The 72,089-nt window shown below is 38.4% G+C and overlaps 2 protein-coding genes across 15 annotated transcripts in view; one reads left to right on the plus strand and one right to left on the minus strand.

Moving 5' to 3' along the window:
- gramd1b (GRAM domain containing 1B) overlaps nucleotides 1–10,439 on the plus strand; it is a 406,068-nt gene extending 395,629 nt beyond the window's left edge. For all 12 annotated transcript variants that reach the window (XM_033049646.1, XM_033049640.1, XM_033049641.1 and 9 more), the window contains 3 exons: nucleotides 712–819; nucleotides 3,299–3,419; nucleotides 4,193–10,439. In XM_033049646.1, the coding sequence (XP_032905537.1) occupies nucleotides 712–819; nucleotides 3,299–3,419; nucleotides 4,193–4,279 (316 nt within the window). In that variant the 3' untranslated portion in view covers nucleotides 4,280–10,439. The remainder of the gene's footprint in view (nucleotides 1–711; nucleotides 820–3,298; nucleotides 3,420–4,192) is intronic.
- Nucleotides 10,440–27,707: 17,268 nt separating this feature from the next.
- Nucleotides 27,708–54,899, minus strand: scn3b (sodium voltage-gated channel beta subunit 3). Of its 3 annotated transcripts, none has more exons than XM_033049518.1 (7): nucleotides 54,812–54,899; nucleotides 54,256–54,430; nucleotides 38,534–38,694; nucleotides 34,891–35,116; nucleotides 31,882–32,020; nucleotides 30,789–30,885; nucleotides 27,708–28,686 (listed from the first exon to the last, which is right to left on the minus strand). In XM_033049518.1, exons 2-6 carry the CDS (start codon nucleotides 54,308–54,310, stop codon nucleotides 30,819–30,821), a joined length of 648 nt encoding a protein of 215 aa, XP_032905409.1. In that variant the 5' UTR covers nucleotides 54,311–54,430; nucleotides 54,812–54,899; the 3' UTR covers nucleotides 27,708–28,686; nucleotides 30,789–30,818. The 3 variants fall into 3 exon arrangements, with proteins under 3 accessions (XP_032905409.1, XP_032905407.1, XP_032905406.1); XM_033049516.1 differs by having other exon boundaries at nucleotides 54,694–54,899; XM_033049515.1 differs by having other exon boundaries at nucleotides 54,256–54,899.
- Between the last annotated feature and the right edge of the window lie 17,190 nt (nucleotides 54,900–72,089).

The raw sequence follows: 72,089 nt of genomic DNA on the forward strand, positions 1-72,089 counted from the left end.
AGACAGCGTCCCTGGAGAAAACGGATAGGTGAAGCTTTGGTTCGGGACTCTTCATACCGATTACTGGGGTGGGATGAAAGAAAGCGAGACGAGTGGAGAGGTAGGACAAAATATGGCAGGTCACAGTTGAAGGGAGTTTTGATTAGGCAGATGGTTGGACAAGGACCAGAGATGAACACACACACACAAAATGTAAGACCAAACAATTAGAGAGTTGCGAATTGTGAAGTTAGAAGATTGACGAGGTACGGATTATGTAGCTAGAGGAAGGAATGTAGTGGAGGGGAAGGGGAGGAGAAAGATCGGTGCAAGATCAGCAGAGCCTCAGGAGCAGAACATGCCCTTGCCTGGGAGTTGGTGAAAGGATGATGGTTGCTGGTTGCATATTTGGCAAGAGAGAAAGACAGCATATAATATTCAGGAAATGTTGTTTACGTATGATTTTGAAAGCCCGTTTATGCGCATATTATGATTGAAAAGCTCAGTATTGACTATGAGGCAGCAGAAATTAATGATATTACTTTGCTGAAACAAATCTGACTATACAAGGAACAGATTTTCCAATGAAATGTTTGTATTAAACACAATCTGTTTACCTCTGCACGACAACCAATCAATAAAATGATAAAGCATTGAACATTGTATTTGTTCTATCCCTTGGCTCCTTGGTCTTGGCCTGAGTGATGATTTTTAAAATCTTGTTTCCTTCAGCCTGGTGTTACTAGTATTTCTGAATATGATGCTGTTTTACAAGCTGTGGATGTTGGAGTATACGACGCAGAGTCTCACAACTTGGCATGGAATTAGGCTCCAGGAGAGGTATTTGTTCCTTTGTTTTATTTATACTTAAGTAAAACTTACCAGAAAGAGACCTAACCAAATACATAGCTTCATTACGTACTGGACTTGTAACTGTGCTTTCCTTCTGCAGTCTGATAAGTTTATATCTTTTAACATTGATGGCAGAAATGTTGTTGCATTTTCCTGTGATTGGATTACTTAAAATAAAACAGAAATGGCATCTCCAGCAATAGCCTAATAAAATCATGCTCTTTTAATCACCCCAAAGAAGACCTCAACATTGAATTCAAGACCCATTTAATATATGGGGCCCTGCTATTTCTTAGCCTCTTATATGTAGTAGAATTTATGGCAAGTAGCATCAAACAGGCATCTAATCCTACTTGATGTTTCTGAATGTGCTCAGCAGCTGCCTCACATTAATGCTTCATGCACACAGACATGTAGGGAATAATTCTGGTAAACAGGCTTCTACTTTAATCTAAAAGTAACCTCTAACACAGTTGTGACGATTAGTCTGATGAAAGAGTGTGGCATTAGTTTCTTCAGACATTGGAGTATATTCTTTCCTTTTTCGAGACAGAAATACATTTTTTAAAATCATTCATCCATCAATATTTTTTTTATTTTTGCATTAAAGATAAGTCAACTTCTGGACAGACTAAGAGAAAAAAGGTCCCATCTCTACAATGTACACTACATATACTCAATCTCTCCATTTGATAACTAGTATTTTTGAAAACAAGAGACAAAAATAAATCTGAAGTCGGCCAGAACTAAGACCATGTTATCGAAGAGCCCAGTGACAATGTGGTACAAATTCCCTTGCAGTGTTCTCAAAAGAGTGTTGCACAAGGAATTGGATCAGGAAATTCACCTCGAGTCATAGGGATTGATTTGAACTGGAAATGGTGACACAAGTTATTTACTATAGGTTAAACACACTTACAACAAGTGAACAAACTGCCGGGGGAACTCAGTGGTCAAGCAACATGGGTGGGAAATTGATTATCGATGTTTTGGGGTTAACTCCCTGCATTAGGACATAGAGTGGAGCATGAAGTTAGCCAGTCTGAAAAGCAGAGGAGGAGGGGTGAGACAAGGAGGGGATAGATAGTAGGGGTGAAAGATGATGGGCAGAAGGAGCCAGTGGAGATGGGGTGGAGTGTGGACCGAGTTAGGAGGGAGACAGGTGAAAGCAAACAAGTGGGGGGAGAGAGAAGCTAGAGACTAATGATGGAATCTGACAAGTAAAGAAGGTGATGACAGGAACCATGAAGGGCTGAAGGGCAGATGGAATTGCATATGGTGTGTGAAGCCTGTCGGTAGAAGGTGGATAGGAAAGGGTGACAAAAGCAAGGTGATGGGGGTTGGAGGAGAGCATGAGAAAGGGAACAAAAAATGGATTGCTGTAAGGAGAGAAAGAGGGGAATGCAGGATGTTTAAGGGTTACTTGCAATTGAAAAATTAAGTATTCATACTATTGGGTTGTAGACTACTCAGGCGGAATATAGGAGACAATGTTCTTCTGGTTTGCATTGGGCCTCACCGTAGCAGTGGACATGGCTGAGGATAAACAAGTCTGTGTGGGGATTGGAAGGGTAGTTGTAATGTATGCAGCTGGGAGCATGTGGTGGGCTGAGCACGTGTTCTGCAAACTGGTCGCCTTGTCTACACTTGGTCACCAAAAGTAGTACACGAGGTTGGAGGAGTTGTATGTGACTCTTTGCCTGGAAGGGTTGTGTAGGTTCCTGAATATTAGCGAGGTAGGTACAAGTGTTGCACCTCCTATGATGTAGGGGTGGTACCAGGGGACAGGGAGAGGTGGGTGGGGAGAGATAAAGGACTAATGGTTTTAGAGAGGGGAAGATGGAGTTTGTGGTGTCCTCCTTAAATTTTCCAGTTATCTTTCTTATTTATTAGATTCCAGGACCTACCTCATCCCTCTCACCTATCCTTGGCCCACCTATCATCTACTGGACCTCATCTCCCCCTGCTGCCTCTCTTTATCCCGGCTATCGTATCTCTAACTCCTGATGCAGGACCTCGACTTGAAATGCAGAGAATTCCTTTGGTCCCAAATATGCTGTTTGGTTGCCGAGTTCCTCTAGCAGTTTTCTAATTGCCGCAGATCCCTGTATTAGCAGTCTCTCATGTCTCAAAATAAATTGTATGTTATTAAAAAATTAAGTATTGTGCAATTGACATTCAAAGCAAACTATTTTTGTTTTTAAAAAAAGCATGGAAGTTGTTTTGTACGGTTTAGAATTGACATTGGATCTGGACAATTTTAAAAAATTGGGTCAAAAATACTCAATCTATTTTATAATGAGAGTGTGGAAATCCATTTATCATAATGCCATCTTTATTTGATAGCATCAGCAATTGGGTGTTGTATGATGTGCAGCAGCAGCTGGTACAAACCTAGTTCACACAACAGTGGCTCCTTATTCCTCCTCCCCAATTATTCTTCCATTTTTCCTTTTGTTCCATGCAGCAAACTGCCTCAGTCTCAGGTGGAGTGGGCCCAGCTGTTAGAGTCACAACAGCGTTACCATGACGCTGAACTACAGAAATGGAGAGACATTTTAAAATCATCAGTGGTGCTTCTAGATCAGGTGAATGCTCTCTCATTGACTCGTACAGTTATTGCTAATACGTGGTTGTCCGATCAGGTCTCCCCTCTCTTCCCCTTCCACCCCTCCCCTACTGTAAAACAATGGGAAATGTTTCACTGAGTTGATTGAACTGGTTACCAGAAAATGACAGGAAGATAAGAGAATGAAACATGGCTCAAATAACGTTTTTACAACAGAAGTATAGAAAGAACAGCTTAGGGTCAGGTATCTGAAATGGGAAGGTAATTCTTTAAGTGACATCATTGTCTTTTAAATACAAAATTCTTCAAATTTAAGTGAACTTGTTTTTGGATCTGAAGATCCTTCAAAAATGCATTCCAATGCCTGATGTCATTTGGCATGAGTGCAGCGCCATTGTGTGAAAGACAGCAGCTAGAACGATTGAAGGAATTTATACCAATGTTAATTTGAGGTAGTTGGTTTGAAAATGTTATTTCATGTGTATGTTTTCATCCTAATGACAGTCATTTTCTTTCATTCACAAGTGTTTGTTGAGACTGCTCTTTTTTATTGCCATTACTAATTGGAAGCAAAATGTGCTATGATGCTTCCTTTAGTGTTTGCCATGTCAACTAAAGATGTAAGTTGTGGACATAGAAAAGGAGCTGTGTTTTTGCCCACTTTGAAGCAATGGCATAATTAATCTAATATATCAGCTAAACTGGATTAGAGCCTCCCCTGCATATAATGCTAATGTAAATTAAACTGCTCGTATAGATTCTGGAACTTCACCTCTTTAATTTATCCAACAGATGAGAAACTCATTACTAACTCTACAAAAAGGCATTGGTTTGCGTGATTACAGTTCAGAAACAGACAAGCATGATCGATTTCACTGATGGGCATTACCAAGGCCGAAGAGGGAATTGTGTGCAATATATGTTATGTACAAATTATATATATGTTATATATATAAAAAGACACTGGAACTGCAGGCTGAGTTGGATCCCCAGGATTGCGAATCAGCAAATTCACGATTGACAAAACCAAGATCCTGCACTGATTTACAGAACTACTGAAGCATTGTGGAAAAACAACAATCACACTAATCTGCCTACACACTCCTGTTATAAATCCTAGAACATTGTACTGTAAGTGTAACATCTCACAAAAGCATGTAATAATCTGTAAACTATCTCTTTTATGGAAGATATGTAACTGAAGTACCATGTGAACGTTGTTTAAAATAAGGTATTCATCAACAGATAGGAGTAGGCTGAGGGTCTTGAAACTGTTACCAGTTAATTCTGCCTGCAGAAACATCAGATACATCTGATTTAAGATTAACACAATTAATCCAATATATTGATTCTGGCTCAGTGAATGGTTAAAGAAACTGTGAATATCTATATTGATAAAACTTGAAGATTTTCTAAGTTACAAGTGAAAAGTTACTGGAATCCTGATGCAACTGATTTAGTTATTTATTATTGTTAAAAACAGTCTAAACAATCTATCATAGGCAGGTCCAAGAATATATCGAGCGACAGCATGTTTCTGCTCTGTTACCCTCACTGCAGCATGTTTAAGAGTTGCAGATTGCTCATCTGAGCATGTGTGAAGCCTGCTAATGAAGCATTCCATCTTTTACGATGAAATGTTATCAGTTTGTCAGGGATGAGTATCATGATCAGCATTGTTAACATATAGAGGCACCTACAGGAGAAGAAGAGACCCCCTGAGAAATGTGATGACATGTTTTGCTGTGCTGCAGGGTATGCCATGCCATCTAATCAATTTGAAGTTCAACGTTGTATGATGAAAAATTGAACATTTATAGACTATAATTGTCCCGGACTGAAAAAAATCGTGATTTCAATTTTCCTGCAGTTTAAAAGGAAAATATTGAAAAATTCGTCTTAAGGATCACTGTAGAATTTGATTCGCAGATCAGGCAGGATCTTATTAGATGCAATGCGATTTTTGAGTGTTATGGCATTTGATGATATCTCTTATTTGAAAAACAGGGAAATTGTGCTGTGCACATGCTAAATGAGTGTATGACAGATGCAATATTTAGTGACCAAAATTCAATGTTGTTGCCTTATTAGAACAGAAATCCAGGCAGTTGTAAGTGTAAAAAGATGCATGCTTTGTGAGGGTATAGTGGCAGAATTGATGAAACCAAGTGACCGCAGTCAAGTAGTTTAATCCAGTCAACACTGAACTAGTGCATGCAGGCGCTTTAACTATTGGTAGTTTTTTTTTTGCATTAATAATGCAAGAATAAAATGGATTTAAGTGAATTTCAAAGATAAATACAGACTGTTAAAGTACAATCTTTAGACATGGGTCTGTGAAAATTGGTGCTCATGAGTGAGCTCTTTGGTATGAACAAAAGATCAGCTACTAACATAGTCCAAGAAAATAAATATTTAAATAGTTTATTTATAAGTGTATTGTGTCAGGACTAATGTGCGAACTGATTGAATTGGAAGTTATGGTGTAAGGATTAACAGATGGAGAATTACCTCTTCATTTTGTTCAAAGATTGATCATTCAGCCATGATAATTCTTTTTAATGAAAATCCCTGAGCTCTTTTATTTAAAATTGGTGGGCCAAATTGGAAGGAGTGTGGGGAATTCTGGCGTCTTCAAACAAAATAGTTTGGATAGATTTCATGCTCCTCGGTATGAAATTTGTGGCAACAAACACTATGTATTTCACAGGCAGCTGTATTACTTTCCAGCATTGTAGATTGCATTTGGAATATTTACTGGTCATGTGAAAACTGATATGTCAAAGTTGTCCAATAATTTCTGAAATGAAAACTCCACAATTTAGATTTATTAAAAAAGACATGAACTCCAGTAACTAACCATTGCAAATGCACCTTATGTTAGGATGTAGCTGTCTGGACAATTATTTGATAAGTGATACAGCTGCCAATATTTACCTTTTCAATAGTCAGAAAAAGTAAGATTTGATATCAAATATGAGGTGCTTTTAATATGACTGATACAACATTTTAAAAAGAAAAGATTGCTTTCTAAAATGAACAAACCTTTCTATTGGTCAGACATTTTTGCTGCCAATCAGAAATTTAGTAATATTTAATCCATTAAGATGAGATGTGAATAGCCAGTCATTTGACTGCATATTAAATTGTGTGGGCAGGTATGCCCAAGTGCACTATTTTCACCTAAGAACTGAATTTTTCAGTGCAATGGATTGTGTAGACCATAATAGTTTGTCTTAAGGACACAACCATTGTGCGAACCATGTCCCTGATCTGCTTAAACCGATGGGAGTATTGAGAAAGGCGGTGTCTAATTGTTATATAGATTTTGGATGGCAAATACTGACAAATCCACTTCTAACTAAATTATGGCATCATATTTTCTTTAAGCAGGTCATCCTCCTTCAGTGTTGCATTCACTTTTGTTTTTTTGTTGTTGTACATTGCTTCTACACTCAACAAAGTAGTAGAATCATGATCCTTTGCAGAATGCCACTGATCAGATTCAGTAGGCTGTGTTTGTGATGTCAATCACTCCATATATAGCATCATGTTGATGAGTACAGGCTTTCCTTTTTGTGCTATAGTAGTAACTTATTTTTTTTTAAACTCTGGATTACACTTTTGTTGCCTTTAATATTTAATTTCATTTTTTCAGTTGATGTTATGAGATTCAAATATAGAACATAGATTTGCACTGTAGAAGAAAAACATGGATATCGTGATGCTGTCTAGCTGCTCGTACTCATTTTATTTTTATTCTGTGCTTGGTATGGTATAGGATTGCCAGAATATAATGAATTGAGTTGAATATTTTGTTTTTGAATTAGCTAATAAATATGGCTAGATTTGTTCTTAGTTTTTACATTATGTGTAACACCAAATATCAGTCAAAAGGTCAGTTCTGAGGGTAGGTTTGCAAGCCTATAGTGAGTGAGAGTATGTATGAGTGTGTGCATGGGAAGGCTAATTTGCACAACATAGAAAATTCAAATTGCTGTAACAGACTACTGGGTTGATAACCCATGAATCAATGTTTAGTGGACACTGTTGAGCAGCTCAAAATGAAAGCATATTCTCATCAAAACTGAGCAATTATTGTTTGAATATAGATAATGAATCACCTTAGTGAAATATCCCTCAACTTTCTATTCAAGCAAAGATTTGAAAATTGACCTATTTGGACTTGCATGGTTTTAAAACATTTTCTAAAGAATACTGTGGGGGATGTTTGATGAGGATAGTGTTTATATTTACATTCTTATACATTGTTTTATTTCCTTGTTTTAATCTGGATAATGAGTAATAGTTTGGATGACCTGGTTGAGGTTTCGTAATTTCTTTTTTTTCTGTTAACACAATTTTGCCGTTATATAATTACCATGATGTAATAGAGGTGATAAAGTGACACCATGCCTGAAAATAAGTTGTGACCAAAAGAATTGAGTTTCAAGCAAAGGTTGAAATTATATGAATTTTAGTGAATTTTATTGAAATCATTTATTTCTAAATCATTTTGTAATCATATGGCACTTTTGAAATATCAATGTATTAATATTGCTTGGAACTAAAATGCAATTGTAGAAATATTGTCCTGATTGAAAATGATACAAGTAACGCATATGAATGTTCAAGACCTACTTGTACATATTTATGTTCTTATTTGCTTTCTCTATGTTCCTGGTCATGCATATTAGCTATCTTTATTTCATGATTTCTATATAGTATGGTTAAACATGATTGAACGCAGCACCCATCAATCATTCACAAATTCAGTGTATTCTGAAATCAGATTACAGTAGGTGTTCCATGTCTGATCGCAGAGACAGTTGAGTGGTCAATGGCAATTAATGATTGATGTGAGCCTATAAAATTTGCTTCTTAGCCCTCCAACATAAAGGGCAGGAAGTATGTGTTCATTGTGAACCAGTAGTGGGTCATAACCCATTGGTAAAGACCAAAAATAATATGCATATGCAATTAAAGGGTCTAATCCCTTGCCGAGGCCTCCACCGCAGTTGATTTGCCCAAAAGCTACCAGTGCTGGCATTGGCTAAACTTTGGGGAACTAGTTTTTACATGCAGTGCATGGAGGTCAGAAAGGAACCATGTATTAGACCACAAATGATGAGGGAGGTTTCAAAATATAGTTACTAAATATGGAACCAGTGAGAATAAGATTGCTGCTCCTTAACCTATGTTTAAAGATAAGCTAGTTGTTGTTTTCCCACTCCTAAAATAATTGCTACTTTCTCCCCGCCCCCCCCCCCCCTCCGATTATCAGCACCACTTCCATCCATAAAAATTGCTTTATTTCCAACCTTTCCTCCCCATTTCTCATCTCTACTCTTATTCTTCCAGTCCAGTCATTTCATCATTTACACAAAGGCTGCTGCTTTTGGTGTGGTGGTATGAACAGAAATCTTTCTTCAAGGCCAAATGTAAGTTAGTGTCACAAAGCTCACCAATTCCACCCCCCTCCCCAACTCCCACAAGCCCACGTATGCTCTGTATTCGGACATCTGAACTTCTAGACTGTGGATCTTCGGGTTTGTACCATTCCTCCACACATACTAAGCAGTGGCTTTTGTTGCACACCTATTAAACCTATAATTCAGGCATTGCCTGTACTGTAGTCATCCTCTTCATTGATTATTACTCAAGGTAAAGGCTGTATTATTGCAATTCCTTTCCCTTGAACTCAAAATTCAATATAGTATTATTTCTGAAAAAAATAAACAGCTCATAAAAGGTTTTGCAGTCAGTTACTGTACTAATGTCAAAATGTAAAATTCTGTTTACTGCTCTGCTGTGTGGTACAAAAAGTAGATTCATAACAATGGAATTTGCTGTTAAATAATGTTTTTTTGGCCTGTATATTTTCAGCAATCTATGGAAAGCCTTTTTATTAAACTGACTAGTTTTACAAGACATTGAACAATGATCATTTTACTGTATACAAGATTTGAAAATGTGAATATGATAATAATATAATTTAAGAGAGACAGGATCTGCCTCAAAGTTTGCAATCTTTTTTTTGTATTTAAATAATGCAAAGAATCAAAAGTACAGGCAATTCTCACAGAGGTTGTGTTCCTAGAAAACAGCCCATGTTGTTATTTTCCGTATTGCAAAGCCATTTTAACTGTGCAGCAGTTGAAAATAAAATTGAGTTGAATTATTTACTTTTTTCCCCCACACAAATTAATGAGAACAAATTTTATTCTGTATCCCAAATTTTTGATTAGTGATTTGTAAATTCTATATGGGTGAATTTCTGTAACCCAAATGGCTGTAACATGGGGGTCGCCTGTAATCGTAGTTATTGCATTGCGATATTTTAAATGAACACAGCTTGTGGAGGGTTGAACAAATGAATGTTTACTTCAACCTATAGAGGCTGATACTCAGTAACATTATTGTTTTTAATTCAACAATATTATCAATTGAAGAAAATGCAAAAGATTTTAATGGGTACAAGAATGCAATGGAAATTGTAGTGTAAATGCCCTTATTGTAAAAATTGATTTCTCTATCCCCATGTTTCAATTAACTCTCCTGAATGTACAAGGAATGAATTAATCCCCAGGAGAACATTTCTCCTGTTTAATATGATCTTCTCATTGAACAGCGTAATTGTTAACTGGCTGTTGCTGTACTATAATGTAATTTAGTTCATCGAAACATTGCGGCCACTCCAGACAGATTTTTTTTAAAGTACGATGCATGTGATTCTGATGCTGCCTAATGTTAGCTTGCAGGGTATGCAACCATCATCAGATGAAGTGAGGTAAAATTGGATTGTGTGTCTTGACTATGCCATGACATTAGGTAACAAACTATCTTTATGTGCATTGAAGAAAAAGGTACATTTTTTTAAAGAACTGTTTTGATCTCTGAATATGAAACCTAATTATGAACTTTGCGCTGTGCGCAGGTTTTAATCGCCTTGCCTACTAGAATTTAGGTTATCATGAAAACCCACCTGCAAGTTCATGTAAAGTAGAAACAAGCTATGAATAAAAAGTGTTGAAAAAAATCTTTCATACTTTCGTCACCTCTCTTTTTTGGGTGATGTTGAAGAATTACTTTTGGTGTTCAAAGATTTATTTTCTGATTTGTTAAGGTTTTAGAAAATGTGTTGGAAAATTTTACAGCCACACATGGCCTACTTTCAATCATTTCGTTTATCTCAGATTCATTTTCTATATGTACTTCTGAAGGGAGAGCAAATGACAGCGGGGGTTAACAATTAAAGTATTGTTCTCCATCTTATAAAAAATGCACTGGGAAATAATTTGTATTAAATTTTATTTCTCTTCCTTGGAAATGTCACCATGGAAACTAGCTACGTAAGTAAAATGTTACAGATTTTTGTGGAAACACTGATCTATACCAATTTGTGCCATATTTAAAATGAATATTTATTTCTCTTCATTAAGGGCTAAACAGCAAAGAGGAGAAGGATCTAAGGAATTTGAAAGATCCGAGCCAAAGTATTAACTTGCTTGTGGGCATGCGGTAGGATAAGTTGTAAAATTCAGAAACCTGTATTTTTCCATTTTCTAGATTCCCCAGTCCATACTGGTTTGAAACCTTCCAATTATATTTTGCAGTATGCGTAATGTGTTACATTGGAAGGTAAATTGTACATTGCATTATCAAAAGAGAGTTCAACACACTGATAGTCACGTTTATGAAATCAGTTCCAAATTATATCTACCGTAACCGAGAATAGAAACACTCAAGTTTACTTAGACATTGAGAAAGGAATAGCATGCTTCAATCTATAAAGCATTGAGTTACTGCAAGTACTGTATTTTCGAAATTAGTCCCAGTTAAATACAACTTCACACTAACCTGAAGGTCTATACCATCCAGGGTGAAATCTGCTTTTTCAAAGACTTTTCAATCACATTGGTAAGATATGATGCCATTTTATTTAGTTGGTTCTGCATAATTTGGTAATCAGAGCAGTAGGAATGAATAACAATACAAAAAGTCACAATCTCAAGTCTAAGCCAATATTTCCCAGTAAGAAAATGCCAGTGAGTTTCAATTTCTCAAGTTCAAGTGAGTTTATTGTCATGTGTCCCTGTATAGGACAATGAATTTCTTGCTTTGCTTAAGCACACAGAAAATAGTAGGCATTTACTATAAAACAGATAAATGTGTCCATATACCATGATATAAATATATACACACATGAATAAATAAACTGGTAAAGTGCAAATAACAGAAAGTGGTTATTAATAATCAGAGTTTTGTCCGAGCCAGGTTTAATAGCCTGATGGCTGTGGGGAAGTAGCTATTCCTGAACCTGGTTGTTGCAGTCTTCAGGCTCCTGTACCTTCTACCTGAAGGTAGCAGGGAGATGAGTGTGTGGCCAGGATGGTGTGGGTCTTTGATGATACTGCCAGCCTTTTTGAGGCAGCGACTGCGATAAATCCCCTCGATGGAAGGAAGGTCAGAGCCGATGATGGACTGGGCAGTGTTTACTACTTTTTGTAGTCTTTTCCTCTCCAGGGCGATCAAATTGCCGAACCAAGCCACGATGCAACCGGTCAGCATGCTCTCTACTGTGCACCTGTAGAAGTTAGAGAGAGTCTTACTTGACAATCCGACTCTCCGTAATCTTCTCAGGAAGTAGAGGCGCTGATGAGCTTTTTTGATAATTGCGTTAGTGTTCTCGGACCAGGAAAGATCTTCAGAGATGTGCACGCCCAGGAATTTGAAGTTCTTGACCCTTTCAACCATCGACCCGTTGATATGAATGGGGCTGTGGGTCCCCCTCCTACTCCTTCCAAAGTCCACAATCAGTTCCTTGGTTTTGCTGGTGTTGAGGGCCAGGTTATTGCGCTGGCACCATATGGACAGTTGCTCGATCTCTCTACCATATTCTGACTCATCCCCATCAGTGATACGCCCCACAATAGTGGTGTCGTCAGCGAACTTGATGATGGAGTTCGCACTGTGGTTCACTACGCAGTCATGGGTATAGAGTGAGTACAGCAGAGGGCTGAGCACGCAGCCTTGAGGTGCTCCCGTGCTGATTGATATCGAGGCTGACACATTTCCACCAATACGAACAGACTGGTCTGTGGATGAGGAAGTCGAGGATCCAGTTGCAGAGGGATGCGCAGAGACCCAGTTCTGCGAGTTTGGTAACCAGTTTGGAGGGGATGATTGTGTTAAATGCCGAGCTATAATCAATGAATAACAGCCTGACATATGAGTTTTTGTTGTCCAAGTGGTCCAGTGCGGAGTGGAGGGCCAGCGAGATCGCATCCACCGTTGATCTGTTGTGGCGGTACGCGAACTGCAGTGGTTCCAGGTTTTTGTCGAGGTAGGAGTTGATTTGCTCCATGATCAACCTCTCAAAGCACTTCATCACCACCGGCGTTAGTGCCACTGGTCGATAGTCATTGAGGCACGTCACCTTACTCTTCTTGGGCACCAGTATAATTGATGCCCTTTTTAAGCAGGTGGGGACCTGTTAACCTTGTTAACCTTAACTTATATTTAAAATATTTTATAAGTTGCCTGTGTATATCTGAAAATGAATATTACAGACATACTAGTCATAGCTAGTCCCACTAATCTACAGAACAGTCAAAGAATACAAGGGAAGTTATCATTACGAAAGCATAGTCACTCTGAAATTACAGCTCAGAATTTCTGGACAAGTAGGCCTTGTCCTGTGAGTTTTTTTGTCTGATCAAAAGAGACCATTATATACATTGTAACAATCGTTGAAAGATATCCATCTTAAAAATATGTTTGGCAAATTGGTTGCAATTTTTATTTAAGCATTATTGAGACGTAATACACACAGTATTGCATTATTGAGACCTAATACACAGCAGCATGTTACCAGAAACAGACATGGATTATATTTCTCCTTTCAACCTTATTTAGAAAGCTTGCCCGTTTCCTACATGTGCAATATTGGTGGCCAGTTGGGGTTGGGGGGGGGGGGGGGGGGGGGGGGCTTTCTGGAGAGCTGATATGGCTGTTGTTGGCTGCAGGGACTACTGGTCTCCAGAGGGCTAGTATGGACTTTGTGGGCCAAATGGATTCTTGGGGTGGCAGCTCAGTCCCTCAAGCCTGATGTGCTGGCAGCTCACTCACGGCTGGTGGGCTGGCAGTTGACTCTCAGCTATTCCTGGAAATTCCATTTCAAGTAGAGTGCAAGGTCACCAAATTCAAGTGCAGTTTCTTACCTCTTTGAGCAGGGTGCAAGACCACAAAATTCAAGTGCAGTTTCATACCACTTCAAGCAGGGTGCAAGGCCACCAAATTCAGGTTCAGTTTCCTGCCACTTCAAGCAGGGTGCAAGGCCACCGAATTCAATTGCAGTTTCCAACCACTTCAAGGCAGGGTGCAAGACCACAGAGTTGTGTCCTCTCCCTCCCCCATCATACAGAGACTGAGCCACACCCACATTTCCGTGTTTTATAATCCTTCCCCCTTCCACCGGTAAAGGTGTGGTCTTCATGGCGTGATTGACAGGAGAGAGATTCTCAACATTTTTTTAACACTAATAATACTTTTATTTTTCATTGATGGGAAGAATCCTCTGCACCTGATCAGCGGAGGGGGACTGAGTAAGATGGGCAAAAATCACAGCTGTAAGTGGTAGCGTTTTACCTAAAATCAATATAGTGCAAACAGGAAGTTGTCAAGTTTAGACAAACAACCCTTTGTAGTGCCTTTTCACTTCCTTTTCACTTCAACTCAAACCCCGCCCAAACAACCATTTACAGTGCATTTTCACTTCAACCCAAACAAGCATTTGCAGTGCATTTTCACTTCAACCCAAACAACCATTTGCAGTGCATTTTCACTTCAACCCAAATGACCATTAGCGGTGCATTTTTACTTCAACCCAAACAACCATTAACAGTGCATTTTTACTTCAACCCAAATAACCATTAGCAGTGCATTTTTACTTCAACCCAAACAACCATTTGCAGTGCATTTTTACTTCAAACCAACCATATTTTTATTTTCAAACCACATTAAGGGCACTCAGTTGAGTAGACATGTGTTCAGCGTTATTCAGAGTTCAGAGAGACGTGACCCTCTGGCTTCCTCCATCTTGCAGAGACTGAGTGAGGCACACCAATTCCGGGTTTTATAGCCCCTCCCCTCCCTCCAGCATGGGCAGCGGAGAGTATGGCTGATTTTTTTTTAAACATTAATATCTCTCTGATTTTTCATCAATGGGAAAAATCCTCTGATCCCGGAAGGCGGAGGGGGGCTCTGAGCGAGGTGGCCAAAAATGACAGCCGTAGGTGGCGGCGTTCTCTCGGAAATCGCAGCACAGTGGGCCAAAAGCGGTCAAGATCAGACTTTTATTAATATAGATTTCCTGTACCTGAAAGTTCCAAATCTACAAACTTTGAAATTATGTCCAGGTTATTAATGTTTATTCAACAAAGGAAATTCCACTGTAAGTTTAGAAATTCCACTGTAAGCAAAACAGAAAGTGCTGGAGTAACTTAGTGGGTCGGGAAGCATCTCCGGAAGACATGAATAGGTGACATTTCTGCCGAAAACATCACCTAACCAGATCATTCACAAATGCTGACTGACCCGCTGAGTTACTCCAGCATTTTCTGTTTTGCTCAAGATTCCAGCATCTGCAGTTCCTGTGTCTCTGTAAATTTAGTTTAGTTTAATTAAAGATGCAGCACGGTAACAGCCCTTTAGGTCCACTAAGTTCACGTTGACCATCGATCACTCCTTCACACTGGTTCTATATTATCCCACTTTTTCATCCACTCCCTGCAAATTAGGGCAAATTTACAGAGGCCAATTATCCTGCAAACCTGCATGTCCTTGGGAAGTGGGAGGAAGCCGGAGCACCCAGAAGAAACCCATGCAGTCAGAGGGAGAATGTGCAAACTCCACATTGAAATTATGTCCAGGTTATTAATGTTTATTCAACAAAGGAAATTCCACTGTAAGTTTAGAAATTCCACTGTAAGCAAAACAGAAAGTGCTGGAGTAACTTAGTGGGTCGGAAAGCATCTCCGGAAGACATGAATAGGTGACATTTCTGCCGAAAACATCACCTAACCAGATCATTCACAAATGCTGCCTGACCCGCTGAGTTACTCCAGCATTTTCTGTTTTGCTCAAGATTCCAGCATCTGCAGTTCCTGTGTCTCTGTAAATTTAGTTTAGTTTAATTAAAGATGCAGCACGGTAACAGCCCTTTAGGTCCACTAAGTTCACGTTGACCATCGATCACTCCTTCACACTGGTTCTATATTATCCCACTTTTTCATCCACTCCCTGCAAATTAGGGCAAATTTACAGAGGCCAATTATCCTGCAAACCTGCATGTCCTTGGGAAGTGGGAGGAAGCCGGAGCACCCAGAAGAAACCCATGCAGTCAGAGGGAGAATGTGCAAACTCCACATCGACAGCACCCAAGGTCAGGATTGAAGCCAGGTCTCTGGTGCAGTAAGACAACAGCTGTGCCACTGAAAAGGTCTTCCACAAAACTGAAAAATAGCAGCTACTCTGGAGTTGAGATGCATTCTGTCCTCATTTCTATAAGGTCATTTGAGAGAGTAAGATTCAGTACAGCAGCTCTGACCTATTTCCCACAGGTCTAACATCATCTTCCTACCTGAACATTTTGTACCTGGCCAAAAAAGCGGAGTACAACTTATTCTTTTCTAAAGCCCCGTTCCACTTTCACAACCTAATTGGTGACCTCTGCCGAGTTTGCCCTTGACTCGTACTTGCAGCATGGTCGCCACAAGGTCATAGCAGATCTTCGTAACTCTTCCTCATGCTCGTGAGTGGTCTCCGTGTACTCATGGCCTCAAGTAGGTTGCGGCGTTTTTTCCAGCCTGATAAAAAATGTCCACGAGTAAAATAAAGGTTGGCATCGAAAAAATTGATACTTTTTACTCGTAGGTAGGTCGTGATGGTAGTCGTAGGTAGTCCGAGAAGAAAAATGCAAACATGACATAATTTTATCATATTATCATTTTCCACTCGTAGCTAGTCGTAGTTGGTCTTAGGTGTGGAAGACTGAGGTCGAGGGCGGTCATAGGAGGTCTAGACATAGTCGTAGGAGGTTGTAGACATAGTCGTAGGAGGTCTTACTTCGGCGAGTCAACACGACCTTGATATTTTTTTCAACTCGTCTAGAGTCTTCTAAACTCGTGGATTAGGTCGTCCAAGTGGGGCAGGCCCTTAACTTCCTTTGCTATCTTTCCTGCTACCTTCAGTCATCTGTGGTCATAGATTCCAAGACCCTCTGTTGGTATATCCTACTATTTATTGACAATTCTGAGTAGTTTGACCTTCCCAAATGTATTACTTTGCTCCTCTTTTTCCCCTTCTCACTAATTCAATGATGTTTTCCTGCAACTTAGAATTTATTTCAGCTAGCTTTGTGATCGCAGTCTTTATCATGATCCCAACATTTAAATCCAAGTTACGTAAAAATAAGCAAAAAGCATATGGGACCTCACTGCCTCCAGTCCTGTAGTTACATCAACTATTATCTGTTACTAACCTTTTAATCACTTTACATTAAATCCCTTGAGCGTTTATTGAAAACAGCACAGACTCTAATGAACAGTCGTAGAAACAATATAAATATGAGCTTCATAATACATCTCATGAATCATATCAACTGCGACCATGATGTGAATCAGGGAAACAGCATTGTGCCAGATGAATGATCATTGATCGGTGCTAAAGTACAAAGAAACAAACAATGCTTTCTGAAAACGATGAAAGCATGTATGTTTCAATGTAATTATAAATGTTGTTATCATATTATCAGATTTTTAATCCAATGTTTACATCAATATTTGCATTCGTCAAATATCTTTGTCTTAAAAAATGTTGTTTTACTGAACAAAACATTCAGCCATCTAAGCAGTCAAATAATGCTGAATTAGATATGAATTAGATATGCCTGACTTATAATCATGTGTTCAGCCATATTTTCTCTAAAGCCTGAGCTGATGACTGGAGGCACCACTTTCCAGTCTGTGACTGATCTACTTATTCTGGCATCAACGGTTATTAGACTGAGCATAGCAAAAACAGTAGGAATTATTCTATACACAGCAACCACTAAAACTTTAATTTAAAAAATCATTTGTGAGAAGAAATTTGTTCCAACTGATACTTTCTGTTGCAACCCACAATAGCACAGGATTGTTAACTAGGGAACAGATAATTAGAGAAATGTTCTCATATTATTGGTGCTCGTGTGAGTTAATCCATTGTTCTTGTAATTAAATACAATCTTCCTTTCCATATGGGCAGACAGTGAAATAGGAAGACTTTAATCAATCCACAGACATTTTGTATTTATTTAGAATAGTCACTCTTGGACTATCAACTACAAGTTCAAAATTCAAAGATAGATTGTAGTCCATATCCAGTATTAAATTTGCGTATTGTTTATTTAGTTTGATTCATTTGGCATTATTCATAACTATTGCAGAGTTCTGCATCCATCCAATCCTTTCGTGTTTGCATGTGTGTGATGGGGTGAGTGGGATGATAATTCCAAAAGTTATGGAGAAGAAATTTGCTTGAAAAGCTGTTAATTTATTTTGGGAAAAAATTGTCAATTCACATAGGATTAAATCAAGGCAATTGAAAAGATGCAAGAGATCTGTATTTTAAAACATAAACTCCACCTCATTACGAGAGATAGGTATCTTATGCTTTGGAGAGAAGATACATAGTACAATCTATGTTTCATGACATTAGTACAATATACCCAGAGATAAAGAGATCAATATTATTAAACTCAAATATTTCAATAATCAAAAATGTGAGAATCAGAGGCAATTACTGAAGATATTGTATGTTGCACCATCATTTTAGCCTGAATAATGCACTGGTAAATATGGCATTTAATCAATTGCTTCTCAGAGTAATTCCCTCACATTACTGTAACTGCAAATAATCTATAATTCCCAAAACAATAATGAGTTCACAATTAAAATGAATAATTTGTCAAAATTGACCAGATTTACAGTTCTAGATTATATTTCATAATACAGCAGCTTTTTAAAAATAATTTCTACAATGTAACAAAACACAGATTAAATGAGGACACAAAGTGGCAGATTGCACTTTTCTACCCTCACTCAGTTAATTAAACTCATTGTATTTATCACAACCACTGACAATTATGACTGAAAATCCTTACTCATGTATCAGTCAGCCATTGACAATTATATGTAACATATAAGAAAAATTCACTGGGTGTTAATAGTTAATTTAAGAATTTATAGTACGAAATCAGCAGCATATTTGTTTTATTTATGCATGAATGTGCATGACCAACACATTAAATTGGATGTGCATTTGGCTATTAAACCAGATAGCAGTAGATAATGCTTAAAAATTGAATAAAGTTATCTCAGCCAGCCATATATGGCTTGGATATTGCAGATGTATTGACAGCAAAATTGCCAGCAGTCACTGTGCAACTGGCAGTAATTTTTGGATTGCAGGCATCCTCAATGAAATGTGGAAGTTCAGAATTGGTCTGCTGTGATTGCACTCCCCTCCAAAGGATGGGCTGTTTTGCAACCTTCTCCAGTCTGATCTGCAAGAATTGGAGATTTAACGATTGAAGAATAAGATTGAAGATATTGTTGCATGCTTTATAAATGTTTTATTAGCATACTACACTGTTTTACTGCTGTCACTACGAAAATCAATGTTATATGCATGATTTATAATTCCCTCAAATATTTAGAGGATTTGCATTTTAAACTAACATTTTACATTCTGATATTTCAAATTCCACTTTCATCCTGGATGTGTGTCAATCTTTTTTTATCTGCAAGATGTGTGCACTATGGTTAGATTTGTTTTTTTTGTTAAACTGGCTGAGTTTCTTTTAGAATTCTTCAGTACGATTTCCACAATGGTGGCTGTGCCTCCATTTATGCTGGTTAACGCTAATGTTTCGAATTTGACTCTCAAATATTGGGAAAAGTATAGTTCATAACACAATTAGTGGTGAGCATTCTTTCAACACCATTGTCTGCAACATATATGTGCACGTAGATACCAGGAGATGATTGCCAGATTATATTATTTGTATATTGCTCAAGCTCCATGTTTATGAATTGTAATACAAACAAAGTGATATAATGACTTCCTAAATGTACTTTAATTTCAAATAGAATCGGGGTGGAAACTTGTTACCAGGAATTTCTCTGAAGCTTCTTCATCTCACCACTTTGCTAATTAGGAAAATAACCAAGAACATGGACTTCAGCCACCTTTGGACTACAGCCACGGTAGATAACATTGCTTTTACATAAACCATATGGAGAAAATGGAACATTAAATGATAAACATGTATTACAGCATAAATTAGTTGTCTTTGATGGTATCTTCAATGATTGTATCCAGCAGGGTTTTCAAATAAAAATAAAAATTAGGTCAAATAGATTATATTCTGGGCATTCAAAGTAAAAAACATTGTTATGCATGTTTTGGGATTATTTGAATGTTATGTTATAGTTCTCTTGGAAATATTTGATCACTTGTCTTACTTTAGTTTAGTTTAGAGATACAGCTCCGAAACAGGCCGTTCAGCCCACCCAGTCCGCACCAACCAGCGATCCCAGCACATTAACACTATCCTACACCCACTATGGACAATTTACACTTATACCAAGTCAATTAACCTACAAATCTGTACATATTTGGAGTGTGGGAGGAAACTGAAGATCTCGGAGAAAACTCACGCGATCACAGGAAGAATGTACAAACTCCGTACCGACAGCACCCGTAGTCGAGACCCGGGTCTCTGGTGCTGCAAGCGCTGTAAGACGGCAACTCTATTGCTGCGCCACCATGCCGCATTGTGTATGAGCCTTTTGGCTGATGCATTAGCTTTGAAAGTCCCTAATGAACTAAAAGCTCCTGGTGATATATGGTGCTTTTTTGCAAACTCCAGTCACATTATCAATAAAATATTGGCCAGAGCCCCAGGTCACTTTCTCACATGGAAATAAATGTTTTTTTAATTTAAATTGTCTAAATCAAAATTAAATGAATGATATTTAACGAGAAAAACATACAAGTACAAGTAAATGGAGAAGGATTAAACTACCCAGTCTCAAGGGGTTCCACTATTCAATGTTATGCCTGATCTGATCATAGCCTAAGACCATGGAACTCCATAGATTCTTCATGAAACATAATTGAAAATACTACATTATAAGTTTTATATATTTAAGTGTAATGTAAAAATGGAACATCCTTAACTGATTACCCAAGTTATCCTTTCACAGATTAGGAGTTAAATGCTTGTATACCAGTTAGCAAAGGGAACGTGTGATTTTAAGTATAATATGCAAAATTAAAATTTTGGTTCCCATGTGAACCAAAATTTATATCAACGGTTCGATGGTGGGAAGGTGTCAAGAACTTTAAATTCCTGGGCGTGCATATTTCCGAAGATTTCTCCTGGTCCCAGAACACTGATGCAATCATAAAGAAAGCACATCAGCACCTGAGAAGATTACGGAGTCAGTATGTCAAGGAGGACTCTCACAAACTTCTACAGGTGCAGTGTAGAGAGCATGCTGACCGGTTGCATTGTGGCTTGGTACGGCAACCTGAGCGTCCAGGAGCAGAAAAGGCTGTAAACACTGCCCAGCACATCATCGGCTCTGACCTCCCTACCATCAAGGGGATCTATCGCAGTCGCAGCCTCAAAAAGGCTGCCAGCATCATCAATGATCCACACCATCCTGGCCACACACTCATCTCTCCGCTGCCAACAGGTAGAATGTACAGGTGCCTGAAATCTGCAACATCCAGGTTCAGGAACAGCATCTTCCCCACAGCCATCAGACTATTAAACACAACTGCAAACAAACTCAGAACTATAACAGCCTATTGCACTTTTATCTGTTTATATTTATGTGTATATATATATATTCTATGGTATATGGACACACTGATCTAATCTGGTTTTATGCCTACAATATTCTGTTGTGCTGCAGCAAGCAAGAATTTCATTGTCCTATCTGGGTCACATGACAATAAACTGACTTGACTTGACTAAGTGGATCAATATCTTATTTGTTAGTTGGTGTGGGTTGTGGAAGTGGGACACCCTTTGTACTTTTTTTGCGTTGTTGGGCTCAAAAGCACCGTCATTTCAAACTCCAATGAGTAAATGACAAACAGTGACACAAATTGACTTATAATCACAATTCTGAATTCATCAGGAAATGTAATTTTTTTTTAGCAGAGGGCTGATCCTCTTTGTCCTTCCAATCCGAAGCGTGTTTTACTTTAACATGACCCATCTGCTCTAAAATTGTTTTATTTGTAACATTTGAGGGCTGGTTTATCTCAAGGAAGCATACAATCCTACAGTTCAATTGAATATACACAGGAATTACATGCTACATCAAAGGATTAGTGTAAAGATAAAACATGTTTAGTTTGTGTTATTTTACTGCATTCAAGTGATTTGGCCAGTTGATCATTGTTATTTTAAGGATGTTATGGCAGTAACTGAAGTTCTCTTCACAGTAAAGTGCAAATCTTAAGTTGTAAAAGGTAATTAACTAGGATTTCAATAATGAAAATGCAGCATTGTGTTGCAATTTAATTTTGCGCTGTGGATAGATGGTGAGCTGAAATATCTAAATGGCTCAAATGATAGGCTGGAGATAAATCTTATTTAGTAGCATCCAGAAATGAAATTCATTGGCTGGTATTGATTGATTGAAAGATACAGCATGGAAAGAGGTTCTTCAGCCCACTGAGTACGCGCTGACCATCGATCACATTAGTTTGATATTATCCCACATTCAACTCCCTACACACTAAGGGCAATTTATAGAGGCCAATTAACCTACAAACATACAGGTCTTTAGGATGCAGGAGGAAAGCAGAGCACCTGGAGGAAACCCACATGGTCACATGGAGAATGTGTACACTCCATATAGACAGCACCCACAGTCAGGATTGAACCCAGGTCTCTGGCACTGTACTATAGCAGCTTTACTAACTGCATCACTGTGCCGCCCTGTATACCTGATTGTGAATGAATAATTATACTTAACTCCGTGGGCTTTTATTGTACACCTGAGATCTTATATCAATATAGTGCAACCAGACATTTCACCTCAGTGTGTCTCTGTTGGAAAATTCTCAACACATCCTTCGAAGTGTTTGCCATTTAAACAGCAAGCTCATAATACTTAAAGTGATCCATGATTTATTCCTTTAATAATACACACGAAGATTAATAGTCACAGCTGGTAATGGTTTAATTTCTCCCAGATATGCAGTTTGCCAAACACCATAAGACAGGAACAGAATTAGGCCATTCAGCCCATCGAGTCAACTTCGCCATTCAATCATGGCTGATCTATTTTTCCCTCTCAACCCAATTCTCCTGTCTTCTCCCCATAACTTTCTAATCAAGAAATATTGGATTTAATATTAATGGAGTGGACTCCATGGAAGGAAACTGAAGCTGTTGGTGATGAATGACAATTTTAGAAGGTACACTCCAATAAATGTTAGGTATTCGTTTGAGTAGCCAAAGAAACCTGATCCTAGGACATTTCTCGGCTTCCTTGTGACCAACACCATCAGCTCTATAAAGCTGTATTTCCCACTGGGGTAATCAATATCTGCACTTAAATCAAAAATGCTGCTCTAAAAGACAAGCATGCTCAACTAAACTAAGATCTATATGGTTCTCCTGAATTTAAGTGCTTCATTTATTTTATCAGCAGTCAAATGGCATTTGACAGTTGCCATGGTGATTGAGTAATGGTGCAGACAATGGTAAGTTATCACTAGACAATTCACATAAAGAACTGAATACAAAATGAAGTTTATATGAATTAATAGCTGTTTGAAGAATGGTATAGGTCTTATATTGATGCATTCTCTGGGACAGGGTAAGTTAAACCCTGCAGAAATAGGCATTAAAACCTTTCAAAGGTTGACTACAATGTTCAATAGATTGTGTTCTTATTTTATTGGGCTTAATGGTAATTTCCTTCCGGGGATGAATAAAGTTTTATCGTATCATAAATCAATTCTGAAATATTTTGTTACTTGTGGCTTTTTTACAAATCCATTTTGACTTTTTTGCAATTCCCTTTCCAGAACCAAGACAGTCATTGAGTTACAAGGTGGAATCAACTGGCATAAAAGCAACTCTGTATCATTACTAGGAGAAACAATCTGTGGCCAGAGCAACTTGAACAATGAAGGTACAGATTTTCCTCCTCTGAATTTATCTCAGAAATTGACAGCATTTTGCACATCCTGTACAAATGAATGCAGCCGAATTCTACTTCCTAGTTCTTGCTACATAAGACAACATATCGAGTGCTGACCCAGCTTTTTGAATATTTCAATCACTGCCGTCCTTTTAGGCAGTGAGTTTTGAACTCCATAATATCTTCATCGTAATTAATTTATTTACATATTTCAAGAAGGTGAGTGAGCTGCTTCCTTGATGCATTAAACTTGTGTGGTGATGGGATGTTCTTAACTCCCCACTTATCCTATATAATAACCCCTAGTTATTCACTTCCTTGCTAGGGGAAACCAATGCCTCCTATCCACTCTGTTTCAGACTCTCATCATTTGTACTTCTCATTTATAAAATCATAAATAAATTTTGTTGTTGAATTTAATGAGCTTTAGTTTATTACGCAACTATGAGGAGCAGGGTCTGAATAAATAAATTACTGCTGGAAGCCCTCAGTGTGTTACTAACAATGAAAAAGGATGGTCATTATCAAATATTTGTACAGTCATGAGCTACACATGTTGAAAATGTATTTGAATAATTTATTTATTTCCCACCTATACTATATGCCAATGTTTTTCTGACATTAAACATGTACAATCATCTTTGGATCTTCATTTAACATTCAATTAGGTACACAAAGGTGTGTTCAAAAAATTGGGTTTGATTCATTGATCGTTGCCATGCTTTTATATCTGGACAGATTTATGTATGCCCCAAGCACACCTTACAATAGCATAGTTATGTGAAGTTGGGAAACAAGGAAATAAACATTATCTTATCATCCCACAAATATACTCCGAGGTTGGGTTAAGGGGCATTTGGGAAAAGGTAGAATGATCCTTCTTTGTGTTAACATTCAACTGATATCTTCATCTTAATTCATTTAGGGAATATGGGTATCTCGAATTTGAGTTTCCTTCTTAATCCATTAAAGTGCTGTGAAAATACTCAGAGAGTGATGTCAGTTAGTTAGTTCTTAAATTTTGATCCAGTAACAATTTAAGAAGGGCCAAATGTGTCGAAGACAAAATGGTCTGTGGCCTAAATAAGAACTTAATTAGAGAAGGGTTGAACAAGTTAGGGCTTTATTCTTTGGAGCGCAGAAGGTTAAGGGGGGACTTGATAGAGGTCTTTAAAATGATGAGAGGGATAGACAGAGTTGACGTGGATAAGCTTTTCCCACTGAGAGTAGGGACGATTCAAACAAGGGGACATGACTTGAGAATTAAGGGACAGAGGTTTAGGGGTAACATGAGGGGGAACTTCTTTACTCAGAGAGTGGTGGCTGTGTGGAATGAGCTTCCAGTGAAGGTGGTGGAGGCAGGTTCGTTTTTATCATTTAAAAATAAATTGGATAGTTATATGGACGGGAAAGGAATGGAGGGTTATGGTCTGAGTGCAGGTATATGGGACTAGGGGAGAATACGTGTTCGGCACGGACTAGAAGGGTCGAGATGGCCTGTTTCCGTGCTGTAATTATTATATGGTTATATGGTTATGGTTAATGTTAATGGTGCTGTTTCCAAAGGCTTGTTGCCATGGCCTTTTATGTGGTAGACATTGCAAGTTTGGGACCTCAGTGCTGACATATTCCTTTTCCTATTTCATACTTATATTACCTTAATAATACCATGTTTCCAATTAGCACTTCCTAACATTTTTAATTGATTATTTGGGTTTCATTGCAATTATTGGAATAATTTGTATCAAGAGGGGCCTATTTTAGTCTAATTCTAATTAATTTTTCAAATAGCTGTAATTGACCTACAAAAAAAAATTAGAAATAATGCCATGAAAATTGTTGAAGAACATGAAGATTACCACTAGGAAAAGAGAGAAACAGAAAAGAACAATATGATGTGGTGACTATTCCATATTTCCAGATCTTTTTTTCACATACTAATTTTTGTTTTTAAACTGGCATGGCAGGGCTTAAACCCAAGTGTTACCCAAGTGTTTAAGTGATTATCCTGTAAAACAAAATATTGAAGATTACAACAAAATAATGATACAGCCAGTCTCAATTTTGGAGGCAGAAAAGTCATTACAACCTGGAATTTAACAAGTAAACTAACAAATATTGCAGAAAATCCATTCAATTACATTTTTTTAAACTTTAATTTTGCACGTATCTGTATATAGACATCTAATTATTTCCCATAACTTTATTCAGTAAGCAGATTTCAATCAAATCATCCTATGATGTTGCTTAATCTGAATTTTACCCAAATAAATGGTAATTTCCTATTTCTGATAACAATTTGCATCAATTACTGACCAGTCAATTAATTTGGAAGGAAAAAATTTCATGAATGACAAGTTCTACATAAAGAACTGTGATACAGCCAGAATATGAACTGTTTATAAAATTGAATATTTTTCTTCATGTTTTTAAATTATGTTACCAGCAAGATTTTGCCCACGGGTTTAATAGATAACTGAACTCCCAAATAACTTTGCGGTAGTTATTCAAAAATGGTTTTGATATTTTACTATAGCAACATTTTCTAATTCTGAATTAGAAAATGATTTGCATCCACACACAAATAATATTTTTGTAAAAAACCGTTATAAATAGTATAGTTTGCCAAAAGTATTGCAATTATTCAATAATTTTGCATATAGAAATGTCAGTTTGTTAACTCATTGTTGAATATTACGAAAGGGGAAAGATTCACGTTTGGTCAGAGATTTTTGAACCGTTGTAACCAACTACTGCTTGTAGAATGAAGAAAGGGTGTGTCAGTCAGGCTTTAATAGATCCAAAGAAGACTGGAACAGATTAAAGATAAAAGTTGCCTGCTGTTAAAATACAAATTCTCAGTTTCCTTAAATAATTCACGTGCTCTTAATGTTTGATAACAATTCATTATTGAATGTTTATTTAAGGAGTCAGGAAAATTCCATCAGATTTAAGAAAAAGCTTTAAATTGTTTTCTATGTAGAGGTGAAACATAACTATTCTATCATGTATTAGAATAACGCATCTTGTGTTGACTCCAGAGAGATCTAATGTAATATTAATTATGTTGTTCATGTACAAATGTTGACTGAAATGCTGAGGTTTTTCATTTATTTTGTTTCTGAATTTTATTTTAAGATATGGGGTGATCTTACAGAGGTGTATAAAATCATGAGGGACATAGTGTGAATGTACACAGTCTTTTCCTCAGAGTTTGGGAATGAAGAACTAGAGGCTGTAGATTTAAGATGAGAGTGGAAAGATGTAATGGGAACCCCAAGGGCAGCTATGTCATGCAAAAGGTGACACTCATGAATGAGCTGCTAGAGGAAGTGGTTGATGCAGGTACAATAACAACATTTAAGATAAATTTAGAAAGTACATGGATAGGAATGGTTTGGAGGAATATGGGTCAAGTGCATGTAAGTGGGCCTAACATATATGGACATCTTGGTCAGTGTGGACGAGTTGGTTAAAATATTTCCAGGATGTATGATTCTATATATCTACTCTTCTAAGTATCTAATTCCAAACTAACAATTTTTTCACTGCAAATATTTTATATAATTTGCCCTGGGCTGTGTTTGGATAATTATACAAACCTTTCGCAGGTCTGTTCTTGCTCTGTATACGGCATTCAACTTGGGGTACAGAATATCCAAGCAGGTTGATATGGTAGCAAAGGAAAAAACAGGAATGGGTTTAATACTTTCTGATCGTGGTTCTATGAACAGTAAGAAGATTGAATGACTGCCATTAGGAAAGAAAGGAATGTGTTTCAGACCAGATGCTATCTGGCCTGCTGAGTATTAAAAAGTGTTTCTGTTTTTATTAAAGGTGCATTGAGAGGTTAATATCCTTGAAGTACTTACTGAGTTGATTAGTAGAAGATCTTAGTATGGTGCAATTAACATTAACTGCACTGTTTAAAAAAAAAAGTACTACATCCAGCATGTTGGAAGAGCTGAACTGCCCCAATTAGGACAGAGTTTTGATTTGCAACTGATAGAAGGAAATTTGATCTTGTATCAGGTTTGATGCTCTTTATTTTACTCCATTTATAGAATTTCTTACTGAAGTAAGGAGGTTTTAATCTCATCACTAAACTCACAAACGTTTCATTTTCTATGTACACATCAGAATATCAGAAAACATTTATTCCCCCCTCCCCTCCCTTCACCCCCATTTAGTGAAATGTGACAATTGGATGTACCATCTGGCAGAATAAATCAAATCATGCAAAAGCCACACCATATGTGTGCATCATAAACATGTTCCCTCAAATAACACGAATACCAGCTTATCCAAACACTGTATAAGACAATATTAACTAGTTATTCTGCAACTTGCGTGCACTTCATAGTACTTTGTTACAAAAAAGTAGTGTTAGATGCTGAAAAATATTGGTCAAAATTGCAACGACTTGGAAGGGAAATGAACATCACACTATTCATCAAGAATTGGATAAACCAGTTTCATTTCAATGTTTGTGTAATATTTGAAATATTACAATCCACAAATAATCTCCCTTTAAATTAAGCAAATGTAAATGGGTTTGTGTCACAAATAGTGTGATGAAGTCAGGTTTTATCATTTCAGACCAAAACCAAGTTTATCTTTAAATTGTCAATAACATGAATTGGGAATTATAATAAAGTGGTGCGTTATCATTAAATGTCTGTACATTATTGATTAAAACCTGTTTACCAGGAAAGCAAATAGACCATAAGTTAGCCTGCACTTCATTTGCAAACTTGTCAACAAGGAATAAAATCTGTACAATTAGAAAATGTGGACTCAAAATGGATGTTCACGAATCCCTTGTAAAATGTGCTGTAAAAGAGAGAATTTGATTCCTTTTAATCACATGTCCATAGGCTGTTGGTTATAAATAGTGGCACAGAATTCAATACCGGAGAGTCCAAACATTTGTTTCTTTTTCTAGTTTTCAACATTCAGTCCATTGCATTGATAGTGGCTGATCTTCCCAGGATGGCAGTCAATGACCTTGAGAAGAAACAATAGTTGGACAAGGTACCAAATATATATTCTAACCTTATTACATAGTAAAATATCTGTGAAAATATATTACAGATCCGTGGATGTAGTCCACAAGGTCTATTGAGTTTAACATAATGTTATTTATTTTAAAGCAAATTTAATTGCAATTTAATTAATTGAAAAAATACAAACTATAAACACTGAAAATCTAAGCTGAAAAGATTTAAATTGATCAATTAAATTAAAATATAGAAACCCATTTGGCTCAGTGTATCTATACCAGTATTGTGCCTTAACTACAATGGTCTACTTCAATTTCACTGCTTTTGAATTATACCCATAGAAATATAAACAAGGCAGACAGAATCTGGAAGAAAAAAACTAAAGTTACAATTTCAATTAAACTAGGCTAGTTCTTGGGTGTGTGAACGATAGTTAATATGGTCTTATAGATTAGCTTCTATCTCATGCTGGAATCAACAATGAGCTTTGTAATAATAAAACACCTTGCACAGAATAATAGGATCAGATTGAAAGAAAAATTAAGATTGATTACTCAACTGTAATCCTTTGAGGATGTGGGTGGAAGCATCGATTAAGGGGGGGGAGGGGGCAGTGTATTTGGTATATTTGGATTTTCGGAAAGCATTCAATGAGGTCCCACGTTGGAAGATTATCCTTAAAATTGGGACACACGGAGTTGGGGTTTGTATAATGACGGATAGAAAGTTGGTTCTTGGACCGAAAGCAATGAGTGAAGGGTGAAATGGCTGATACCTTCGCCTGATTCTTGTGTTCTTATTTTATAAATCTTTATTCCTTGTGGGCTCACTTGCAGTTAACTAACATAGTAGAAACTAATTTTGATAGCATTTAGTTCCATGTATGAGAACTCCATTGAAAACTAAAAACAATGATCAGAGTTTAAATGGGCTGGATTTGCTTTAGTTTGAAAATATTAATGGGCCTGTCCCACTAAGGCGATTTTTCAGGCGACTTCACTGTCGCCTGAAAAACTGGCGACTGGAATGGCGATTGTCAGAGTGGAACACACACACACTCACATCGCTTTCTTCACCAGCCCGTTATGCAGGCGGGGGACAGGGCAAGCGGGGGGGGGGGGGGGGGGCGCTGTCCGAGTAAAATTCACACAGTGCAAAGCCAATGTGATTCAGACACACACCGCAATGAACAGGAAGTTTGGGGCTGTAATTAAGATGGTGAAAGCACAGTGTACGGGAAGGGTCACGCAAGTCCTTTAAAAGAGGGGAGGGGGGGAGGGAGGAGAGAGGAGGGAGAAGGAGTGGAGCCAACTTTTAAGAAGCCAGAGATACACGGCTCAGTGAAGGTCAGCGGACATTAACATTTGGTTGGTTATCCTTGGTTCTCAAAACTACTGCTTACGTTTTTTTCCCCCAATGCGCCAATGTAATTCACCGGTCAGCACCGGCAACAACCTACGAGAACCTTCGACCTCCTGGCAACCCATTACCACTGCACCTACGGCACGTGAATTCTCGCTACTCTTCATGGCGGCTTCATTCTGGTCGCCACTAATTTTTTAACGTTGAAAAATTCGCTGCGACCATAATGAGGCCACAACTAGTTCCCATAATACGGGAACTTCTCACGACCATGAAGGCGACTCCCCATGTGGTGACCGCATAGTCTCTTGCAGTCGCCTAAAAAGTCACCTAAGTGGGACAGGCCCATAAGTATCACATTCCAGTTACGTATTGAGACCATTTTCAGAGGCTATTAATAACAAATACTAACTCCTATTATACATTTGAATTCCAAAACATGTTTTTAGACATATAATCAACATATAATGATATGAACTTAGAACTGATTTGTTCCCACAATGTACTTTCTAATAACAAAATTATGTTGCCTGTTTAAGAAAAAAACTGCAGATGCTGGATGAATTGAAGGTAGACAAAAATGCTGGAGAAACTCAGCGGGTGAGGCAGCATCAATGGAGCGAAGGAATAGGTGAAGTTTCGGGTCGAGACTCTTCAGACCTCTTCAAATTATGTTGTCTGATAACTCTATATATTGAAGCTTTGATATTACTTTGAACAAAATGTATACCAAATTATTCTTACCATTACATCCTAGATCCAAAGCAAATGTTTCTATTCCTCCACAGGAACGGTTGACTGTTTCTCTTTGTTTTCAGTGGGTATTGCCAGATAGTCTGCCCTGTAAAGGTAATTGGATTGGAAATAAATTTGAATATCCAGAATGTCACATAATTTCATTGTGATTGCCTTGGACCTGGTCTACTAAATACAAGCAAAACCATTTTCTGTTTTTATACAGTAAGCATGAAATACCCAATGTTGCCATATTATTTGATGCAATTTCAAAAGAGCCAAGTATAATTAAAGTAAACATTAAAAAAAAGAATGAACAATGATATTGCACAAAATATAGTAAGGTCTAAATAAGAATGTAAAAATAACTATATATTTAATTACTTTAAGCATCCAAGACATAGAAATTCAAGCACAGCCAAAGAAATGCTGGAATCTATTCCCTGTGATTGATTGGTTGATCCTGTGTCATTGGGAATAGACACAAAATGCTGGGGTAACTCAGTGGCACAGTCAGCATCTCTGGAGAAAAGGAATGGGTGAGGTTTAGGGTTGAGACACTTCTTCAGACTCTGATATTGGAATGGGCCTAATGTTCATGGAACCTGGGAAGAGGCATCTGAGAGTGGGCCAAAGCATTAGCACAGTAGTTGTCATATAATTGTTCAGAGGGAGATCAGGTCAGGGATGCTATTCGTTGTCAAAAGTCAACTCAATCAACAATGACAGAGGTAGTTTCAAATAGGGTTAAGCCACCTCTCTGAATATATACGGGGATGGACCCAGTTGCTTATTTACTTTACATTTCTGTAGCTATATAAATGTGCCTGCCATTAGAGGCCATCAAGACCCTGATAAGGAGGTAAGGTGCCCCACATTCTACTAGCTTATTCTGAGTCCCCCTAAACTGCTAGGTTTTATGCAGAATGCTGTTGGTCAAACCACAGAGTCGTGAAACTTGCTCAGCGATTATTTTAGATCCTCAGTATACCATCTGCATTTATCAGGTGTTTAATGTTCTAAGAATAATATTAAATCCCCTTGACAATGCCTCAGCAAAATCAGGCCCAAAATAAGTACACAATGTTCTGATGGTACTTACGCGTTTTCTTGTGCAGCTTGTTCTGATTTCAAAATCTTCCTATAGCAATATATCATCTCTATAATAAGCCATAAAGTGAGCAAAACAAGGAGAAGATACATCATGATTTCTGAAATGTATGAAGTGAAATCTTCAAGGGCTAGAAAGAAATGGAAACCAGTTAGCTTCTGGAAAGAACATGCTATTTGAAATCTTCTCTCCTATATCGAGTTAAACTTTCTTTGGAATCTAATGTTATATTTTCATTTTCCCACTTTCTCTATTGGAATCGGAAGCTGTTCGAGATGATAGTTTGAAATTGATTAGATCCATTGCAATGAGATATGATTCACAGGCTTCATTGCTAAATATTTAGACTGAAAGATGTCTGCTGCTGATAGTTTCAGGTTATGATTTGAAGTTGAAAACAAGTTGGTCCAGTATTTGCAGATGTAATGATGGTGAATCCATCATCATCATCATCATCATCATGACACTAGAACTGACAGACCTTATGGTATCTGGATGCGTGCAATGAACCACAAAATCCAAATGCCATTGTTAGTGATCCTCTGTTCCTCCAGAGGGAGCACTGTTGCAGTTTCTGGAAGTGTAATCATAAAATTAGTAAAATAGTGGCAGCTTTAATTTTCCATTTACAATCTAAATATGCAAGCGATTTGAAGATTGAGCTTTGTTGAATGAGTTAAGTGAAAATTTAATGGTATATTATTAACGTAATACTATTAATACTGTAGGAGCCATTTATTCTTAAGTTAGTATATTATAGCCATGTCTAGATATTTCTAGTTTTATCTTTATTGTATGCTTGTGGGTGGGATTTGATATGTAGTAGGGTGTAGTAGGGAGGCTGGAGTAACCACAGAGATTGGGATTCAGTTTAGCCTTGAGAGATGGTCGAGACAACAGTTTTTTACCACTCTCACACGACTCTATACAACACGACATAGATGAAACAGTTAGAAAGAATGAAAAGTTACAATTTGTATTAGAATAAGAAATACTTGATATAAATCATTTATTTGTTTGTACTACTTCAATAAAAGACCAATTAATCAAGAAACAATGACTGGGAGATTCGTTTTTGCTATAGACGAATGTGTAAGCTATATACTACATCCCCGAGTAGTAATGGTAATCAAAAGTTGGACATTGGAAAGTTAAGAAATTGCCATTACAAATACCAAACAACTTCTCCGTCTTTGATTTATTTGTGTGTGTGTGCATGGATTTTTACTTCACCAGAATAACTACTATTTTAAATTGTGTGTTTGATAATTCCGCTACTATTTAGTCCCATGCATACATCTATCTTAATTTTACTTATCAATGTTCACTGAAATACTAATTAAAATGTTCAGTCGTGAGGTTACAGGAGCCAAATGTAACTTAAAATTGCTGAGGTTCTAATTTCTGCTTAAGGTAACTTTTCCTTTCTCTCATTTCCTGTTGCATGTTTACTATCATTAAAGATATTTTGTAGATTTTAAAGGCGCATGTTGAAAGCTTCTGCCTTGAAGGAAGAGTCAAACCATCCAATTAAATAAACAATATAAGCAAGTAGGGTTAGCATATGATGAGTGTTTTACAGCACTGGGCCTCTTCATGCTGGAGTTTAGAAGGTTGAGGGTGGACCTCATTGAAACTTACAGAATAATGAAAAGGATAGAGTGGATGTGGAAAGGATGTTCTCACTGGTGGGACAGCCCAGGACCAGAGGTCATAGCCTCAGAATTAAAGGGCGCTCTTTTAGAAAGGAGGTGAGGAGGAGCTTCTTTAGTCAGAGGGTAGTTAATCTGTGGAACTCTTTGCCAGGGAGGGCTGTGGAGGCCAAGTCAGTGGATATTTTTAAGGCAGAGATAGACAAATTCTTGATTAGAATGGGTGTCAAAGGTTATGGGGAGAAGGCAGGAAAATGGGATTGGGAGGCAGAGATCAGCCATGATTGAATGTCAGAGTGGAATCGATGGGCCAAATGGCCGAATTCCACTCCTATAACTTGTGAACTTGTGATAATTTATTTTGTCCATACTCCATTGCCACTGAGGTGCCTTTTTGGAGAAATGCTGTCAATTTATTCATAGCATTTCCTTTATTAAAATGGTGAAGTATTAATAAATTAAAGGGGTTCTACATCTACATTTCTAAAACTCTTCAGGCGAACTGGACGAGTGTGATATACATATGTAGGTTAACATAACATTTTAAAATGAAGAATGAGAAAGATGAATTAAAGTTCAAATGGCAATAAATATTTTACTCTTCATAAGTTTTCAGTATACTGTAGTTAGAAATTGAAGACATTTTAATTAATTCTGCAATAGAATATATTTAAAAAATGTTAAACTTAATTTGGTTATAATTGCTATACATAAATGAAGGATTAAATGTATTATTTTCCCGATTGCATACTTTGGACCCATTATACCCCTGCTATTCTAACTTGATAAACTGCAATTACATAATCGTATTTTTAGTTATGATTTCTTTCCCATGTTTTATCTCCTTCCCTTCCTTTAAAGAACCATTTATTGACGTTGCCCTCTTGCGAAAGTGGTGCTTTATGAGCTTGGACATAGTGTGTCAGGAGGTTTATTCCTTAGAACTCAGAATGAATCCCTGGATGGAGATCTAAAATATGCTGTTTTATTTTGTCTTTTATCCCAGGGGAGATCAGCAGCCAGCTGCTACCTGAACTGCAAGTACCCAATCCAGACAGGCTACAAATTGCTAGGTATGTCTTTAAGACTTAATGTTAACCTGTGTGTGAAAACCAAAGTTAAAATTAATATTTAACAATGATGTTTCACAATTCAAATTGTAGCATTATGTATTCATTAGTTCTACTCAAGCCTTTGAATCATTATAGGTTTGTGGAGTATTCGACAAAACCTTTATCCATGAGAAGTGTTCAAAATGTTGGTGCCTTTCACAGGTTAAACAATATTAACCTTCAGTGTTGTGAACTAAATTCTGCAATTCTCAGCACACAGAACTTAATCTCCTCACCGTCTTCATGTACTGTTAGCTGCACATCTTTCACATCTGTCACAGATGGTCTGTATATCTTATAATTAAAATAGCGTTTGATCGTGCACCGGTACAAACCACTGTCGTTAAGGGTAACATTCACTATGGTTATGGACACATCTTGCAGATCTTTACTTCCACTCCACAGAATTCTGCCCTGATAAGGTCCTTTTAGCCCTCGTGGCTCTCCGTTGAACTCATAAATCTGTCACAAAGACACAGATTTCATCATCGATGTATTGCTAAAATGCCAACTTTATATGTCAATTTCCCCCAATCCCAACCTCTTGCACTGAACACACTGACATGCTGAGGTGCAGGCAAATGTATCTGTTTGATGCCTTACCCATATATAAAATAAAATGTTGAGTTTTTACAAACTGTTTTTACTCTTGAGGGGGATAAGATAACCCCTGCACTGTCTCCACCAATATGTTCCTTCAACAGTGGAGTACTATTTTGTAGCAGGCTTTAGAAATGTCCTTTTGTTTTCCTCTCTCTTTCCCTAGCTTTGGAGTACTGAGGGTAATTCTGACATGAAAGCTTTCACCCCAATGGGACTAAGCAGTTGATCACAAACCTACCATCAAATGTGGAACCTTCCTCGTATCCAAATAGCTCAAATCTAAACTCAGATAAACTATTCAACATATAAATGATTAGAAAGCAACTGGAGTGCTTTCACCATGAAATAGTAAAATTATAGCTTATAACTATAACAATATCAAAAGACCAAATATTCCTGAAAATTTAAACGCAGAAAGAAGAACCACTAAACATAACTAAATCCCCAAATAAACCAATGAATAAATTAAACCGTTTACGTCCAGAAATAAAGGCTATGGTACAATTATCCATGCTGATCATTGTGTTGCTAATATACATCCCTTGCCTGAAACAACAGCAATAAGTGGGATCCTAGGCATGGAAATACGAGGAATGCATAATTTCACTTGAAACTCGATTCCACCTATAACTAAAACTTGGTTTCACCTGGTAGGATGAAAATACTGCCTCCTTAGTTCTACATTGACTCAGTAAATTGATCCATTGTACATGGACACTAAAAATTAATCTGCTAGTGAATATTTCATTCTGATACTGGTTATAAAGTGCCAGCCATACACACCCTGTTTTGGGCACAAGCTCGACCCTCCAATATACATTCTGCAACATTCACAGAAAAAGGGGAGTTACATTGCAGCTGCTAATTAAAAATGTATTCAATATTTGCAGTGATTTGAAGATACTCACTACACAGATGTAGAATTTGTATTAAGCCGCCAAAATGTCAATGAAGCAAATTTTATATTTTATTGAGAAGGGCCTTAATTATTTTACATTGTGATCATCAGACTAATTACAGAGGGAATCTATTGGATTTTAATATGATATTTACTTCAAATTTTAATCATCACTATCTATTTTGGGGATCTCTCCCCATTTGATTATACAAACATTTTAAACTTTTTTTGATTTCCAGCAAGTTGTTTTATAATGGACACATAATATTCTAATGTTTATTGATCTTATCTTTATTCCATTTTCCATTCAGACGTTAGAAACTTTAGACTTTAGAGACACAGAGTGGAAACAGTCCCTTAGGCCCGCTGAGTCTGCGCCGACCAGCGATCATCCCCGTACACTCGCACTATCCTGTATATTAGGGACAATTTACAATTTAGTTTTCAACAAGGACAATTAACCTACAAACTTATACGTCTTGGGACGAAACAGGAGCACCCAGAGAAAACCCATGCGATCACAAGGGAGAAGGTACAAACTCTGTACAGACAGCATCCGTAGTCAGGATCGAACCCGGGTCTCTGCCGCCATAAGATAGCAACTCTACCACTGTGCCACCCTTGTTCTCCCCATTCTAGAGATGTTAGAATTTTCTCATCTGTTAGTAGCACTTGTATTACAGTCTGCTTCCAAAATTCAATGTTGTTAAAGTCAGTGGAGCTGAATTTGAAAGCATAATTCAGCATGCAGCAATCACTAGATTGCATATTTAATGCTACCAACCATGGATGAATTTCTGATTGAAAAGTCAGTAACCAGAAATGGTTGCTCTGTTTCCATTGCCATGGTTAGACCTGCTGAGTATTTACAGCACTTTCTCTTTTTAATTCAGGTTTAAGGCATCTGCATTTTTAAGGCATCTTTACGAGGGAAATGTTTTATCTGTGTGAATAAAGATGAATACTGGAAGAATTCAATGTGTCGAACAATATGTGTGAGGGCAAAAGATATAGGTTGATATTTCAGACCCTGAGCATTAGGACTGAGAGGGGGCAGGAAAGATTTCCAGCAGATTGCAGTACTTTGAGGGTTTGAATAGAGGCTGGTAGGTGTTAGGTAGAATCAGATGGGGAGGGGACGATGGGCAGATAGAACCAGGGGTGCGGGGAGAACTGAAATGGCAGCTGGACAGAGTGGCTTTCCAGTGACAAAAAATATTCATCTCATTAGTTTGGTTCAGTGGACAAAAAGTATTATTAATAATGTAATACAATAATAGAGACACTAAGAACTGCAGATGCTGAAACCACAAAGTCTGGCATAGATCGCAGGTCAGACAGGACATCTCTGGAGGACATGGATAGGTGATGTCTCGGGTTGGGACCCTTCTTCAGACTGATTGTAGTAGGGGGAAGATAGCTTGAAAAGGAATGGGATGAGACAAAGCCTGGTAAGTGATAGATGGATATAGATGAGGGGTGTTGATTGGTCAATGGTGGACAAAGGCTAAAGATAAAAAGGAGACATGAGGATGTCAGATAAAAAGAACAGAGGAATGAAATGTAAAGCCAAAGGGAGTGATATGGATGGAAGGGGACAGGAAGCTAGAGGAGAAAGGGGGCAGATAGTGGAAGAAATGAGTGGGGTTTGGGGGGACTGCCCAATGCTCGCCCCTCTCCTCCAACCCACCCCCACCCCATTCCACCCATATCCCTCCTTCTAGCTTTACATTTCACTCCTCTCCTTATCTGACACCCTTTTGTGCACTTTCCATCCTTGGTTTATGGCCACCAAACTGGCAATCAACCAGCCCCTCACCTCTATCCACCTATTACTAGTTGGGGTTTGTCCTACTCCCACCTCTTTTTCAGTTTTCTGCAATCAGTCTGAAGAAAGGTCCTGGATCAAAACATTGCCTGTCCGTGCCCTCCAGAGACGCTGTCTGACCCACCGAGTTACTCCAGGACATTGTGTTTTACTTAATAAAATAATAACGTGATACAAAAATGATAGATTCTAGTTATTTTTATGGGTATTTAAGGATTGCAGTCTTCAAACAACATAATCAATGCATAACTATTTATTTCAACAGTGTATGATTTCAGTTTATAAATAAGGATGTTTGACTTCAATATGCTAAGGACTGCTTAGTTGATATGGACCGTGGTAATATTGTGTGGACCCCTGAATTTTCTTAACAGAAACTTGTTAATGACCAACAAAAGGGCCACACCTATCTACGTTTTTTGTCTGTTTAATTTGCCCTTTGTATAACGTCTACCTGTAAATGTCAACCTGATATTCAACAGAGATCTATTTTTACCTTGTGAATAAAATATTCAACTTCTTTATTTTATATTTTTAAGTGGACACGTACTGATATCTCTTGATCATTATTGACGTAGGTCCATGTAACCAAGGTGTCTGTATTCACTTCTTCCCTCCTCACACAGGAAATGCAAGTAAGCTTCATATTGGTTCCATGTAGGGCTTCAGTGTCTGAAGGAACTTCAACGCAGACTAACTGGCAACACCGTACTGTGGAAGACAAAAGCAGAAACCGGTCTAAATTCACCTCAAGATAGCATCTTTCCATAACTGAGGATAGGCTATATATGACAATCACACAGACACAAGAAACTGTACAATCACATTCTGCTTGTTTCCGACTGATGGTGTTCCACAAACCCAGTCAGACTTCAACCATCCTAATGCACCACACTGTCATTCATTTTTCTCCATGGTTTCTGTGATCTACATTGCACATAAATTAATTTTTGAATTTGTAATTTTTGGGGAGAAATAGAATAGTTTCACTTTAATTGTTCAAATCAAGGTTAAAATATATAACTTTAAAATTTTAACATGCTTACCAAATGTTATATTCACTTTATTCACCCTAGTGCATAAATAATGCATTTAAGTAATGATTTTTTTTTCATTTCAGTTGACCATCATTATTTTATCAGGAGCATCTGACATGTAATATTTTTCCATCACATGACATAGATTTTTCCTTTGTTTATGCTTAACTCATACATTATTATCATTGATATATTATTTTAGAACCATATTAAAGAACGTGAAAGACATGCATAAGAGAAATCTGGTGACTCACCTGAGCACATCCTTTAAAAACTCAACCATCCCACCTGGAGTTCTACTTCTAATTCAATTGCCAATTTATATGGTTTTCTCATTTCCAAATCTTTGTGCTCTTCATGCATGTCCTGTTCACCAGTGCTGTGGGTTGTTAGCCTGATACTCTAAGTCCCATTTTGCATTCACGATTGTTTCATTTGTGAAAATTGCCTGAGGCCACCTGCAGCCTCTTTAACAGACAGGTTCTAGGGTTTCCAAATGGACCAGCTATGATCAAGTGGGCATAACTGTGGGCAGAAATGTGTGTCATCGAGCCTAGTATAGTGGTGTGAAAAAAGAGATTGCAGATGCTAGAATACGGAATAAAAATCAGAACACTGGAAGAACTAAGCAGGTCAAATAGCACCTGAGTAGGCAAAATGTTTGTTAACCTTTTGGGTTGCAACCTTGCAGCACGACTGAGAGGGAAGAGAAAAGATTGCCAGTTTTCTAGCAGTAGAGGTGAAGGTGGGACAGAGAGGCCAAACACAAATTGGAAGACTTATGGGCCTGTCCCACTTGGCGATTTTTTCGGCGACTATCGGCATCATTGACTGACGTATCAGGTCACGGAAAAAGTGACGACGTATAGACGCACGGTGTCTCCTCAAGTGTCGCAAATCTTTCGGTGACCCTGATACGTCAGTCAATGATGCCAGCAGTCGCCGAAAAAAATTGCCAAGTGGGACAGGCCCATAATACTGTATCTCACTTTCTGCTTGTTAGCTTACAGCCCAATGATATGACCATTGAATTCTCCCAGCTTAACATAACCCATACCCTCAGTGTCCCTTTCCCACACCCACACAGCCTCTCCATGTTGTTTTCTACTCCTTTTCCCATCCATTCTGCGACCCCTTCCCCAGTTTGGTTCCATCTGCCCAATATCCACTGCACATCTACTTCCATCTTTCACCAACCAGTCTTTGCCCCACACCTCCCTCGTACTGCTTTATATTGGTAAACCTTTATTTGTAAATATTGCAATGCCCTGTGTTACTATAGCATCTAAATTATAGATTTGGAAGATAAATATTTTAATTTACAGCATTTTTAAATCGACATAGAACTTTCTCATCTTATTTTATAAAAAGCCAGACCTCTTAATTCATCTAAGAATTAAACATGACTGGAGTTCATTTCTTAAACAGATTGTTGATTACTAAAGCCTGTGCAGTTCACGTTTTAATTACTTCCCACTGTATTTCATCATAAAGACTTTTTTTCATCCCTTAGTCGTTCAGTTAAATTTGCCTTTCTCTAATTACGTAACTCCTTTATCCTTCTGCATAAGTAAATGATCTAAAATCTGTAATCATTGACGTCAACATTTTCTAAATCTTTTCAACATCTTTACTAATGTACTTTGTCCAGATTATGTTTAATACTCAGTGTACAGTCGCACTGTTGTATGTTATCATTTATTTGTACATTGGTTTCAAAAGATTAGACATTACTTCTGACATTCACAGAAATAAATCTATTTGGGAACTGACATTTAAATGAATTAGATTTGTGAAAGGATCCTTGTAATTTTTAGTAATCCATCTTCCTCTAATTTGATTTATTTGTTGTTTAACAGACACAGTTAAGAGCATAATATATCTAATCCTGTAAGTCTCAACCAAAATCCTCCGTGAAAAATGAGGATGATTATTTACGTGGCCAGAGATTATAGTTAAAAAATTAGAACTATTGCAATACATATTTAGAAGGAATTATTACCCCCCTAACACAAAACCAAAAAGAATTATGGTGTAATGTGCAAAGTAATCTGCAATAATAACGGAACATTTTGGAAATACTCAACATATTGGCTGTGGTAGAAAAGGGAAGAGTTAACATTTTAGGTTGTTGACTTTTTCTTCATTTCAACCTCACCTCCTAAATAATGCCCAGTAACGTGTTGCTAGGTGACGAATGTCTTTGAATGTGACGCCTTTTCTATTAAATGATGTTTCATTCACAATTCAAGGTTGTATGGCTGAGATTAAAAACCCACTATTGAGCAAACAACAACATAGAACCATGAGCTGATGCCCTGCATTCGTACTGGTTCATACTGGATTCATACTGGAGCATCCACGATGCTGAGAAAGTCGTGGATAGCACGTACAGCGAGTTGGTCACACCGCAGGTAAAAGGTAAGAGGACAGAAAGGGAACGGGTGGCCAATAGCCAGCAAAGCAGTAGGCAGGTAATGCAGGAGTCCCCTGCGGTCATCTCCCTCCTAAACAGGTATACCATTTTGGATACTGTTGAGGGAGATGGCTCATCAGGGGAATGCAGCAGCAGCCAAGTTCATGGCACCATGGGTGGCTCTGCGGCACATGAGGAGGGGAAAAAGAGTGGAAGGGCAATAGTAATAGGTGATTCAATTGTCAGAGGAATAGATAGGCGTTTCTGCGGCCGCAAACGAGACTCCAGGATGGTATGTTGCCTCCCTGGTGCAAGGGTCAGGGATGTCACTGAACGGCTGCAGAACATTCTGGAGGGGGAGGGTGAACAGCCAGTTGCCGTGGTGCATATTGGCACCAACGATATAGGTAAAAAAAGGGATGAGGTCCTACAAGATGAATTTAGGGAGCTAGGAGATAAACTTAACAGTAGGACCTCAAAGGTAATAATCTCTGGATTACTACCAGTACCACGGGCCAGTCAGAGTAGAAATAGGAGGATATTGCAGATGAATACGTGGCTTGAAAAATGGTGCAAGGGGGAGGGATTCAAATTTTAAGGGCATTGGAACCAGTTCTGGGGGAGGTGGGACCAGTACAAACAGGACGGTCTGCACCTGGGCTGGAATGGAACCAATGTCCTTGGGGGAGTGTTTGCTAGTGCTGTCGGGGAGGATTTAAACTAATGTGGCAGGGGGATGGGTACAAGAGCAGAGAGGCAGGGGGGTGTAAAATGAGGGTAGAAGCAATAGGTAGCAAGGTGAAAAGTAAAAGTGGCAGGCAGACAAAACCAGGGCAAAAATCAAAAAAGGCCACTTTTCAACATAATTGTATAAGGGGTAAGAGCGTTGTAAAAACAAGCCTGAAGGCTTTGTGTCTCAATGCAAGGAGTATTCGTAATAAAGTGGATGAGTTGAACGTGCAGATAGCCATTAATGATTATGATATAGTTGGGATCACAGAGACATGGCTACAGGGTGACCAAGGCTGGGAGCTGAACATCCAGGGATATTCAATATTCAGGAGGGATAGAGAGAAAGGAAAAGGAGGTAGGGTAGCGTTGCTGGTTAGAGAGGACATTAACGCAATGGAAAGGAAGGACATTAGTTTGGAGGATGTGGAATCGGTATGGGTAGAGCTGCGAAACACTAAGGGGCAGAAAACGCTGGTGGGTGTTGTGTACAGGCCACCTAACAGTAGTAGTGAAGTTGGAGATGGTATCAAACAGGAAATTAGAAATGCGTGCGACAAAGGCAAAACAGTTATAATGGGTGACTTCAATCTACATATAGATTGGGTGAATCAAATTGGCAGGGGTGCTGAGGAAGAGGATTTCTTGGAATGTATGCGAGATAGTTATCTAAATCAACATGTAGAGGAACCAACGAGAGAGCAGGCTATTTTAGACTGGGTATTGAGTAATGAGGAAGGGTTAGTTAGCAGTCTTGTTATACGTGCCCCCTTTGGCAAGAGTGACCATAATATGGTTGAGTTCTTCATTAGGATGGAGAGTGACATTGTTAATTCAGAAACAATGGTTCTGAACTTAAATAAAGGTAACTTTGAGGGTATGAGACGTGAATTGGCCAAGATTGACTGGCAATTAATTCTAAAAGGGTTGACGGTGGATATGCAATGGAAGACATTTAAAGACTGCATGGATGAACTACAAAAATTGTTCATCCCAGTTTGGCAAAAGAATAAATCAGGGAAGGTAGTGCATCCGTGGATAACAAGGGAAATCAGGGATAGTATCAAAGCGAAGGATGATGCGTACAAATTAGCCAGAAAAAGCAGCATACCAGAGGACTGGGAGAAATTCAGAGACCAGCAGAGGAGGACAAAGGGCTTAATTATGAAAGGAAAAATAGATTATGAAAGAAAACTGGCAGGGAACATAAAAACTGACTGCAAAAGTTTTTATAGATATGTGAAAAGAAAGAGATTAGTTAAAACAAATGTAGGTCCCTTGCAGTCAGAAACAGGTGAGTTGATCATGGGGAACAAGGATATGGCGGACCAATTGAATAACTACTTTGGTTCCGTCTTCACTAAGGAAGACATAAATAATCTACCGGAAATAGCAGGGGTTGGAGGAATTGAGTGAAATCCAGGTTAGTCGGGAAGTGGTGTTGGGTAAATTGAATGGATTAAAGGCCGATAAATCCCCAGGGCCAGATAGGCTGCATCCCAGAGTACTTAAGGAAGTAGCTCCAGAAATATTGGATGCATTAGTAATAATCTTTCAAAACTCTTTAGATTCTGGAGTAGTTCCTGAGGATTGGCGGGTAGCAAACGTAACCCCACTTTTTAAGAAGGGAGGGAGAGAGAAAACGGGGAATTACAGACCAGTTAGTCTAACATCGGTAGTGGGGAAACTGCTAGAGTCAGTTATTAAAGATGGGATAGCAGCACATTTGGAAAGTGGTGAAATCATTGGACAAAGTCAGCATGGATTTACGAAAGGTAAATCATGTCTGACGAATCTTATAGAATTTTTCAAGGATGTAACTAGTAGCGTGGATAGGGGAGAACCAGTGGATGTGGTGTATCTAGACTTCCAGAAGGCTTTCGACAAGGTCCCACATAAGAGATTAGTATACAAACTTAAAGCACACGGCATTGGGGGTTCAGTATTGATGTGGATAGAGAACTGGCTGGCAAACAGGAAGCAAAGAGTAGGAGTAAACGGGTCCTTTTCACAATGGCGGGCAGTGACTAGTGGGGTACCGCAAGGCTCAGTGCTGGGACCCCAGCTATTTACAATATATATTAATGATCTGGATGAGGGAATTGAAGGCAATATCTCCAAGTTTGCGGATGACACTAAGCTGGGGGGCAGTGTTAGCTGTGAGGAGGATGCTAGGAGACTGCAAGGTGACTTGGATAGGCTGGGTGAGTGGGCAAATGTTTGGCAGATGCAGTATAATGTGGATAAATGTGAGGTTATCCATTTTGGTGTCAAAAACAGGAAAGCAGACTATTATCTAAATGGTGGCCGATTAGGAAAAGGGGAGATGCAACGAGACCTGGGTGTCATGGTACACCAGTCATTGAAAGTAGGCATGCAGGTGCAGCAGGCAGTGAAGAAAGCGAATGGTATGTTAGCTTTCATAGCAAAAGGATTTGAGTATAGGAGCAGGGAGGTTCTACTGCAGTTGTACAGGGTCTTGGTGAGACCACACCTTGAGTATTGCGTACAGTTTTGGTCTCCAAATCTGAGGAAAGACATTATTGCCATAGAGGGAGTGCAGAGAAGGTTCACCAGACTGATTCCTGGGATGTCAGGACTGTCTTATGAAGAAAGACTGGATAGACTTGGTTTATACTCTCTAGAATTTAGGAGATTGAGAGGGGATCTTATAGAAACTTACAAAATTCTTAAGGGGTTGGACAGGCTAGATGCAGGAAGATTGTTCCCGATGTTGGGGAAGTCCAGGACAAGGGGTCACAGCTTAAGGATAAGGGGGAAATCCTTTAAAACCGAGATGAGAAAAACTTTTTTCACACAGAGTGGTGAATCTCTGGAACTCTCTGCCACAGAGGGTAGTTGAGGCCAGTTCATTGGCTATATTTAAGAGGGAGTTAGATGTGGCCCTTGTGGATAAGGGGATCAGAGGGTATGGAGAGAAGGCAGGTACGGGATACTGAGTTGGATGATCAGCCATGATCATATTGAATGGCGGTGCAGGCTCGAAGGGCCGAATGGCCTACTCCTGCACCTAATTTCTATGTTTCTATGTTTCTATTACAGCATTGCCCTGTCTACCAGAGGTTTCACAGTGACAATCACAGGTAGAGACAGGATTGACCAGTCAATTCACTGCTCACAACCTGAGGCGATATGATAACTCAATTGAGAAAGAACCTAAAGTAGTGTTAAACAAAATCACCAAGGATTCAATATATTTGGTTCAATTATATAAACATATTAAATGTTTTGACAATTAATGGAATTCAAAATAAAGTTTGGGGTCAATCTTGATCTAAAGAACCTCATAATTATGTACTAGATACAGGAAAGGCAGAGAGTGGCATAGAGCTCATTAGAGATTATGTACTTTGGCAGATTATTTGATGGAGTAGGTTCAGTTGGTGCAATAATATATTGGATCCACATTTCCCCTCTGATACACTCATTAAAAGATCAGTTTGATGGATTTGGCTGTGCTGTAAAAGAGGATAAAGGTCAGCAAAGTAACAAGTTTGCTCCCAGATTCATTGATGTCTCGCCGATGACGGCTCACATGATTGTATTGCCTGATTATGTGAAGAAAATGTCATCAGTAGAAACCTATTGCCTGGATGATGATAGCAGGAGTCAGCATCCACAGCCCTCGCAGTGGGGATTCCAAAGCTTTACAATACTGTGTAAAGCAATCAGTCCTACCTCAGCTGGAGATGGCCGTCTCCTTAATCCAAAAATATGTCCCTTTGTTCTAGAATGTTTGTCTTTGTCCAAGTAAAGAGTAGCTATCTTCTCAAAGATAATAACCCAACAATTATATGTGGATTTTCACCTAGAGCTTGGAAATTACATCATATGACATGATAAGATGACAGGTATACCAACCCTTGCCCTTCGGCAGGAAAGTGTTGAGCACGGGACCAGAAGTGATGGGCGGGGGGGGGCGGGGGGAGAGAAGAGAACGTCTTGTCCTCCGATAGGCAGGTCACATATGTTGTCTAGTTTCCCATCAGATATGTATATCGGTATAACTGGAGATAGTGCTCCAGTGAGGAGACATCCTGGGCCCCTTGATTCACAAGATATCAGCTGAGAGCATCCAGAAAAGTGATCTGAGCAGCCTGCCTTTCTTTGAAGTGTTATGCGTAGCACTAAAGATTTTCACAGTTCCACTGTACACGTGACAATAATAAACTAAACCTTGTAGAACCTGAAAAAGGAGGAAAGTGTAAACACACGCTGGTACATGGATATGCACACGGACATTTTGTTCAGAAGTACAACATTTATATTGGTTTGCTTATCGTAAGAGGATATCTTAGAAATTTTATCTAGAACAGTGTTTTTTGATGGAATAGAGTATCATTGCGACCATTTCTGAGTCACTGGGCACTGCCTCCTGAGGTTCTATCTCGTGAACCTAACTCAGTTTCAGGGGACATGGATTCCAATCTCCCGGATTCTTGTACCTTGGCTAATACACAATCCCAGAAGGTTGACGTAGGAAGTCCATTAAGTAAATAACTTGCTTACCTACATCACTGCCCCAATCTGCCACACTAAAGTAAACTTGTGACACTTACACTCCCAAACCTGAGGCATCCTTGATCTCTTCCACCAATGTTTGCCAATCCCAATATTCCCCAGGCACTCTCCCCTGCCCCTCTCCAAACCCTGCCAACAAAAATTGCAAGGCTCTCTGCCCCTAATCCCAGCAAGAATTGGATGCTCTAAATTTCCACGACAAGCCTGCCTGCCCACCCCAGCACTATTCCAATTTCAGACATTCTTGTCTCGTATCAACTCCTGGTTTCTGCATTATGTAGCTACAGGTGGTTTAGGAACTGCTTTTTCTGAAGTTTGAGTTTCTGCGGTATTGTTTTTCAAGCACCCGCTAATGTAAAATACAGCAAGCAAGCACGCTAAAATAGAAATAAGCAAAAAAAAAGTTAATTCAATGCTCGCAGAGCTTCTTACAAAGTTTATCAGGAACAAACACAAACTTTTTTTGGATAACAGTCCTTAGCAGCATCATTCATGAAATCAATATTTATTGTCAGATTAGATACTCATGGATTAATTGGCAAATTTCAAGAGACTGGGGAACCTCTATGCTTGGGATTAAATTAAGGACTTGTGACTAAACTTCCTCAACAATGTGTAGTATGTATTTATTTATGAATGCAATACATGTATTAAATTATAATCTGCCTCCCCCACGGATTGAATCTGGATGTAGGTGAGCTTTACATTGTGTGCATCATTGTCGTGACATTTTTTTCTTAATTGATTTACACAACACCCTATCTTTCCACTGTAAAACACACTTGTGGGATTAAATCTACCACTCGCCTCCACTCAATCACCCAAGCTTTACATATATGGTTCTCCATTCAAATGTACAAATTGAATGTACGAGGGAACGCGTGGAGTATATATTTAAAAATGAAAACATTTATACATTTTGTTTGTACAAGAAATTAAATCCAGAAAATGTGGGGAGAATCATGAAAAAACTTTCATATAAGTAACTTATAATAATTAATTTTATAGTTCTATATATGTTCTATATTTCTGGGTAAATGTAGCATTGTACTTGTCAATCTTAACATATGGGCAGAGATTACAATTGTGTTCTTCTTGCATTAAGGTTTGATGACAGCGCCCCCTCCTTTGGATGTCGCTCTGATACCTCTCGCTGGCAGACAGGCCAGTAGAGGTCAATCCTCAGCATCAGCAGTAACAACTGGGTCCAATTTACTGACTTTGGGTTGGCCCACCTGAACCTCATCAGCGTATTCCTTATAAAATCCATGCATTCCAGCTAGAGGTGAGAATGGAGAGGGTGAGAGAAAAAGCAGGAGAGAGGGTAAGGGAGAGAGAAGAGAGGAAGGGAGAAAGAAGAGAGAGTGGAAGAGAGACGAGAGAGGGGAATGGAGAAAGGAGAGAGAGGAAGGGAAAAAGAAGTGAAGAGAGAGGGGAAGGGAGAAAAAAGAGAGGGGAAGGGAGAATGAAGAGAGAGAAATTGGGGTGCCTCCCTGTCAGCTGTGTTTCTCGGACGCAGGTTTGAGAAAGACTGAGTTACTGCGACAAACCTGAGAACACCAGAACCACCTTGTGGTTAAGTATGGGCTAATGGAAAGAGGCCCGAGGCAGTCAGCGCTGAGGCTAAGTGAGTGCCCGGGCATGCCTGAGAACCCAATGCCTCTTCCTGCCTACGGCCAACAAGGGACAGCGCCTGCACACAGAGACAAACACTGAGCCACCAGGATAATCCAGAGACTGCCAGCTCCGCCTCTTCAAACCCAAAGCTGAGCCGCCAAGATAAACCCGAGATCGCCACCAACTCCTATCAAGGCAAGGATGAACTGCAGGGAGAAGCCTGAGATTGTCACGCCTTCTTACGCAAGTTCACCCTACTGCGGGTGTCACCGTGGTCACTGCCAAACCCGGCATCATTCCTGACGCCACAGGAAAAGGGATAGCACAGTGACACAGCTGGTAGAACTGCCTCATAACACTGAGATCTGGATCGATCTTGACGTCAGATGCTGTCTGTGTAGAGTTTGCACGTTCTCCTGTAACTGCGTTGGTTTCTACTGGGTGCTCCGTGGGAATTGTCCTCTGTAGAAATTATAGGAAGTGGATGTGAAATTGGGATAACAGAACAAGTGTGAATGAGTGATCAATGGTTGGTATGAATTCGTAGGCCAAATGTGTCAGTTTCCAGGTTGTATCATTCAATTGATCACTAAAAAGCCAAAAGATCAAGAATATTGAGTGTTTATCAGTTCTCCATCTCAAATAATGACTCGGGTTTCTTCAATGTGTAAGGAAGAATATTCTTACCCATGAAATGACAGTTATTTATTGTTACTAAAATAAGAAGGACAATAATAAGTGGCAGTATAACATAAACAACCTCAACTACTGGCTGCGTTCCAAATTAGCATGCAAAATATTTTGCTTGAACTCCATGCCAATGGAAGTATTGGTCAGTACTCACTAAGGTATCCAGCACTGATGCATGGAGCAAATGTCATCCCTCAATTCCATTCTTTGGAAATGCAATCCTTAGTGTCTAAGGGAAACTTTCACCCTCAGTCTGCTGAATAACAAAGTAAAGCAATTGAATTGTATCATAAAATAGGTCAGTTTCTTGCAAGTTCGCTTAGTTGGCAACTTGTGCAGTGAATCCAAAAATAAATGCCCATGAGAACCTTGAGATTTATTTTTATTGTGTTAGAATGTTTTAAAATTAGCTGCAGTTTTTGAAAGAGAGAAGGCCATGAAATAACTGCCAAATATGTAACATTTATGTGTTCAAGATTGATGTACAAAAATCTATATGTCAGCCTCGACAGCAGGAATGCAGAAAAGCATTCAAGAGTACTATTGGTTTGATCAGTAGAAATTCCCAAGCTTGGGCGTTAAAGCTCTATTGAATGTGTTACATGATTGCAAAAATGTGTTTGCAATTTGTTATTGCAAATGTTATAGGTTGAAGTGTACTTGTTACATGCCGTACACCCCACTATTCTCTTCTAGACTTTACTTTATATTGAAAGCCTATTGTATTTTTCAGCAACACATGGCCTGCATCTTACAATAAACATGATGTAAACCATAGCTTTGAGTCTGAACGTCTAATTAAGAAATACCCTGGGAAGAAGGCAAAGCATGACAGCAGAGGTCTAGTGAGTAAAATTCCATACAAACAATGACAATGTGAATGCTCAATTTGACTTTTTAAAAGGATAGTGATAGTTTTCACCCCACCATTTTGGAACAAATTTGATTCCCATTCTGAATGTGATCGTGTACACGAACATTTTAAACCAGGGATATCCACAGATAAAATTTAAAATGTCGGTTTTCATTTTGGTTTTTGTTTATATTTTCAATGTATTAATTGACACCACCATTGAGTCTCTAATAACCTAAGGTTGAGATCCAACATCAAACTTAATAGAAAAGCTATGTCGTAAATGTGATTTATTCAAAGTTGAAGAACTTTTAAAAGTACTTTTATAAAGGTAGTGATAAAATGGATTCAAGGGAATTTTCTCAGATGTTTCTAGAATGTGTAGCTGTTACCATTAATGCTAATATGTTAGTAAAAGATTGGTACTATAAAGTGAGATTGTTTTATAATATATCCAAATAATTTTGATGTTCTTTATGACATACTAGATAATACTTGCATCCATAATGTGAGGTTTAGTTTAGTTTAGAGATACAGCGCAGAAACAGGCCCTTCTGCCCATCGAGTCCGCACCGACCAGTGCTCCCTGCACATTAACAGTATCCTACATACACTAGAGACAATTTACATTTATACCAAGCCAATTAAACTGCAAACCCATACGTCTTTTGAGTGTGGGAAACCGAAGATCTCGGAGAAAACCCATGGTGTCACGGGGAGACTCCGTACAGACAGTATCCATAGTCGGGATCGAACCCAGGCCTCTGGCGCTGTAATCGCTGTAAGGCAGCAACTCTACCGCTACACCACCGTGCCGCCATAAGTCTTGAGAAACTTGAATAAACCTTGGATATACAAATTGGACTCTCCATATTATTCTCCAGTCTCCATAACTGCACTAACATATCATTATCTTAGTGTGTGCAATAGTTTGATGATTCTCTCCTTATAAAATTAATACTTTGTGCATTATTTTTTACTTTCTTACAAATATTTAGTTTTTTGTTAATGCAGGCACTTTAAATACCATTTGATCATGGGCTGAATTGCACAACATGCAAGTTGTTACATGCATCAAAATTATCTAAAATGTTTGAAAATTATCATTCTAGTATATGTTCTATGGCCTGAACTTTGGCAGCTCGTGGAGAAGGGGATTTGGTTCCTTTATGCATTTTAATTTGATCTCCATAAATTAGACAACAATTCTTGCCAACTTTTAAGACGAGAGATGCCTAAGTATTAAATTCCCATGCCATCTTTCTCCATCTGCCTCTGGACTTTTTTATTCCCTTACATTCCCATTATGGATCTTGACAAAGGGACCATATTATACTTCTCAAATTCTCATTTTTCAGAATGTAAGAGTTGTGTATTTATAATATTTTAACAGTTGTTTTTCTCTTTCTCTCTTTCTCCTTTCTTAATAGAATGTGTTTGTGGTCTTGGATGTGGATCAAACAAGTAAATTATTGATTAGGAAAAGTAAGTATGTATCCATTTGCTTTCACGAGCTTAATTATCCCCAGAAAGTTCTTTGACATCAGCCATATTTATGGTGTCAGCATTGTTTGGACATGTGTATATTTTATGATAAACTGCTTTTGTTTTGCTCAACTATATTCCAGTCCCTGTTAATATCATACTTCAAAACAAAATTAAGTTTTAATGTAGAAATATTGAATACTGGTGAGTTCACGTGACATTTGTTGTATATGGATAAGAAATACTCTCATCATAAGGTAGACAAATGGCAACAATTGGCATTATATCTCAGCAGCTTAGTTATTAATATGAAGTGCCCGTGACAAGATTTCATTGTGCTGAATTTTTTTTTCACTAATAACACGTATGCAATTAATAGACTAACTTTAAAAACCAAAACAGTTGATTTACATTTTATTAAAATCAAACAGTGCAGTTCTTAATTAATTGCTTCTACAAAATATTTTTAGCTTCCAATGATTGTGTCCAACTAACCATTCACCTTTGGCAAAATTATTAAAATGAATGTTAACATTGTTACCATCTTGTAAGGCACTTGAACAATTCCTAAACAAGTTTACCAGTGATGTATTAATATCAAACTATCGGTTTGATTCAGAACAGCCATCAGCAATGGGGGAAACCAGAATGAACGGGAACGCTCATGATAGTCGGCAAAGAAGCCTGCTCAAAATCCAAATCTGTTTTGGTGTTTGGTATTTCGCTGTAACGGTTGACTGTGTCTGCTAATATGAATATGACTCATTTATTCCAAGCTGTTATTTTGTCAACATAGTTCATAAACATATTATTTCTGCACATAGACATTGTTCAATTACTTTGGTCGCTAAGAATGGCCAGTCAACAAGTAGCAAATCAGACAGAGCGACTTTATCCATGTCAACTAAAGGGCTTGTCCCACTTTCCCGAGTTATTCACGAATTCTCCCGAGTTTTCAAACTCGCAGAATGTTCGTAACGAGTCCGTAGGAGTCCGTGGATATATCCTAGCGGCTCGTTATGCCAGCTGTAGGTACTCGGGGCATCAGGTAAGTCGGGACGTTTTTTCAGCATGATGAAAAATGTCCACGAGTAAAAAAAATAGCCCCGAGTACCTAAGGCTGGCATAACGAGCCGCTACGATATATCCACATACTCCTACGGCTTCCTGCGGACTCGTTACGAACATTCTGCGAGTTTGAAAACTCGGGAGAATTCATGAATAAAGACCCTGTCACTCTTTCCCGAGTTACTCACGAACTCTCCCGAGTTTTCCCTATGATTCGAACTCGGATATTTACGGTAATAGATAACTCGGATATTTACGGTAATAGCCGTTCGTTGGTACTCGGGGCTATTTTTTTAAACTCGAGGACATTTTTCAACATGTTGAAAAAACATCCCGACTTACGGGATGCCCTGAGTTCCTACGGCTGGCATTACGAGCCGCCACGAAACACCTACGGGCTCTTACGAGCTCGCTGCCGACATTACCCGACATTCCCCGAGTTTGAATCAAGGGGAAAACTCGGGAGAGTTCGTGAGTAACTCGGTAAATTGGGACATGCCCTTAACAAACCAAATGGTGTACCAAATGCAACAATAGAATTTTTTTTACGTTAAAATGAAATGTTTAACAAATTAGATACCTTTGGCCACCCTGTCTCGCAAATATATTGAGAGTTTCAATCAAAGATACTAGAGGAGCTCCTCTAGTATCTTTGGTTTCAATATCATTTGGCACTCCCCTAAAAAATGACCCGATGGTTAAATTTGTTCTGTGTTGGTGGCTATGTACAGCGTTTCTTTTGAATGCTACCGCTCCGCTAGTGCGGGGGGAGAGGGCAGCGTGTGGGATGCAGAAGTAAAAATGTGTTCATGTAGATACTGCTCCACATTCATGTTCAAAGAACTTTCATTTACTGGCCGCACGCCGTAATAAAACAGGGAGCCGATGGTGACTCGGTATGTCTCCCCCCCCCCCCCCCCCCTCAATTTGTGCGTCGGAATTCCCCACTGAACCATTTCAGACCGGCTTGTTAATAACACTGGCATCGTTTTCTACAACATGGGCGCGCCTCTTAGTCTAGACTCCCCGCCTCTCTCTTTCTCTTTCAACACAGTAGACGTAAGACTTGTTGTCACAACTGTTGGATTCACGCTGAATACTCCAAGAGAATACTGGACATGTGGTCTGCTCATCACGAAAAGCTGAACGATGCACTTGACGTTGGGTTTTCTAAGCTTATGGTTGGATCAGTCTAGTTCTTTGTTACTTATTCTGCTTCCTACATTAAATAATTTGGCTCAATATTTTGGGGTGAGAGCTACGGGCAGATCCTGGTCCTTAAATTGAAACTTCGCTCAACAACTCGATGCAAAAGACTCTTACTTTGAAAATACACCCAATTAATTATCCCGGTGGCAGAGTAGAAGACAACACCCAGCATTAATATTAGAAGGGAGTCGAGATAGTTTTATTTCGCACCAAGAACACAAATACACTCGGCTAATGAAAAAGCAAGTTACCATGTACTGCCGTTGATGGCAGGTTTGGCTGTGCCTCACCCCCAAGACGCCAATGGGCTCAGCCTGTGAAATAATATGATCGAGATACTGATCTAAAACCAATACTGAAGTCACCATTATCAATTCTGGAACTTTGCCGAGGACAACACCCCATAAATATTCCAATACTTCAGAAATAAGTTATTGGTTTATCTTATTTATAATAAATTATATATGTTATGTTAATATATAAAAATAATGTATAATCCAATCGATGATCTAATGTTATCCATCTAATTTTAACCTTTGATGTTAGTGGCTCAGATATTCAGTTTGTCAGTTGACAATGCGAATGGCCAATACATTAAAATATCTATCGGTATAGACTTAACTTACCTAACAGAATCATTAGCAATGAAACCGCATAAAGAAACGTGTTCCACGCACTCATAGTCGGGGAAAGCAGGGTCAACCGGCTCTTAAAGATCTTCCACGGATCCACTTGTGGCTGTTTCCTTGGATCTCAGCCCTCTCTGGCGTTGCCCAGTCCACAGATTCTCGTACAATAAAGCTGATTAAAACAAGCGACTTGGTTTTAATGCATGTTTTAAATGAATCGCTTCAGCGTGGTCCTTTAACGCCAGTCACCAACAGGTTTCCATCCGCCTGTCTGTCTTCTAGTTCCTTTGTGTTGTTCGCTCTCCGCGCAGACTACGTTACACTTGAGGTTTCAGCACTACAGACAGCGCCTGATTCAGCACATTCACAGATACAAGTGGTGTCTAATTCGCGTTTACAATAGTGGCACAACCTAAAAATCGATCCAGTATTTACCTTCAAACCAACACGTCGATTATCACAAAAGATCCTGTCTATTTAGTTCGCTTAACGCTGAGGTTATGGACAGGTGCAAACAACATATATCTTTTCAAAACAATCTGCTGTTGATTACCACTAATATTTTTTGAACAGGATACTGTTCGCTTGGTGCTCCTGGTGAAGGATCCAGTTGACTTTAGTGCTTCTCTTGTGAGTCCCGGTCCCTCTATTAATATTCCCACTCTTACTCCACCCTCCCTCCAGAACGAGTAACAGCACAGACACGCATGCGTTGGCAGACTACATTGTAATCTGTTATACTCGGTGTTTATGTCATTTGCACTGGTTATTGTAGCCCAATTGGTCCGTACTTTCTCTGACCACGTCAACAAGGAAGGCACGTTCGCTTAAGCCTGAATTCGAACCATCAACATTTCCCCCCAAAGTGCTGAAGAGGCCAATGATCGATCGAAAGTTCCGGATTCCTTCCCACCCCGTTTGAATACGCCTTTTTAGTTAGTTCCGATGTATTATCAACGCTCACTTCTCACTGACAATGTCAGTAATGCTTCAGCATATCGTACCCGGAGCAATAGAGCTCGTCCGGAGAGAGAGAGAGGTCGTCAAGAGAAACAATGCCAAATATGGTGTCCAATGTTTGTTCGGGGAAATCTCTGCCCTTGGGAAAGGTGCCAACAGCATACCATCTACACGCTGGCATTTGCTGGTATAATGGGACCGGCTTTGAATGGCGTTACCCCGAGCACCAGCATAACAGAGCGAGAACACACAAACATTCTCGCGTTTTATTATTCACTGAGAATCATTTATTTATTTACTTTTAAGATTTTTACAGATATGCCAAGCGTAGATATTGTTAAAAAAAATACTACAACGGTTGAAACTGTCATTTGCTTTGTTAAGAGTAAAAATGAGCTGCCAATGGTTTAGTTATACAGACTTTTATTTGTGACTTTATCATTCAAATATATGCTAGATAGGTTTAAATGAATACAAAAATAATTATATTAAAATATATTCACATCAGTAACTAACCCTTTCTCATCTTACCTAAAGGCAATCACAGCTATTAAAATAATATTGAATATGCTGCTGGCATTAAAGGTTCCAAGTGAGACCTCACCAATGTCTGAAACAACTATACCATGACCTCTCAACTTCTATACTCAATACTCTGACTCATTAAGGCCAATGTGCTGAAAGGCTTCTTGACCACCATATGTACAATGTACTTCCACATCACCCTCCATGAAGCCAATGTTCTATCCAGCCATCTAGCTCTCCTTGGATCCCATGCAATCTAATCTTCCAGACAGCCTACTGTACGGAACCTTGTCAGATGTTTTGCTGAAATCCATATACTGTATACAACATCTACAGCTCTGCCCTCATCAACATTTTTGGTCACTTCTTCAAAAAACAAAGATTTGTGAGACACGATCTCCCATGTACAAAACCATGCTGACTATTCCTTATCAGCCCCTACCCATCTAAATGCATGTACATCTTATCCCTTAGAGTACTCTCTCATAACTTTCTGACAACTGATGTTAGACTCAGTGGTCTGTAGTTCCCAGGTTTTTCCCTGCAGCCCTTCTTAAATAGAGACACAACATTTGCCACCCACAAATCTTCCGGCACCTCGTCTGTATTTAATGATCACTCATAAATCTCAGCCGGTTCACCTGCATTTACTCTCTAGCTTCCCACATTGTCCTCGGATATATCTGGAGATTTATCCACCTTCATACGTGGTACAACATTCAGCACCTCCTTGACCATAATATTGACTGCCCTCAAGCCACTTCCATTGTCTGCCCCAAGTTTCCTGGCCCTCGAGTCTTTCTCTGTGGTAAAAACAGGGAAGAAATGCTCATTAAGGACTTTGTCCATCTTCCATGGCTTCACACAGAGTTGACCACTTTGATTCATAAAGGGGCTGTCCCACTGCGGCGACCTAATCTGCGAGTTAAGAAGAATGTTTTCGACCTTCAAGCTCGAGGGCACTCGCCTGGAAAACCTCGAGCTGGTTCGACCGTCAGCGTTGAAACCGCGAGCTGGATCGACTGACCTCACACACACACACACACACAAAAACACATCGCAAAGGCGGGGGCCAGGGAAAGCGGGGGACGCTGTCTGAAATTCACACCCGCGATGAAGAGGAAGGTAAAAGACGGCTGCACAGTGTACAGTAAGTCCTTTAGAGAGCGCGGGGGGGGGGGAGAGAGAAGTGGAGAAGGGGGTAGAGAAGGAGTGGAGAAACTTTTAAGAAGTATAATAAAGTTTAGCGGGCATTTTACCTACCAGTCGATTTTCCTTGGTCCTGAAAACTCCAATGAGCCAATCAAAATGCCCAGTCAGCGAAGGAGATTGCCTACGGCTGCCCTCGACTGCCTGTAACTAAATAGCGACCCCACTCCACTGCACTACGAGTTAAAAAGAACAATGCCGACCAAATTTTACTCGCGGAAAATTTTTCAACATGCTGAAAATGTTTCTGCGACCTAGCTGAGGCCACGAGTAGGCAGGAACTTCCCCTGAGCATGAAGGAGAGTTCCAGTGACCTCATAGGACCTCCTAGGACCACATGTCGACCATGCTGCGAGTTTGAGTCGAGGGCAAACTCTACTAAACGCGCAGATTAGGTCCCCGCAGTGGGACAGCCCCTTGAGGGGCACCATTCTCTCTCTGGTTACCCATTTTCTCTTAATATATTTCTAAAATCTATCCTTAATATTATTTGCCAAAGCTATCTCCGTCCCCTTTTTGCCCTCCCGATTTCCATTTTTTGTTTGCTCCTTAGTTCCCCAAACTTCTCCCGGGATACATCTGACTCTAGCTGCCTATACCTGCTCCACTCCTCCTCCTTATTCTTGACCAGAGCTTCTATATCACTCATCATCCAAGCTTCCTTACACTCATCTGCTTTGCCCTTCACTCTAACAGGAACCTGCAGGTCCTAGGCTCTTGTCGGCATTCTTTGAAAAACATCTCACTCTCTGGACGTTCCATTTCCTTCAAACCATCTGCTAGAATCAACTTGAACAAAGTCTAATACGTTCAAAGTTGGCCCTACCCCAATTTAGAAATTTAACTCGTGAGCTCATAGTCCTGAAACAATGCTTTTTTATTAGTAGCCTCTCCAACTAGAGATTGTCCAAATGTAAGAAGAAGCCCTGGTCTTTATCTTTTAGGATTGCTTGGCTTTCAGCCTTTATTTGTACATTTAAATTCCATTTGCTAATTTTCTTCTGTTTTTCTTGTCAAGTTTCCAACATTTTTCACACAGTTTCCTCCTCAAAACACCGACTTCAGAGAAGTGGGGTGGTGGGTGGAGGTGGTTGTGCCGGCTGATGAGACAAAAATGTCATTACTTGACAATTGGAGCTAGGAAATGTTTTATTCTGGGTTCACAAAGTTCAATACCATATGGACTGAACAGTAGCAGAAGGAAAATGATTGATTACAAGTAGCTGGAGGAAGTTGAACATTATCCTGATAGCAAATTAAGCAAATGTCATTTGGGATTTTGCTGCTGAAGCACACTGTGCAGCAACACCTACTTCTTTGTTGAAATGGGTTGTGAAATACACTGGCCTTTCCTTGATTATTTTATTCTGCCTATTCACTGGAATTGTGTTACAGCATATTTAATGATAGCAGAAAATTGATTTTTCGCATTGGTCGCTAAGAATAAGATTTGCCCATTTCTGAGGAGTTAACAAAATGACAATGATGTCTGTTACTGTTAATTTGAACATCCTCAAAAAATGTTATTTTTAGTATTTTATTCACTGGAAAAGTGTTTTTTATTAATATGTGACCAGCTATTAGAATGAACATTAATTCATGCAAAATAATCCTTTGTTTTGTTAACTATTGCTTTGATTTTTGTGGTATTACTTTCTAAGGAGCACAATTAATAATATATTGTTTCTTTTCTGACTGTCAAAAACTAACTGTGCACAACATTGAAGCATTCTAACTGACAGCAATATGTCATTTGCTACAAACATGTAATCTATAAATCTCACATTCTGCAACATTTTAAAATTGTGTAGTTTTCATTGAATATGAATTCCAATGGCAGCAATGCATATCCTAAGTATATACTAACCTTATTACCGATGAATAGAATGGCATTCGAAGGCTAACTACTTATGAAGGTACAGCTTGCTCAGTAAGAAGACACAAAGGATGATTTATTAATATAACAAAAAGATGCTGACTTGTAATAGAGGCCATAAAAGCTGATTTTAATGGTGTGGACAAATGAAAAATGGACTGAGTATTACTTAGGGGATATTAACCAGGTTACATATTGCCTTTCAATAGCTTGAATGACAGAAGTGGAAAAGGTTTGTTTGGATTATAATTATCCTATTAGACTGGACTGGAAATTGCAGCTTGATTGTAAATTGCCATCTTACGATATTTCAAGAATTCAGTAAAATAAATAATTGTAAGGTAACTTCCTGCTGTACCTAAACATTTTGGAAAGAATGCCCAGAATTCATTTTGACCCGAACCAGACTACTTCCCTTTTACTTCCCTCCTTCCCTACCCCCACCCCCCCCCCCCCCCAGACATAGACACATACACTCTCCCAAAACACCACACCGACTTGCCAATGCCTTCTATTTGTTGCAAATCTGGAGTATAATGAAATATTCTCTTCTACATTTCCAACAATTCCCCAAGGAGTTTATCACTCTTCAGATGAAGCAACCTGCCTAGTGACATCCGATTCATTAGCTAAAACCTCATTGTGTTATTTCTTCTACGATATCACCTGCAAATCTCAGTGCATCTGAAGGAATATATATCATTGTTCCTTCATCAACATGTGGTCTAAATCCTGCCGTGCTAGCCAACAGCACTGTGGGAGTAGTTTCAGCACAAGCATTCCAACATTCACAATGGCTCACTGCCACCAGCTGAAGGGAAACTGGGGATGGGCATTAAATGCAGACCTCACTAGCAATGTGCACATCCTTCAAGAGAACAAACACTGGTTAACTCGGTGAATGTCCATCAGTTTCTGTATTACAATTCCTGATAATATCATTTATAGATTTTATGTTGAGGCATCTATTAATATAATTTCATACTTCATGACATACAGATTGATGCATTAGAACAAAACTTTCTTAAAAAGTTGTGAGACCTAATACATTCCAACAAAATGCTATATTCCCAAAATGAAACTTCATAAAATGTTTGTGATCTTTCTGATCATATACAAAATATCTTGAATCTTCCCACACTTGCGCATGACACAAAAATGTTAATTTGTTCTCTATAAAATGACCAAGAGCTTACTTTCAGATTGGCAGTACCTGTACTTTTATTATTTATATTTTATTGAAGCAAAAAGATGGCACTCTTGACATGACTGAATGATTAGCGAGGGCTAAAACTACTTTAATTTGATACATGCAGACAATGTTCAGTGCAACATAGTCATTTTCTCACCTATATGTGATTCTTTATTACTGAGTTTTTTTTTCTCAATTGCTAATTAACCCAAACCATATCTTATTTACTTCGGCCAAGTTGAGAAATAGAATTAGGAGCAAGTCTCAAAGCTGCTCGGCCTTTCAACATGATCATAGTTTCAACTCCATTTTACTGCCCTGTCCTGAGATCCCTTGATTACTTGTAATGTCTAGTAATTTAATCTCAGTTTTGAATGCAGTTGTTGGTTCCCAGATGACCACAGTGGAGGATTTTTTTTTAAATCAGTGCTACCTGAGTGAAGACTTTCTCCTCATTCAGTCCTAAATGGCTTATGTCTCAGTTTCGGACTAATCCCCAGTTGTAGACTTCCCTGCCAGGGAAAATATCTACCCTGCATCCATCCTGCCAAGGGTTCTAAAAGAATGGAGACCCTGCCTACTTAATCTCTCTTCATGTGTTAAACCTATTCCGCAGGGACCAGCCTGGTGAATCTCTGTTGCATTTCTTCTACAGCAGTAAGAAGACAAAAACATTGCACAATACTTCAGGAATGATCTCAGCAATATCCTATATAATTGTAGTAAGATTTCTTTACCCTTGTACACAAATCCTCTTGCAATAAAGACCAACTAACCATTTGCCTTACCAACTACGTGCTTCCCTGTTAGTTTTCCGTGACTTTCTCTATAAGAATGGCGAGATCCCTTTGAATATTAATATTTCCCAATTCCTCCCCATTAAAAAAAATGATATGATATGGTATTGATATTAAAAGTATTCAGATACTTGTATGTTATCTAATTTTGAAAATTCAACTTTCTCCTCTATATGACTTTTTCTTTGGTAGTCCTTTGAGATTGAGAATGATTTGCTTCAGGTCTCTGGGGTCTGAGGTGATTTGTGAAGGCCACTGTGGGAACAGCAGACACTTTCACTTATGCTGGAGAAGATGGCTGGCGGGATGAATATGTTGTGCAAAGGTCTGCTCTTTCCACTGCACTCACTGTGTACTCCAAATCCATGGTCGTCTTCTTCTTTCGCGTGGCCAAAAGTTGTAGGACAACTTGTTCTATTTGATCTTCCATTTGTGCACGTTGAGTTGATTGCATTAGTCGAAACAGGGCGGACCACGTGAAGGTTGCAATCTTCCACCCCAAATCCATGGTCTCAGGTCCCGAGTACCATCCCTAATGCTTAAGTGGTTACTGGCTAGTGGTACAAGGAGTATTAATGTGGCACTTCAAGTAAGTGCTGAAGACTTCCTTGAATAATTTTTCCCTTTCTACCCGGTAATGTCCTCCCATTATCGAGCTCGGAACAGATCATCTGTTTCGAGGATCAGCTGGCGAGCCCACAACAACATAGCCTCCCTAATCTAATTAACAGAGTAATTAGGGCCTCATTGCTAGTGAGAGGACATTGAAATAGGTTTGCTGATACTTCCAATTAATTGATGTAAGGCAGTAGTTAAATTACAAAACTAATAGTCCAGAAGCCCGGGCTGGTTTAGAGACTAATTTAGAGACTTACGTTCAAATCCCACCATTGCAACTTACACAAGCATGCTCATTAGTAAGATTGTTGTAAAACTAATCATCTTCAATGAAGAAAATCTGCCACACTGGCCTATGTGACTCCAGGTCCCCTAAAATGGCAGACCTGTAAATTTCATTCCGACACAGCCTAGCAAACCACCCTCTTCTGGATATTTATGGATGTCCAAAAAATACCAGCACTGACGTATTATAAGAAATTCATTCCACCTTTTCTGTTTTTTGATATTTGTAATTCTTTTTTCTCTCTTTCTCTCTCTTTCTATCTATATATAAAAAAAAACCTAGAAGCAGAATTAATCGACAATTGAAAATTTTAATAATGTATGATTGATATATATGAAAATTTTTTTTTACTATAATATGTAACTATACTTTATAATATGTTTGCTTCTAATAAAAATATTTTTTTTTTAATTAAAAAATACCAGCAATGCCTACCTATATCCATAGAAAACAGTAAATATAAAGAAGTTTAAATCTTGCAATGTTTTTCTGTTTTGTGAAACAGGGTGAAAATGTTTTCAGAATGAAAATAGTTCTAAAATTAGGACAGAAACTGTGAAAAGGTCACATATGACAGAAGATGGCTGCATTATAAGTGGTCCATAGAATCATAGCCACTGATAAACCTCCGTAGTATGAGCGGCCATCTCATTCTGATCTTTCTCACTATCGTTGAATCAGGTTATTGACACCATGGGAGCCAACATTAAAAAAATGATTATAGCTATTTTGAAAAGTACAATGTTATTTACAAATACACAAGATCAAAATAATAGATTATTCTGAGGCTGAAGTAATAAAATACACTGCCATCTATTTGCTAACCGATACTAGATTATACTTAGAAATCTATTTTATAAATGGAATGTATTTCACACATTGATAACCTTTTATTATGTTACAGGAAATAAGAGTGTGGATTTAAAACTACATGTGACTCACTGCAGACCTGGGTGACCTTAATGAACAACATAAGTACCAATCTATTTTAATCTAATTTATTATCAGAATGCTTTGTTGGTACTGCTGGAGAATTTATCGCTATGAAGCACTTTGGGTCATTGAATACCATAACAGTACTAATTATTGATAATATTGGATTGGATATCAATTCCACGATATGACATTACTTTTTCTTAATACTAACCAAGCACATTGAACCAAGCAGTATTATCGGTTTGCGTAGTATTTATTCATCCAGATACAAATAGAACCTACGGATGATCACTAAAAAACAAATTAATATGCCTGAGTACAATGACCACAGCTATTTATGTACACAATGATTTCTGAGCGCCAAAGATGTGATTCTGTGTTCTGAGAGTCACTCCACAATACCCGCCATTCTTCATTCTTTCTCCTGAATCTTTCAGCAAACTCCTATAATCTACAAATTTATTATCCAATTGCAATCTATCCTCATTTAGTGAACATGCAATTTTTAAATAATAAAAACACATGGCTGGAGATATGGAGATGTTGTACATAAAATGTTCATGCTATGTAGAAATGACAGAACGCATATGTTTAAAGATGGAACCACATCTTCAAATTTATAATGTTTAGATATTTATTGTTTTTTTGTTAATCTGTAAACCTGCACAAAATAAATTACTGGATACATTTCGGCTTTGAAATTTACAATAAGAACATCTGAAAAACATTGTTTATAGGCAATAGACAATAAACAATAGGTGCAGGAGGAGGCCATTCGGCCCTTCAAGCCAGCACCGCCATTCAATGTAATCATGGCTTATCATCCCCAATCAGTACCCCGTTCCTGCCTTCGCCCCATATAATATATCATACATATCATTATATCATACATCTGGGTAGAACTGGGAGTAATTTGTTTAATCCTGACACTAAAGTATTGTTCAGACATAATGCATCTCAAGTGCAATCTCCACACTTTAAAAAGCACTTTGTTTTTGTCACTTTCTCGTTATCACCATTTGTATGAATTTGACCTAGGTTGAAAAGCGTTGATATCAGTGATGCTAATTCACCTATGAGCATTAAAATCCAATCTAACACTCTCCCATTTTAATTAAATTTCTCATAAACCTATATAATTGGGTCTCTTGCCTATTCAACTGCATGCAATTGCTAAACTGTATAAAGACAATGGCAATTTGAACATGTGTACTGCACAGAGCTGTTATGTTGAAAGAAGTTACCACCATTGCACACAGGATGAATGTTGCATAGTCCTATTTGACTTCCTTCTTTCTTTGTAATTCTTTAACGTGATCGTATGATCAGGGTTTAGAGAAATCTTAAATATTGAAGGAATTGTGGAAAAAAAAAGTCCTCCGAAAACAAGATCGATTCCAGAATTTTCAAATGGACAGCAAAGCAATCTATGCTGGTTATTTAGCTATATTTCCTTCACTTGTATCACACCGCAAAGAACAACAGGTACAGCAATTGATGTGAGAATATTACCTTTCAGAAGTTACTTTCTTTGTCAAATACAGTTCTGAGAATGTATCACCAACAGTTTATTTATTATCTTTCATCCAGGACCAGACATTATGGGAGCACCGTCACCACGAAACCCACCACTAGCTTTTCAAGGCAACTATGTTAACTATGGTTAGGCTGTTAACAGGCACACCCCAAGAACAAAGAAAAATTGTGCTGCCGTTGTGTAAGAAAGGTGACTTTTACTTGAGTGGATGGAGCTCTCAATTTTGTAATTCACTTTGGTCTAATATAACTGCCTGAAAGCTGGCATAATGCTCGATGTAAGCCACATTAATACACAATTTCCTCCCTCATAACTTATCTCGACCAAGTGCCGACTAAATTACTTCACAATATAATGCACATTTTCTACTCGGTGTGAAAATTATAGATTTCAAGTTGGTCCTAACATCTTGCTATTTTTTTAAGCAGTGAAGGAATCAACAAAGAATTGTATTGTATTGTATTGTATGAATATATCAGGTAAGAGTTTGTTAATTTAAGAGGACTTGCAGGTAGGTAATTAATTTAAAAACACAACTGTGACCAACCCACTTTAAATAAAAATCTGTTGATTTGTTATTTTGTCTTTTAGTGGTGTCTGGTAGTGCTAAAATAACTAAGTTTTAAAAAATTTTTTTTTTATTTTCTTAATTTAAAAACACAACTGTGACCAACCCACTTTAAATAAAATATGTTTCTGAAATATTTAGTGTTTTTACAAAGTTGAATTTTTTTTCCATTGGGCATGAAATTTGTATTGTATTAATTTTTTATTTTCTTAATTTAAAAACACAACTGTGACCAACCCACTTTAAATAAAATATGTTTCTGAAATATTTAGTGTTTTTACAAAGTTGAATTTTTTTTTCCATTGGGCATGAAATTTGTATTGATCGCCAAGGATAATGCTCCTCATGATATGAAAGAGTCATTTAATCAGCAGATTCGCCACAGGGAATCCTCCCAATGGTTTCAACAAGTTCCTGCAGGGGAGGTTGGAGAGGTGTTATTCTTTCAATCTATCACCACTCACCATCAATTACAAAATCTATCCCAATATTCCACTGATGGTAAAGACAGCAGCATCACTGGAACATAGAACAAATAAAGCACCATTGAGCAGTGCAACACAGGAACAGGCCCTTCGGCCCACAATGTCTGTACCGAACATGATGCTATAATCAACTAATCTCCTCTGCCTGTATGTGATCCATACCCCTCCATTCCCTGCATATCCATGTATATATCTAAAAGCCTCTTAAATGCCACTATCCTGTCTGCATCACCCCTGGCAGCACGGCCCAGGTACCCACCTATCCTCTGGGGATAAAAAACTTGCCCGGTACATCTTCTTTGAACGTAAGGTTATGCCCCCTAGTCTTTGACATTTCCACCCTGAAGAGAAAGGTTCTGAAAGTCTACCCAATCCATGCCTTTCATAATTTCTTGTTCAGAGTAAAAATTGTGCATCACTGGTTAGTGGGACTCAATTATTAATTTCAATGGGAATAGACACAGTAATCAGTAAGAGCAATATTGTACAGTGTCAGCATTTTAAAGTTTTAAATGTCATGAATCTAAAGCTGTGGAAACCTCTCTTCTAATGATGGGATGCATACATTCACAGTCCTTCCATCATGTGATTAACTGGGAGTGTAAAAGTTCCTTTACATCTGTTCCCTTGTTTACTCCTAGTCACTGAGTGCTTTGTCACATATGTCACACATAACTGCACTGCCGCTTATTTGTGACATTCAAACACATTGTGGCAGAGCTTAGGGACCCAGATTCAAGTTCAGTTTGGAAAGAGGGCAACAGCTGCTATAATTTATCACTGGAACTAGAGTTTGAAGCCTTGATTTAGTAGCTTGCAGAACAGCCTGAAGAAGTCTGAACTTAATGCCTCCTTAAGGTGATTATTCACACTTTCATGGCTAAAGGTTTTCCACTGTCAGACTTTAATACTCTTGGTTATTTCATTCTATTCAGCTGATAGTTATACATTTTGTTAATACATTATTACATTATTTTCTGAACTAAACATCTCTGAGCAACGGTTGGTCTAACCGTCAAGATGCCTGTTCTGCACAATCTCCAAAGTGACCCAGTGAAGACTCACTTCTACGCACAGCTCTAGATTGCTTTCTCAATGGACATTAGCAGATCGCAGGCAGCAGATTGTCTGATTAATTTGAGCCGCAGATTAGTATGTTAACAGGCGAGGAATACAAGGATTAAGAGTATATATCCAGGTAGAATAATGAGAAATAATGTCATCCTGCAAGTTGCTGTTATTACAACTTGACAAAAAAATCTCAGTAATACAAATATACTACAAATATAACTATTACAGGACGGTAATTTAATTATTTACAGTGGATTCACACTCTACAAGTTCAAGGACAGGTACATGGATTTAGGTATAGGGAAGGTTTAGCGGGATATGGGGCAAATGCGGGCAGGTGGTGTAGATGGGGCATCTTGATCAACATGGATGAGTTGGGCTGAAGGGCCTGTTTCCATGCTGTTATAACTTTATGACTCTAAGTTTAATATTAGTGTGCAGCCTGAACTAAATATTGTAGAAACAAAGAACTACAGATGTTGGTTAATACACAAAATAACCTGCATCTCTGGAGAATATGGATAGACCAGAAACGTCACCTGTCCATGTTCTCCAGAGATGTTGCTAGACCTGCTGAGTTTCTAAACCAAATATCAATGTTTAATCTTGAGGTAGAAATCAGAACACAAGGACTGAAGTGATTTTTAAATAATGTAGGGTGAGACTGTGTCCTTCTGGATGCCTACATTGAAATGCAGTCTGAATTACACAATTGCTGAAGCGTAAGTGCAAAGAAAACTTGCTGTTGCATGCGGTCTAAAAATAACAGCTTGGGTTATGTCATGCGCCTGAATTGATACGAACAAAAGACTCTGCTACTGTGCCTTCTAATCGCTGATAGAACCAAGTAACCAATGCCTGCACTGTATGGTCAATGTTTAATGTGGTAGCTGTATTGTGTGGACCCTCGAAAACTCGATGAAGTGGAAACTTTTATTAGGCTTGACAGGAAATGACCTTTATCAATAATTATCAATAAATGTAATTACACCTGTACACTTACTAATTGATGTAGATATATTTGATGTTAATTACAATTAATAAATTGACGATCAGATAAGGCTTTACAAGTATAAAACAAAACGCTGGAGGAACTTAGCTGGTCAGGCAGCATCTGTCTGGAGAAATGGACAGATAGCATTTCAAGTTGGGACCCTATTTCAGATGGAGATGGTACAATTTCAAGCGATGTGGACACCTCAAGGAGGTGTTAGTAGCATTTCTGAACTTTTCCTTAATGGTGACCAGGTAAGATTGATTTGTGTTATTTAATTCTTGTACTTAACATGACAGTGTTTACTGCTCTACCATTGTTGATAAATTATCTGCCTACAATCTTCAAATGTTGAGTGATTAAAAAAAACAGGTCAATATAAATCAAAATGCAACCTTATGAATAGACTTCAACTGTCATTATTATCAAGGAAATAAAACTGAATTCTGCCATTCTACAACATTTTATTGAAGCATTAAAATTAAGACCCTATTAAATGAAAAGAATGTTTGCTCATATCTTTTGTGCAACACTGGAAACATCCTTGGAAATGACAAATGGTGAATAAGTGGAGGTTTTCATCAAATCCTCAAGTTTTCAAAAGTACTTTGTATTCGGTTTCTGAAGAACAGTTATTATTTTAAACATTGCAGAAATATATAAGCCAAGTGAGATCCCATAAGAAGAAATTTGGTGAAATGGTTAATACATCTGCTTTTAGCCTGGTCAAGTTGGTTTCAACTCTCATCCATAAAATGGTGCCTCCAGCATTCTTTCAACGCTGCAGTGAAGTTCCAACCGAGATTATATGTTCATAAGGGAAAAACCAAAAATGTTTATTTCCATGGAAACAGTGCTTCTGGAATCAAAGGTAGACACAAAATGCTGGAGTAACTCAATAGGACAGGCAGAATCTCTGGAGAGAAGGAATGGGTGATGTTTCGGGTCGAGACCCTTCTTCAGATTGATTATGTTCTTTCCTACACATTTCTGGGATCAAGATCACATGATGGTAAATCAGGGCCTGAGATTGATCATGCTTTTTAAATTATATCCATTATTTTAAGTAAGTAAGTAAGTTTATTGGCCAAGTATTCACATACAAGGAATTTGCCTTGGTGCTCTGCCCACAAGTAACAACATGACATATAGCAACAGTTACGAATGACTCAGAAAACACTAAACATTAATAATAATAAGACATTAATGATAAAACACCATTGATCAAGCATGTGAACCAACAAAATACCAGATCAAAGGGAGGCTACAGATTTTTGGCTGTTGAGTAGAGCAACTACTCGTGGATGAAAACTGTTTTTACGTCTGGCTGTGGCAGCTTTGACAGTTCGGAGTCGCCTTCCAGAGGGAAGTGATTCAAAGAGTTTGTGGCCAGGGTGAGAGGGGTCAGAGATGATCTTGGCCGCTCGCTTCCTGGCCCTTGCAGTGTACAGTTCATCAATGGAGGGAAGGTTGCAGCCAATAAACTTCTCTGCTGATCGGACGATTCGCTGCAGCCCTCCAGGTGTCGTGCTTGGTGGCTGAGCCAAGCCAGACCACGATGGAGAAGGTGAGAACAGACTCTACAATGGCCGTGTAGAATTGGACCATCATTGCCTGTGGCAGATTGTGCTTCCTCAGCTGCCGCAGGAAGTACATCCTCTGTTGTGCCTTTTTGACTGTGGAGTCGATGGTAGCCCCCCACTTAAGGTCCTTGGAGATGATGGTTCCCAGGATCTTAAAAGACTCCACAGATGTGACTGTGGTGTTGTTGATGGTGAGTGGGGTAAAAGATTGCAGAAAAAGGTCAATTTTGTATCTAAAATCTTCATTCCATGTCCTAAGCGGTGAGCTGTTATTGTGCACCAAACTTTGAAGTTAATGAAAGACCTGCCAATATTTTAAATGTTAAGGACAAAATTAATTGGGTTTGATTATAATCGTTCTCCTGTGTGTGGTAATATCAAGTAATTGAGCTACTTAGAAGTCATTAGAAGTCATGAACTGCTCCTTTAAAAAGGTGTTTTCTATCATATATATATGGTTTAAATATATCTGTAATGTGCTGCAAAACAAAATATATATATAACTTACAAGAGCTGCCTTCTATCTCATGAGATTTATATGCTTAACCGAACAAAATAATCTGATGTAGTGCACCATCTATTCTTTATAACTAATATCACAACACGCTGGTGCTCTTGCATGCTGTATCCTGGGTAGTATTTGGTGTTTTGGGATGGTCTGCCTCTGCTTACAATGTCTTTATTGCGGTATGTTTGGCATATACCCAGAGACAGGTCATCATCTCCCCCACATTCACATGCACCAGCTGTTGGAGATATTTTAAAAAACAGTAGAGTAATTGACTGCTTTCTGGATAAATAATCATCACAGATTTTTTTTTTCTCTTTCAACAGACGCCAATCAAAAGAGCAAGACTCATATTGTTTGTGAACACTGTAAATTTTAAACATTGGGGAGCTAAAGGGCAATGAGCCGTCACTCTCTAGAGAGCTGACATCACAGATTTCGAAATGCGCACACTTTTTCCACATAATGAGAACTGAAGGGTGCTGCTGATAAGCATTACATTCTTTCTCAGTTACAAGCACCGGAGAGCCAGATGGTGCAACAATTCATCTTTTCCCTCTGGAGGTGGATTCAAGTGCAGTACAGTCACAAGGAATACAGCTACCTTCCTGTTGGCTGCAAGCATACAGCACAAACTAATGTTGGATAGTCTTAAATTAACCTTTAAAAAACAATTAAAAGCATAAACAACCATCAATCAGTAAAACAATCACTTTGCACTCCACCTTAATGGTCCAGATTTTGATTTTGCCGGTAATCTGACAGCATTCACATGATCCAGGTAAGAAAATCAATTCACCTTGTTTGTGAAGCTTCCAATGGGAATGTGAGAAAAATGGGGAGGATATTTATTTGTGAGCTTTCTGCAATGGAAGGAAAGGTTTGGCAGCATTAAAACTCATAATGAGAAAATGAGAGAAAAAAAACTAAGTGCCTATTTCACATCCAAGATTTATCCAAAAAATACACAATGTTTCTGATATTCAAACTTAAAAAAAACTTTGTACAAACTTTAAAAACACTTTAAAAGCATTAAATGCTACTAAACACATCGAATAAGGCATCTCTTAATGGGCCTGTCCCACTTAGGCGATTTTTTTGGGGGACTACAGGCGACTGCTGCAAAATTTTCAACATGTTGAAAAAATGTTGACAACAGTTGCGACCATTTTTGCTGTCGTAGGTTGTCGCCAGGTGTTGTAGGTGAATTCCATTAAAATTAGTCCCTGGCAGTCGCCTAAAGTGTTGCCTAAGTGGGTCAGACCCATAAATCAGGCATTAAAATAAAAAATATATATAATCTTGGAAAAGATTTCTGAGAGGTTTTTTTTAGGTGTAATCCATCTGAGATGAGGAAAGACAGAAATTGAATGGCAGAGGAAGTTTAAATTGGATAATGTGTTGTGTTTTGGTCGGACAAACAGGCAGGACTTGTATAGTAAATGCTAGGGTGCTATAGAGTGTTGCGGGACAGAAAGATTTAGAGATGCAGGTACATAGTTCCATGAAGGTGATGACACTGGTGGAAAGCATGCTTGCCTTCACCAATCAGAGTACTGAGTACCAGAGATAGGACATCATTTTACAGCAGCACAAAATGTTGGTAATGCCATATTTGGAGTACTGCATACAGTTCTGGTTGCCCTGCTATAGGAATGATATCATTAAACTGGAAAAGGTGGAAAAAATATGATTGAGAGAATTTTACTGGGTCTGGAGGATATGAGCTACAAGGAAAGATTAAATCCTTATATTGAACTATGAATTATCCAATTTAGATTACTTCTAAAACCACCTCCTTCCCTGTCCCGTTTCCCCCCCACCCCCCCCCCCCCCTTATTTTATTAAAGAATAAATAACAATTCACAACTATGTATTCCTCTTGGGCTCGCACCGTTTCTAGCCAACAATCAGCAGATCAGGGAACTTCCTTGCCCGTGAGTCATCTGTCGCCAGTCCCATTTTCTCCAGGTTTTTTTTCTTACTTCCAATTTCTCTCCCCCTCCCCCATTTTCTTCAGGGATGCTTCCTGGCCCACTGAACTTTGTGCCTTTTGTTTTGTTTTCCAGTATTTTGTGCCTATCTTTGATATAAACAAGCACCTGCGGTTTATTTTTGTTACATTATTATTAGATAGGACGGGTCTCTTTTCCCTGGAGCAGAGGAGGCTGATGAGTGACCTAAAAGAGATATATCATATCATGATGGCCATAGGCAAGGTGGATAGCTACAGTATTTTCCCTAGGGGACATTGCAGTGTAAGTGCAAGCTCTGACTGAACCAGCTAACCTAATACTTTCTGGGTTTCTCAGATGCTTATGCAGAAATCTCCGTCATCATCAGTTTTGATGGCAAATACTGCAGTTTTGTCATTATTACTCCATAAAATCTTTGCAAAATATAGCTGTGCACTATAATTTTTAAACATTGAAAAATGAAGAATGCCCGAGGAGAAAGCATGATGTTAATGAATTGATTTTTTCCCCCCTTATCTTTACTTTTATAAAATTGTCTAATATTACATGATGGATTGAGTTAATTACCAAGTTCCCTGGTACCTATGAAGGACACCAAAATGAAGACAACGTTAGAATGTGTGAGATGATTTTGTAACATGATTTCCCTTCTGACATTTTTACTTTAGACCAAAAAGAAAAATCTTGGACTCCATGTGCATGTTCCCATG

Source organism: Amblyraja radiata, chromosome 33, assembly GCF_010909765.2.
Source record: "Amblyraja radiata isolate CabotCenter1 chromosome 33, sAmbRad1.1.pri, whole genome shotgun sequence".
Classification (NCBI taxonomy): Eukaryota; Metazoa; Chordata; class Chondrichthyes; order Rajiformes; family Rajidae; genus Amblyraja; species Amblyraja radiata.

Excerpts from the sequence above, each read along its gene's own strand:
- scn3b (XM_033049518.1), bottom strand. The coding sequence starts at position 54,310 with ATGAGTGCGTGGAACACGTTTCTTTATGCGGTTTCATTGCTAATGATT. Across the intron at positions 38,695-54,255 it reads ATTGCTAATGATTCTGTTAG|TACGGTGTTGCCAGTTAGTC; the intron begins GTAAGTTAAGTC and ends TGTCTTCCACAG. Across the intron at positions 30,886-31,881 it reads CAAGCTGCACAAGAAAACGC|GGCAGACTATCTGGCAATAC; the intron begins GTAAGTACCATC and ends TTACCTTTACAG.